General features: G+C 29.3%; 5 protein-coding genes across 5 annotated transcripts in view; 2 read left to right on the top strand and 3 right to left on the bottom strand.

Moving 5' to 3' along the window:
- Positions 1-25,127: 25,127 nt before the first annotated feature.
- Positions 25,128-29,070, bottom strand: LOC124936270 (zinc finger MYND domain-containing protein 15). The gene is made up of 11 exons (XM_047476753.1): positions 28,920-29,070; positions 28,611-28,724; positions 28,416-28,534; positions 28,123-28,169; positions 27,932-28,032; positions 27,609-27,696; positions 26,936-27,044; positions 26,390-26,552; positions 26,241-26,312; positions 25,599-25,712; positions 25,128-25,527 (listed from the first exon to the last, which is right to left on the bottom strand). Exons 1-11 carry the CDS (start codon positions 29,019-29,021, stop codon positions 25,435-25,437), a joined length of 1,122 nt encoding a protein of 373 aa, XP_047332709.1. The 5' UTR covers positions 29,022-29,070; the 3' UTR covers positions 25,128-25,434.
- Positions 29,071-30,275: 1,205 nt separating this feature from the next.
- LOC124936380 (pyruvate dehydrogenase E1 component subunit alpha, mitochondrial-like) lies at positions 30,276-33,305 on the bottom strand. Its single transcript, XM_047476876.1, has 8 exons — positions 32,514-33,305; positions 32,266-32,345; positions 31,619-31,696; positions 31,222-31,317; positions 31,032-31,103; positions 30,889-30,942; positions 30,642-30,707; positions 30,276-30,566 (listed from the first exon to the last, which is right to left on the bottom strand). The coding sequence occupies exons 1-8, from the start codon at positions 33,214-33,216 to the stop codon at positions 30,522-30,524; spliced, it is 1,194 nt and encodes a 397-aa protein (XP_047332832.1). The 5' UTR covers positions 33,217-33,305; the 3' UTR covers positions 30,276-30,521.
- Positions 33,306-35,725: 2,420 nt separating this feature from the next.
- Positions 35,726-38,014, top strand: LOC124936420. Its single transcript, XM_047476919.1, has 4 exons — positions 35,726-35,921; positions 36,024-36,177; positions 37,451-37,678; positions 37,751-38,014. Exons 1-4 carry the CDS (start codon positions 35,791-35,793, stop codon positions 37,877-37,879), a joined length of 642 nt encoding a protein of 213 aa, XP_047332875.1. The 5' UTR covers positions 35,726-35,790; the 3' UTR covers positions 37,880-38,014.
- Positions 38,015-39,629: 1,615 nt separating this feature from the next.
- LOC124933604 (phospholipid-transporting ATPase 3-like) lies at positions 39,630-52,583 on the bottom strand. The gene is made up of 27 exons (XM_047474034.1): positions 52,269-52,583; positions 51,078-51,143; positions 50,449-50,510; positions 49,875-49,956; positions 49,653-49,763; positions 48,836-48,913; positions 48,598-48,694; positions 48,307-48,413; positions 48,033-48,098; positions 47,597-47,718; positions 47,416-47,503; positions 47,266-47,343; positions 47,056-47,172; positions 46,672-46,821; positions 46,150-46,251; positions 44,696-44,838; positions 43,885-43,986; positions 43,736-43,799; positions 43,427-43,639; positions 42,821-42,986; positions 42,655-42,734; positions 42,319-42,558; positions 41,913-42,134; positions 41,667-41,834; positions 41,050-41,403; positions 40,849-40,952; positions 39,630-40,162 (listed from the first exon to the last, which is right to left on the bottom strand). The coding sequence occupies exons 1-27, from the start codon at positions 52,473-52,475 to the stop codon at positions 39,871-39,873; spliced, it is 3,681 nt and encodes a 1,226-aa protein (XP_047329990.1). The 5' UTR covers positions 52,476-52,583; the 3' UTR covers positions 39,630-39,870.
- A 7,311-nt stretch (positions 52,584-59,894) lies between these two features.
- LOC124935761 (protein SHORT HYPOCOTYL IN WHITE LIGHT 1) overlaps positions 59,895-61,541 on the top strand; it is a 2,441-nt gene continuing 794 nt past the window's right edge. The window contains exons 1-2 of the mRNA XM_047476185.1: positions 59,895-60,091; positions 60,156-60,380. Coding sequence (XP_047332141.1) covers positions 59,924-60,091; positions 60,156-60,380 — 393 coding nt within the window. The 5' untranslated portion in view covers positions 59,895-59,923. The remainder of the gene's footprint in view (positions 60,092-60,155; positions 60,381-61,541) is intronic.

The raw sequence follows: 61,541 nt of genomic DNA, 5'->3' as shown, positions 1-61,541 counted from the left end.
ATATTAATAAGCTCAATATATTGAATTATATAATTTAATTTATTAAATATTAAATAAAAAATAATTAAAATAAATACTAATAGTTTTTTAACTTGTATATTAAATTTTAATTTATTATATATAAAAATATATTTATGTAAACAAGATGTAATAAGATTTTTTTTTAATTTTTTTTTCTTTTATAATTAGTTTAGATATTATCATATTTTTATTTTATTATGCATAACATTAAAAGTTTAATAAATTATAATAAAAGAGAAAAAAAATAAAAAAAACCTAATAAAACTTTATATATCATTAATTTTATTAAATTTAGAAAAAATAATGTGGTGTTTTGGTTAAACTTTTTTAGAATAACTAGATTAATTTTGTTTTCTCTTTTAATTAATTTTAATATTTTAACTTATTATTTTTAAATTATAGTGTAAGAAATTACATACCCCTATAATGATTCGGTGAAAATAAATATTCGACCTAAGAGATCAAAAGATCACGAGTTCAATTTCCACGTAATAAAACGCTTTAAATGAAAGCGGAAATTGACGACCTAGTCTTAGCTCTAACCTATAGCTTGGAAATACCTTAGAAGAGAATTTAGGAGAGTGAATTTGAGAGAAAATGACGTGACACAATTTGATTCATTGAAAAAATAACAAAATTTTTCTCTCTTCTCTCTTCACATTTTATCATTTTTTCAATCAGTGTGATGTGCTGACACATCATTCTCTCTCCCATATAATATATTAAAACAAATTAATTTAAAAGTGTTTTATTTGTATAATTAATTATAATCTTTTAAATTCAAATATTAACTTTGTAAAAGAGTTAATATAAGTTGTCATTGTGGGCAAAATATGAACTTCTGGGTCAATATTATTATTGTCAAATTATTTCTTAAAAAGTCACTTTATTTTAATAAAATTTTAAATTAAAAAATTTAAATAACTTCCTTTATCATAAAATATAATTTTCTAAGAAACAAAATCAATAAAAATACAAAATAACCCGACATCAAAAAGCTGAAATGTACTTTTACTCTTTTTCTTTTACAATATTTTTCAGAAAAAGTTAATAAAGAAAACAAACACAAAACATATACTTTACTAATTGTAATGTGCTACTTACTACTAGATGTGAAAGTTTATTCAGAATTTTTGATAAACCCTAAATTAAAATGTAATATTATCAAGATTTCAATCCAGATCAAAACTTGAATCTGAATTAGCAATATACCAAAGCTAGGGTACATTGATCTTCTTGCTTCATCGGACCGTTAGGCTTCCATTCCAAGGGATCATAAAGAGAACCTTCATGAATATAATTTCTTCTTCTTCTTCTTGATCAGAGTACTCATCTTCATCTTCTTGTTCTTTGTGTTTGATCATGATCATTATCAACTGGGTCCTTTGAATTTATAAGGTGCAGATTGAAGTTGGGTTGCATTGAATTTGCATGGTCGGTGATTAAAAAAGCAAAATAAAGCAGAGGAAGCTGCTGGGATGGTATGAATGGATGGTTACAAGATATGATGATGCTCATAATTTTGGATTATTTGAAAAAGAAAGAGAGCTAAAGTGAAGAAGATGAACTATTACTGCATTAAATGCAACATGAATCATAATTCACTTTCATCTTTCTTTTGTCATTTTTCTCCACTTTCATTCTCATTATCTTTTCCTATGATAATTTTTTTTCAACATAAATAAAAATTCAATAAAAAATAGTTTATATTTAAAAAATAAATTGTGTAAAAATAATTTCCGTTAATTAACCAAAAAATAGAACTTGTACAAGATAGAAACATAAAAAAAAAAATAGTAGTAAAGATTATGAGGGATAACAAAAAATACAAAATAATGAAGTTAAACATCATGCATTAGGAGGTTGGATCAAGATATGATAGACTAAATCTGTAAAAGAATCCTAGTACTTTGATTGTATTTGTCCAAAATTCGGTTTTACGCTTTTATTTTGTTTTTATGTCTATAAAACATGTTTACAATATATAATTTGAAAATCAAAGATATTTCAATGTTCGTCGTTAGATTGATAACAAAATTAATAGAATGAATGAAATAATATTTATACTTTAAAAAAAATATATATATATATATGTCAATTTACCTTACTAATCTTTTAGCTAGAACAATCAATTTAATTTTGATGAACACCTTTAATAAATAGTAATTTTTGTCAATATGCGGACATTATTAATAAAGAGCTTCAAATCAAAGACAAAAAAAATATATATATAAATTTTGTTTCATAATTGAACCTTATCAACATACATACTATAATAGTACATAATTGTAGGTGAAGGATTTGTTTCAATCATTAGTTAGCAAATATTATGGCAATATTATTTCATTTTTGCAGGGACAAATATTATTTAATTTCTGCAGGATAAATAGTAATTTATAAACCATGAACAAGGGTTTAATTGGACAATTATTATGGCAATATTATTTTAATAAAATAACTTCTTTTGCATTATTTTTATTATTTTTCTTTTTTTTGAAAATTTCGGGTATCTTGTTTTATTGGTAACCTATTCTTTTAAAATTAAGATTGTGACGTTCTTAAACCATTTTTAATTTAAAAACCTAGAATTTAATGTTTACTAAGAAATTTATTAAATTATATTGAATTTTCATTAATTAATTCACATTATTGGTTGTTGTTTGTCAATTTTATGATTCAATTTAAAATTTAACAAGATCCGATTGAAGTGTAGACTCACAACATAGTAGTAGAGCAAAAAAAAATAATGTATGCATAGTTATGAGTTCGAATATCCACAAACTCAACCATGTTTAAAAAATCTAGTTTATATTTAATATAAATAAGTGTAACTAAAAATTGATTTTTAATTTATAAATTTTATTTTTAATTTACTATTTTGATTATATGTATATTAATTTTATATTTATTATATTATTTATACTTTAAATATACATTTATATTTATTTAATTAAAAATGATAATATTTTATTATAATTTAATGACAAACTAAGAATAATTGTAGTTTTAAAAGTGTAACAAAAAAATGAGATACAGATACCTTTTATTCTTATTTTTTGGATTAAACATTTTAAACATATATTTTATATTATTTATAATAAAAGGACAATTTATAATAATTTTTTTCTAAGTAACTCAATTAAATAACCTAGTATTCATTAATTAATATTGTCAAATTAAGATCATTAAGAACAAACAAACATACATAAATATTATAAAGAGTGTGTGAATCATATACCTATTAGGATAAAAAAATTTATTAATAAGGAAAAGAAACACAAAACATTTAATTCAACTTATTATTCATAATTTTGTAATAACTATATCTATTAAAATCATAACCGATAATGTAACTAAGTAGAAAAAAGAAATTTGATTAAGAGATTTAATATCTCATATTCAATTTTCAATTTCTACCATTGGGTGCAAACATGATTTTGCTTAATTAGTCGAATAATAACAATGATTTGAAAGTAGTTTAATTTTCGATAAAAAAATCTGGTCCATTGAATTTATAAGTAGATAGGTTAGGTTTAGGGTTGCATTACATGGTAGATGAAGAGCGAGGAAGATCTAGAGGAAGCTGCTGGGATGAATGATGAATGGAAGGTTACAAGATATGATGATGGTTTTCATTTTGGACTATTTGAAAGAAAGAGAGTTAAAGTAAAGGAGGAAGGATAGTATTACTGCATTAAATTGGAACATGAATTGTAACTTTTCTAGATTTTTTTACTTAATTTGTCTCTTTCTCCATCTTTTTCATGATATATCATTATCACTATCCCTAGTATATATTAAAAAATAACATTTAACCCTAGGTAAGTTTAAAATTTTTAAATCATTTTATTAGTCATTCAATAAAAATTTAACAAAAAAAAAAACAGAACAAGCTAGTTGACACACACCCATGAGTTTGTTTAGTTGAAAAAGAATAATATTTTCATAATTAATCTTATATAGAAATTTAATTTATTTATTTATTTTTATTTAGCAACAAATTCTCGAACAAAGTGAAAATCAATTTTAATGTATTTAGTGTGAACTTGAAAGATCAATGAGGTTGACGGATAAGAAAATGACGTTAACATTGTCACACTATAGGACGAGTCACTAGTGGAAAAAGGTCATTAGCGACCAATATCAGTGACGACATTGTTTTGCTTTGCCGTCGTTGATAAAAATTATTAGTGACGGCGACCAAAGAACCGTCGCTAATATTTTTTATCTGGGACACGTTATTTTTTCGTCGCTGATATTTTTTATTAGCGACAATTTTCTTTACAAACGCCGTCGCTAAAAAATATAGATTATCAGCGACGAAAATATGCTATCGCCGTCACTGATAAGCTATCATATCAGCGACGTCGTTGATATTTAAATTTTCCTGCCTCGTTTTTGGAACGATTATCAACGAAGGCATTAAGCTATCGCCGTTGCTGATAAAAAATAATATCAGCGACAACACGACAATGTCGTCGCTGATAGTCTGTAATTAACCCGATCACTTTCCTTATTTCTTCCTTCTCTCTTTTTCTTTCTTTCTTCCCTCCGCTCCGCCAATCACTCAATCCACATGTAATGAAATCGAATTATGTTCCAATTATTTTTCTTGTTTTGTTGTTTACTTCAATCTGTTGTTCTTTATTTTTAGTTTTACCGGTCGGAATCAAGTATTCGAGTTTTACTCTTTGTTGACCTTCTCCATTTGGTAAGGTCCAAATTTGCATAAGTTTTTATTATTAGGGTGGCATGTTTTAGATAAATGATTTACTTGGATTATTAGGGTTGCATATTTTAGATAAATGACTTACTTGGATTAATGGTTATATTTTTTCATTGTGTTTTGGTGTGAGTTGATATGTATCATAGGTATTGATTTCATTAATTGGTTAGTATGTTGATTAATTAGTTATATGTTGATATTAATTAAATAGGTAGATGTTAATTTCATTATTTGTTGTTAATTCATAGTTAAAATGGAAATCCCCGATAAAAGTTGGATGTCTCTACGCCGAAATGATCCAAATTATAGTCAAGGAGTTGAAATTTTCATAGACTTTGCGATTGGGTATACTAACAGAGATTTGATTGTTTGTCCATGTGTGAAATGTGCAAATTGAACATATGAGAATAGAAAAGTGTTTAGAGATTATTTAATTATATTTGGGATTCGTCTACATTATAATTTTTGGTACTTTTACGGGAAAACGGGATCTTTGAATGAAAGAGACTGTATTAATGTAGGTATTGATGATGAGGATAATGAATCAGAAGACCTTATAAATGAAAATTAGGAGATAGAAGAGATGACGTTAATAATGAAATGAAATGTAAGAAGAAATTGATGAGAAAGATTTTATTCAAATTTTTTTATAAACCCTAAATTAAAATGTAATATTATCAAGATTTCAATCCAGATCAAAACTTGAATCTTCTTGCGTCATCGGACCTTTAGGCTTCCATTCCAAGGGATCATAAAGAAAACCTTCATGAGTATAATTTCTTCTTCTTCTTCTTGATCAGAGTACCCATCTTCTTCTTCTTTTTCTTGTTCTTTGTGTTTGATCATGATCATTATCAACTGGGTCCTTTGAATTTATCAGGTGCAGATTGAAGTTGGGTTGCATTGAATTTGCATGGTCAGTGATTAAAAAAGCAAAATAAAGCAGAGGAAGCTGCTGGGATCAATGATGAATGGATGGTTACAAGATATGACGATGCTCATAATTTTGGATTATTTGAAAAAAGAAAGAGAGCTAAAGTGAAGGAAGATGAAGAAGAACTATTACTAAATTAAATGCAACATGAATCATAATTCACTGTCATCTTTCTTTTGTCTTTTTCTCTACTTTCATCTTCATTATCTTTTTCTATACTAATTTTTTTTATTATAAACAAAAATTCAATAAAAAATATTTTATCATTACAAAAACTGTGTTTAGAAACTAAATGTTACCAATTCAAGGGATGGACAAAAATTACAAAATAAGGAAGTTAAACATGTATAAGGAGAGTTTTGGAACGAGACATATACTAGATATGAGACTCAATCGTTCTGTAAAAGAATCGTCATATTTTGATTGTATATTTTAAATTTTATGATGATACACTTTATTTTGATTTGTTTATGCCTACTAATTTGAACATCGAAAATATTTCGATTCGATGTTCATTATTAGGTTGATAACAAATTAATACTTAAAAATATATATATACGTCTATTTACCTTATTAATATTTTAGAGGCTAACACATTAATCACAATACAATCTAACATATATAAATTTCTAATATTTAATTTTGATGAACACCTTTAATAAATAGTAATTTTTGTCAATATGTATGATGTTGACATTATTAATAAAGAGCTATACAAATCAAGAAAAACAAAAAAAAGTATAAATTTTATTTCCTAATTTAACATTTATCAACATACATATTATATTAGGACATAATTGTAGGTCAAATATTTGTTTCAATCATTGGTTGCATGCCATATTTTCTCTATTTTCCTCATTTGAATGGTTTCCTCTTATCACTCTCATATTTGTTTTAGGCATTATTGAGAATTGGAATCTTGATACTTACCCTTCCCAAAGGAAGGACATAATTGCTAGCTTAAAAAGGGCCAGTTGAAAGGCATCCCAACAGAAGAGTCCTACATTATCATCACTCTACATGACGAAAAGGAAGTAATTTGAATAGCAAGGAATATAAAGAGGACCAGATTCCACAACCAGTGGCTGCCTGAATGGATTCAGCTCAATCTGCAAAGAGGGAGATGAAATCAGTGTCAATTGGCGAATGACACGAAAAGCTAAGAATTCGGGACATACATGAATTCTTGGAGAAATGCCGGTTACACTGCTTATTCAAAATGGTGATCCTTAATATGACTACAACAGTTCTATCACAAATGTCAGGTTTGAGGAAACAAGACAGAGAAAACAAGACCAATAAAAGATGTCAAGGAAGAAAAACTTATTTTCTTCAATTATTTTATTTTCTCTTTCTAGATAGTTCTTAAAAGTTTAGGTAATTTTCCAAATTGTAAACATTATTGTGTAATAACTCCGTATTATACATTATAAATGATATTATAATGGATGAATTAAGAGGTGTAAATGTCTTGTGATTTATTTACATTGTTGTCTGCTTGGTGCTTGGTTGAATGATTAGTTGAATGAATATTGATAGGTTATAAATAGAGCATTAAAACAAAACAAAAAATTTCCTCATTAGTTTTTTTTATCAACAAGTGATATCAGAGCAGATTGTAGTCCTTGTGTTATTTATTATAATGGAGAGAATTCGAGTAGAATGATTACTCTTAATTGCTCTAACTATCATGTGTGGAAATAGAAAATGGAAGATCTTCTTTACGTCAAATATTTTTATTTATTTGTGTTTGGTGATGAAAAAACAGAAGATAAAACTGATGAGCAATGGACCTTGAATCATCGTCAGGTGTGTGGCTACATTAGGCAATGGGTGGATGATAATGTTCTCAATCATGTCAGTGAAGAGATACACGCGGAGGGTTTAGGGTCTATGGAGAAAACTTGAAGAGTTATATACTCGTAAGACTGGTAACAACAAATCATGGGCTTGAAGTACCAAAATGAAAACACCATGTCCGATCACTTGGAAAACATTTCAGGGGATTATTAATCATCTAGATGGAATGGGTATCAAGTTCGATGATGAAGTGCAAGAGTTATGGCGACGTCCAGAACGTCACTGTCTAACTTAGCCGCAAATAATATTTGTGCTATGGAGGTGGTGAAAAGTAGTGTCCTCAATTAAGAGATGAGAATAAAATTTCAAGATTTTTCTTCGCATTTTGATGTCCTACTTACTGAAAGAAGGAGGAATACGAGTAGAGGCCTGAATGAGAAAAGTAGAAGTAAAAGAAAATTTAGTAACAATGGTAATACTGTGTATTATCATTGTGACAAAAATGAGCATATCAAAAAGTTTTGATGAACGTTCTTAAGAGAGAACAAAAATATAAATGATGAAGAAAGAAAAATTGATGATAGTGACAAACATGAGAAAGTCAATGTGATCACCGATAATTTCTTTAGTTTGTATGACGATGGTGTTAATCTCGCTTGTTAGGAGACTAGTTGGGTGATTGACATCGACGCTTCAATACATGACACATCATGGAGGGATTTCTTCACACCGTACACTTCTAATGATTGTGGAAGTGTTAGAATGGGTAACGATGTCATTGTCAAATTAGTTATTGGTTTTGGAAACGTGTGCCTAAAGCTTGAAAATGACAACACATTGGTTCTGAAAAATGTGAAGCTAATCCCTAACATCCGTATGATTTGATTTCCACTATGAAGCTCTATGATAAAGGCTTTTGTAATAATTTTCATGACGGGAAATGAAAATTTACTAAAGGCTCATTGATATTGGCAAAGGAAGAAAAGTGCTCCTCATTGTATATGATGCAAACAACGATTGCAGATACGATTGCAGATTCTTTAGTCGATGCAATTGATGATGAAGAAAATGTTGAGCTTTGGCACAAAAAACTTAGTCATATGAGTAAAAAAGTCTTGATGATATTGGCTAAGAAAAGTTTTCTCTCTAGAGTGAAGAATGATTCTTTGAAGAAGTGTACTCATCATTTAGCGGAGAAGTAGACTAAGTTGTCTTCAAGAATATTCCCCACTCGCGAAAACCAGGTATACTTGATTAAGTATATTCTAATGTGTGTGTGTTAAAATTATTCAAATTAGATCATAATTTAAATTGTGAGAAATTAAATCTGAATGTTGCGGAAGCGTACGTTAATTCATCTTCTAAATATTCTCATTTTTAGACTTTCCTTAGATGAATGATTTTTCCAATTTGATGAGTACGTCGATAATTTTTCTCTCTCTGTTGATGGGGACACAAAGAAGAATTGATCGTACCTCAAATCAGGACTATTACCGTTACAAAATAACCAACATTATATTAGTTATTATGGTTTGAATAATTCTAATTTATCCCTTCATAAAATTAGAAATATCATTTAATGTATCATCACTTTATATTAATGACAAATACACTCATAAGTCATAAACTTAATTTCATATAAATCACATTATTTTGTCTTATATTAAATATGACATTTGCATAATTATTTATTATACTAGTGACCCCATAAATTCCAACACGTGGTCCTATGAAAATAATGGCACTTTGTGGTGCCTTATATTTTGTGACTTTTATTGACGATCATTCAAGAAAATTGGGTGTATACTTTAAACTTCAAAGAACAAGTGTTAGATGTTTTCAAGTAGTTTCATGCTCTTAAGGAAAAGTAGACTAACACAAAACTTAAGTGTGCTGACGGATGATGGTGATGAGTATTGTGGTTATTTTGATGAGTATTGCAGGAAGCAAGGAGTTTGATATAAAAAAAACCTTTGAAGACACCTTAGTTCAATGGTTTAGCTGTATGAACCGAACACTAGTTGAAAGAGTGAGAGATGTTTGTTTTCACAATAATATCTTCTGAAATCTTTTTGGTGCGAGGATTTAAATATAGTGGTACATGTTTTAAATCTCACGTACCTTTGGATTTTGAGGTGCCAGACAATATATGGTCGGAAAAGGAAGTTTCTTATGATCATCTACGCGTCTTTGGGTGCAAGGCTTTTGTTCATATTCTGAAAGATGAACGATCTAAGCTTGATGTGAAGACGAGACATTATGTGTTCACCGGTTATGGGTTGGATGAGTTTGGTTACAGATTCTACGATCCAATTCAAAAAAAGGTCATTAGAAATCGAGATGATGTGTTTATCGAAAACTAGAACATAACAAATATTGATAAAATAGAAACGGTTGAGAAAAACAGCGATGATTCTAATGAGTTAGATCCCGTTCTACACATTCAATACATCCTAATCATGAGGGAGATGTGTCAAATGATAGTGATGATATCACTAATGATGAAATTATGTCGACCTATGATGTTGATCCAACTGAAAATGTTGATGAAGAAATTCAAGATGAACCAGTTGAACCATTTTTAGAAGATTTGTTAGAGAGCATCGTCTCTCGACTATGTACCATTTATGTGAGTATGTGATGCTCACGGATGCATGGGAGCAAAAATCTACCGAGAGATAATTTATGTCGATGAGAAAAAAGTCGTGGTTGAAAACTATGAAAGATGAGATGCAATTACTTTGGTATGGGATATAAAGGACCTACACATTTGTGTAGTAACTGTAATGAAATTTAGAGTGTCAAGTTGTCAATAATTATTTGGTGAATAACAACCAAATGCCAAATAGAGTACCCTGGCATGGACATAGCACACATGGATCGATGTTCCAATTTTCCATCAACCTTAACAATGAAAGGGAGCATGTGTCAGGAATATAATGGCCTGGTCCATTTGGAAACCTTCACTAGATCTGAATCTGGGAGAAAATGCCAATAAACTTTTTAATTTGTGTTTCAGTAAGTGTTGTTATCAAACATGATCTCATATAAAACTATATACATATGAGATCTCTAACCAAAAAAAAAAAAAAAAAAAAAATTAAGTGATTACAAATGTTTAAATATGAAAATTTGATCTACCCTAATTTTTAAATAATATTATTATTTTTAATAATATTAAAATATTATTTTGAATTTTTATATTCAAAATAACTGAGGAATTAAAATCAAATTAGGGTTAATTATTGTGATAATTAAACTCTAATTATGAAAATTATTTGAAAATTCAAAAACTATTTGAGGTTGAAATATTTTATTTATTTTACCTAAATTAAACCCAAGAAGGGGTTAAAAATATTTAATTGTGATTTAATCATAAATTATATTTAATTTATGACTTAAAACAATTAAATAAATACCCCAAAAATTTCCAAAAATACCCAAAAAATAAAATATAATCATAATTTTTATTATGATTCTAGAAATACTTTTTGTGAATTTTTTGGTGAAGAAAAACGTAAAAAAAGGATTAAAAATCGATTTTAAATAACCTTTTTTATAAAAAAAAAATCTGATAATCTAGTATAGCGGTAATTATTTAAAATTTTTGCAGCCGGATCCTGGGTCATAAAATGAGCGCACATGCAACATCCAACAGCCCAAACGCTCCTACGTAACCCTCTACAATGAAGTTGTGCGCGCCCGCCCACACCGGAACAATTAACGGGATGAACTAACCCCGTTAGTCAAGACTACTGACCGCGGACGGAACGTAGATGCCCGTTAACCAAAACGATGTTGTGTTCGATCTTCTTCTTCGCTGGGAAGTAGGGCTCGCCGGACGCGCGACTGTCGTTGGGCATTTCTTCCAAAAGGAACAGCTCACTCCACAGTCGATCTTATTCCTCCAAAATTCATCCACGTCTACGCTTTATCTCCGCCAGCAATACCCCTCTATCTATGAGCCTTATCTCATCCTAGATATGGCTGCCACGGATTAGGTATAAGATTAAAGTTCTTCAAATCGGACTTGAATTACTCCTCCCTGATCAACCTACCTACACTATAAATAGTCCCATATGGTTTGTAAACCAAATCATCAAACAAATATCACACAATCACCCAATAGCATCACCTAAATCGAAGCTTTGAAGATTCTATCGAACTAGTTCTTTTTAAAACATGCTCCGACAATCCAAGTCACGATCCAGGCCTTGGGATAGCTTCCAACACACCCCAAGAGTGTTCTTCAGCTGTTGGTATGCTTCCATATCATTTGTATCATGATTTGTAATTGAAAATTTTGATTTTTTTCAAATTTTCTTGATTGATCAGGTTTGATATGTTCTTATGTTTGATTATGTGATTTATTTGTTTAGAATCATTCTATATATCATGTATAAACTTTCTGTTAAAAAAATCAGATCAATTCAATCTAAATCAAAATTTTCGAAAATTTGAGTTTAAAAAACTGTATTTCTTAAAATTTTGTGTTCTTGAATTTAATCTGAATGTTTTGATTCAGTTAGTTGCTATACATGTTTGTTAATGTGTTTTGATCACGTTTGATCACGTTTTGATTTCCAAGCAACTGTAACAACGTTTTGATCACGTTTGATCAAACTGCGTTTTTTAATTTAAGCTTAAAAATTGGATTTTTTAAAATTTTGTATTTTTTAGTTTAATCTGAATTTTTTGATTCAATTAGTTGTTATACATGTTTGTTAATGTGTTAGCATAATTTCCAAATAACTATAACATCATTTTGATCAAACTGTATTTTTGAAATTTTTTGGATTTTGATTTAATCTTCAAAACATGTTTTGATGCTTGAATGATGTTCTTGTTTTGGTTGTGTTCAATTATATTCATCATTTCAAAGATAATGGAACAAAAATAAGGCCTTGAAATGGCATAAATTAAAAATTCTCAAAATTTGACCTAGAAATGATGTTTTTGAAATTGATATTTGTAAAGTTCCAATAATCGTGATTTATATTAAGACTTTTGTTTTTCAAGATCATATGAACTAATTGTAGCTTATAGATCATGATTCTATGATCTGGATCAAAAGTTATATATTTCTGAAATTTTGACCACAATAAGAACCCACGGTCCTAAGGATTTGGCCTAGGACCGGTAATCTTCGGTCTTGTTCTTCAGTTGGGACCAAGAAAATGAACTCGGGTCAAAACTTGGGACCGAGAAAACTTAGCCTCCAATCGAGGACCAGGATTAGTGTTCTTGAGGAAGGACCGAGCCCCAGGACCGAGGACCCCGACCGAGTTTTCTAGCTTAAAGATCGAGCCCTTTATTAACCTAGGACCAATGTTTCTAAACCCATGACCGAGTTCCATCATAACCTAGGACCGATGTTTCTAACCCTATGACCGAGTTCCATCCCAACCTAGGATTGAGCACCTCTAATCCTATGACCAAGGACCAGGACCGATGAACCTAACCTGGGATCGATCATCCCAAGTCTAGGACCGAGCAATCCGAGTTTAGGACTGAGCCTCTTGAACCCAGGACTGAGTCCTCTAGTCCCTTGATCCATGCTCCCGAGCCCTGGTCCAGACCACCCCGGTCTAGACCGAGCCCGACCGAGCCCAGATCCACCAAATCGGACTCGGGTCCTAAGGTCTATTTGGTTCCACATTTCAAAATCCAAAATTATTTTTCAAATAATCCTGAAAGGTTAAAAAATGATATTTTAATATTTTTGGGATATTTCTTAAAACAATATTTTGGTTAAGGTCGTTTTTGGAATTTATTTTTAAATTTTAACACTTTTTTCTGATATTTTCTAGAGTTTTTACTTAATTATATATCTATACAATCGCATGTACGTCCTTTTAAATAATTATGTATAATTATTTATGCAAGTTAAACTTATCCTTATTTAGAATCTCTGGACTACTAATTGAAGAAAATAAATGTTATAAATAAAAATTTTAATAGCCAGAGTAATATTTTTAAAAATAAATAATGTCATTTGACGGGCACGGAAGACATAGCGCGAAAGCCTTTTCCAAAACGTAACTAAGACACGAACCCTTAAAGAAATTTTAGTATAAATATGTTTATACACGTATCATTTTATTGATTTTCAAAAAATTACTTGGCAACTCTGATTTCAAATAAATAATCTCTTTTAAATTAGGTATTTTAAACTAATTTAAGGTGGGTTTTGGCGAAATTATTATTTGGCCCCATATTATTAAAATTTGAACAAAATTAATTATTTTTACATAATTAATTTCAAAGCTCTTAGGCAATATTCTAAAAATCTTTTAAAATAAAGTTTTCTTTTAAAAAAAGTCTGGTACGCAAACTAATATTGAAACGCATCAAACTTCGAGTCACCCCGCGATATATTCTCTGTATTGTCACACGTCGTTTACGACACGTGCTAAGATACAAATGGGGAGCGAATTTCAGGGGATCACAAAATGGTATAAGAACGGCATATATTGCACTGAATCTGTGGTTTTTCTGTTCTACTAATTAACCAACAGATCAATAAAGTAACTTATCGTAATCGGTATACAAAGGAAAGATAAGCACCACAAGAAACCTAAACATTCAAAAAAAACTAATGTCATTATTAGTTCCAATATTCACACCATGAACCATTTAAAAAAAATCTTGCTTAAATAAGGTTTTACATTATAATTTTTGTTTTAAATAGTCTGGTTACAAAAATTCAAATCAATGATCTCACGAATAAGAGTTCATGTGCTCTACCATGAGTTCTCACTATTTTTTTTAACATTATAATTATTTTAAAAAAAATTAAATTTCTCTTGTCAATTAATTTGTTATGACATTCGCTCTAGACTTATTTTTAAATTGAGTCTAATATTGATATATATATCTCATATAATTTATAAATCACTATAATATTTTAAGTATCAAGTGTTTTGGAATTTTTGTAGAAAAGTTATAATTAGGGCCAAATATTAGGATTAGAAAAAACTCAAATATGATATTAACATATTTTTAGTTAACTATATATATGTAAATCATTTATATTAATTTTATTATAAATTATATATTTAATAAACTTATAATTTGTATTATTTATTTTTGTAATTTGAAAAGAGATAAACAAAAACATAACCTTGTATAGTATTTACATAATCCCGTTATTTTATATTTTATTATAAAAAAATTTAAGAACTTCTCGAGAACTTATTTTATATATGACCGCGACAATTGTTATGACTATATATAGTTGAACTCTTTAAAATAAGTTAGAATATTAGTATATTAATTAATTTAACCTTGTAAGGTAATGATATAGTATAATTTATCGTAAAATTGGTTTGGTTAACTTAGTTTTCTTTTATTTTTTATTTAAATTTTTTTAAATAGTAACACATTTTTGCTTGTCTGTTTTTATCTTTTAATTTTTAGATTTTTAATTGACTCTTACAATTCGGTTATTGTTCAATCATGGACATTTTTGTTTACGTTGTTGCTCTTCAAAATTAATATAATATTAATCTATTTTAACCCTTTATTAAATACTTTGTATTTTTTTAATTAATCATATATATTAATGTTATAATTATAAAAATATAAAATAACCATTGAACCAGAGGAGAAACCTTCATGAAAAAGAATAGGATATCTTTTTCTTCTTCTTCTTCATCCGAGTAACCATGTTAATTGATTAATGAATGATTTGAAAGTAATTAATTTAATTCTCTTCTTGTTTGTTTTTGTTTGATAAAAAAACTGGTCCATTGAATTTATAAGCAGATGAGTTAGGTTTAGGGTTGCATTGCATGGTGGATGAAGAACGCAGAAGATCTAGAGGAAGCTGCGGGGATGAATGATGAATGGAAGGTTACAAGATATGATGATGGTTTTAGTTTTGGACTATTTGAAAGAAAGAGAGGCAAAGTAATGGAGGAAGGATAGTCTTACTGCATTAAATGGGAACATGAGTCATAACTTTTTAGATGTTTTTCCTTGTCTCTTTCTCTATCTTTTTCTTCATATATCATTATCACTATCCCCTCATATATTTCAAAATTGCATTAAACCCTTGGTAATTTTCAAATTTTTGAAAATGATTTTATTAGTCATTCAATAAAAAGTTAACAAACAAAACACAATAAGGTGACACGCACCTATGAGTTTGTTTAGTTGAAAATAATAAAATTTTCGTAATTGAACTTATATATAAATGTAATCAATCATGAGACTCTTTTTAGCAACACATTATTGACCAAAGTGTTTAGTGTAAGCTTGGAAGACGGGGTTGACGGATAAGAAAACGGTGTTAAACATTGTCACACGAGAACATTTGTCATTGAAAAATGTTCACAAAGTAGGAATTGTATTGTTCATAATTTGGAACTCGATAATCATATTTAGTGTTTGATCGAAATACCATTTTATGTTTCTTAAAATTTCAGGAATCAATGCATCATAATAAGAAGAGGGTAGAAGAAAGAGGTCATGATATAGAGTTAAAATATTTAAAAATATATATACAGTATAAAAATTCATAATATAAATTATAAGCATTATTGTCACTCTTAACTTTTTTATTGAATATTTATATAGTATATAATAACCTTATTTTATCTAAAATAAAAAATAAATATAATTTAATTTTGATAATAATTTTATTAAACAAAATTATAGAACAAGTTATTTAGTATTATATAATAAAAAATGAATGGAGTTTATCTATTAAGATGACAATTAAACGTCTATTAAAATATTTTTAAAAATTAACATTTTATTTTTTGTTTTATTTAAAAATAATATTTCTGTAAACTACCTTATTATTATAGTATTAATTTAGATAAAATAATGTTATTGATGTACTTTTAATTTTAATTATGTACATATATAAATAAATTTAATAATATTTGTTATTCAACCAGCTAAACTCCAATTTAAGTTGTTTTCAAATACAACAATTATATATTTTAAAATACTGTCATTAAGTTTTGTTATAATGAATATAAAAATAATAATTTATAGCCTTTATTTTAATTAGTTTCAGATATATTTAATTTAATTTTGTTTATTATATTAATATAAATAATAAAATATAAAATTAATATTACATATCAACTAAATTTATAAATTAAAATTCAATTTTAATTACACTGGTTAATACCAAATATAACCTACTAAATTTAAAATTATTTCTCGTTCTCTAAATAGATCCAACTCTAGACTCTGAGTTGTTTTATATAACTGATTTTTTTAATACATAATATATTTATTAATTAATTAATAATAGAAATTGGGAGCTTATCGTTTGGGGGGACAATGTTTTTTGTCTTATACCCTATGCTTGGCCTGTATAGAGTAATGTGAATATACCAATTCCTTTTGACAACTACTCTACGAGTTTAAGTTTGAAGAATATATAAATTGACATACTCAGTTTACAAGAAAAACGATTTTCGAGATGAGCATTGTGATATTTTGAAATACTACAACATTACAAAAAGATCGAAAAAATGTTGAGAATTGAGTTGTCCTATCTATATAGAAAAACGTGAAAAATAATTTTTATCTCCTTAATTTCAGATAAAAAATTATTAAAAAAATTGTTTTTAGTAAAATTAGAATCTATAACTAAATAAAAAAAAAATACAATTTTTCATTCTAAACTACATATTTTATGTTAAAAACATAATAATTTTATCTAAAAAAGTAATTGTTTTATTAAGGTATAAGTACTAAGCTCTAACTATTATGTGTTAATTTATTCACTTTTTTCGAAGTACATATTGATTTAAGCAATATATTATGACTGTGAGCAATCTTAAAGAATAAATTAGTTGAAAAAGAACATGTAAGTGTTCGTTAATTCAATTTATATTTAACAATAATTATCTAAGAAAAAATAGATGTTGATGCTTAATGAATAAGAAAAAAAAAGTTAAATCAAACTAAATTAGTATTGAATCAGACTCAAAACTAAAATCTGAATATGAACATTAAATTTAAAATATCTAAGGATAAAAATTTAAATAAACTATTTTTTTTGAATGGGCTATTCCCAAAATTGGTCTGCCCTAGATCTAACTCATAGGTTTGTTACTTATCCAACTATTTTTAAATAAATAACTATCTTTTAAAACAAAATGAATTCAAAAGTGTTTTATTTATATAATTAATTATAATCTTGTAAATTTAAATATTAACTCTTCAAAAGAGTTAATATTTTTGAAAAAAAAAACATGGGTATACATCGTCAACATACGAAATATGAATTTCTAGGTCAATATTATTACTGTTAAATTATTTCTTAAAAAGTCACTTTATTTATCTTACTATATTTTAATAAAAAAAAATATCAATTAAAAATTTAAATAACCGTAAAAAACCAATAAAAATACAAAATAACCAAACATCAAACGATCTGAAATGTACTTTTACTCTCTTTTTTTCAGTGAAAGATAAATCTTTTATTATTAATAAAAAAAAGAAAAGAAACACAAAACATGTAATTGTGATGGACTAATACTACTAGGAGTTGGGAAATATTTTAAAATATAATATTATTGAGATTGCAATCAGGATCATGATTTGATCAAAACATAAGTAGATAACAAAAATGAGATCTTTATCTCTTAACACAAATGAGATATACTTCTCATCCAAATTTATCATCATAAAAGAAAATTATTGGACAAACCACGTTATATAAACGTACGTGCTCTCGTTATGTTTTCGTTGACTAAATCTAATTTAGGCATCATGAATTAGGGTTTTGGACAAATATTATTTTAATATAATGAGTTTTTTTATTATTATTATTTTGATGATAAATATTGTTTTATTGGTAACTTATTTTTTCTATTAAGATTGCGACGATTCTTGAACCGTTGTGAATAAGGTTGGCAATTGAAATCGTTACGTGGTAATCGAACAAAATTGTCTTGTTTGGACGTTTTTTTCTGATTTAATCGATAGTTGACCGAGAATGGGACAATATGGTATTTGTGTCCACTATCGCGTAAAGGTAGTTTAAAAACCAACATTTAATATTTTCTAAGAAATTTTAAGAATTTATTTTGAATTTTCATTTAATTAATTCACGTGTTCTCGGTTGTCGGCTTATTTTTATCCTTTATTTATAAATTTTAATCGGCTTTTCACAACTTGTTTATTCTCTAATATAGTGCTTCGAATGAATATAATATTAATATATTTTAACATTTTACTACAATAAAATATGTATTTTTTAAATTAATTATAATACTAATATCATAACATTTTACCAATGTACAATGAAATATGTATTATTTAATTAATTATAATACTAATATTATAATATAAAATATTAAATAGTAATTTAATTTTTTTTAATATACTTAGTATTGTTTAAAATGGGGGTAATTCATTATTCTTAGTATTGTTTTAAAAAACGGTTTATTGTATGATCATGATAATTTTACATTTTAAATTTAAAAATTCACTCTTCAAAAAGTTATTTATCCAAAAAGAACCTTGAATAATCAATATGCAGGCATGCATTAATTAATATTGTCAAATTAAGATCATCAAGAACAAACAAACATACATAAATGTTATAAGGATAAAAGATTTGTTTGTCTGTGAATCATATATATATCTATTAGGATAAACTTTTTTATTAATAAAGAAAAAACACCAAACATTTACTATTCAACTTATTATTCATAATTTAGTAATAACTATATCTATTAAAATCATAATAACCCATTAAGTAACTAAGTAGAAAAAGAAAATTTTGATTAAGAGATTTAATATCTCATATTCAATTTTCAATTTCTACCCGTGTGCTAACATGCACAAGATTTTGCATAACCCACCATGTAATTAAGTAGAAAAATGAAATTTGATTAAGAGATCAAATGTCTCATATTCAATATTCAATTTCTATCTGTGGGTGCTAACATATTTTGCTTCATAAGTAGTATAATACAATAATAATAAGAAGAAGAATCGGACCGTTATGCTTCATTTCCCCGAAACAAACCATTGAACCAGAGGAGAAACCTTCATGTAAAAGAGTAGGATATCTTTTTCTTCTTCTTCTTCTTGATCCGAGTAGCCATGTTAATTGATTAATGAATTATTTGAAAGTAGTAGTTTTCTTCTTTTTCTTCTTAGATTGTTTTTGTTTGATAAAAAAAAAAACTGGTCCTTTGAATTTATAAGCAGATGGGTTGGGTTTAGGGTTTCATTGCATGGTGGATGAAGAACACAGAAGATCGAGAGGAAGCTGCTGGGATGAATGATGAATCGAAGGTTACAAGATATGATGATGGTTTTCATTTTGGATTATTTGAAAGAAAGAGAGCTAAAGTATAGGAGGAAGGATATAGTATATTACTACATTAAATGGGAACATGAATCATAACTTTTCTACATGTTTTTCTTTGTCTCTTTCTCTATCTTTTTCTCATGATATATCACTATCATTATTCCAAATTTACATTTAACCCTTGGAAATTTTCAAATTTTCAAAATCATTTTATTATCCATTCAATAGTAATGTTTAGTTGCTAGGTTTAGTATAATAAGCAAACGAAACACAACAATGTGACACACATAGTTTGTTTTTGTTGAAAAAGTTATTTTTTTCGTAATTGGTCTTATATAGGAATGTAACGGAGGTGTTAACATTGTCACACCATATGACCAGAACATTTGTCATTGAAAAATGAAATTCGTAGAGATTGCATCGTTTATAATTTGGATGTGGCATGAATAAGAGCTAGATGTTCGTATTTTATTTTTGATCAAAATATGATTTTTTGTTTTGTTTCATTAATAGACAATCATCAGAAAACATAGAATAATCAATATTAAAGAATGTTTTGAGGAACAAATTAGAGGAGGGACACAGAAAGAGGTCATAACGAAGTCATGATATATAATCAGGGCCCGGTCCTTAGAATAGGAGCCCCATAAAAAAAACATTTATGGCTTATAAATTAAAATATTTAAAAATAAAAAATATTATTATAATATATATACAGTATAAAAATTCATAATACATTATTATAAATATTATATAACTGAAAAATAAATTTATTTAACACATAATATATATTTATTAATTAATTAATGATAAAAATTGGGACCTTATAGGTGTCGGGACAATGCTTTTTTGCCTTACTCTATGGCTTGGCCGGTATATATAGAGAGTATTGTGAAGATAACAATTCTTTTTGACAACTACTCCACGAGTAGACGACATAAATTGACATGCTCAGATTACAAGAAAATAAAAATTATTTTAAAGATCGAGTATTGTGAGATTCTGCAATGCTACACAACAGCACTACATATTGAGAAAATATCTTCTCATTCCGATTCAATTTGAGAATGTTCAATTTTCTTTTAACATATCGAAAGTAACCTGCATAGCTAGCTATATATAGTTATCAAGTTCTAACTATTATGTGTTAATTTATTCAATTTTTACCAGGTGTACATATTGATTTAAGCAATATATAGTGAGTGTGATAGCATTTTTAAGGAACAAATTGGTTGAAAAAATAACATTACAAGTTTGTTTGATTCAGTTTATTTATTGTGACGGTTATTAAGTTAATAGAGTAATTTGGATAAATAATATTAAAATAAAATTTTAAATTGGTTAAGCAATTATTCAACAATAATTATCTAACAAAGAACTACATGTTATGGAATGCAACTATATTCAATTCCTACATTTCTTCTTGAACAAAATCATCGGGATGCTTACTGAATAAGTAAGAAAAAAGCTAAATCAAACTAAACTAGTATGTTACAATAAAACTGAAAAATATAGTATTGATAAAACTGAAAATTAAGACTTAATACTTAATGACTTAAATATTTAAAAGATAAAAAATTGAATTAACAAATAAAAACATTTAAAATTTAAGTATTTAATATTTCAATTAATTTGATAATATCTAAAAAAAATATTAAGACTATTATACCCTTATATACTAATTATATATAAACCCAATGTAGTGAAGTATAAATTTAATTAATATATTAAATAAAAAATAATTAAAATAAATATTAATTCATTTATCGAAGAATTTTACTTGTATTCATCATATATTATATAAATAAAAATATATTATTTAAAATATAGTGATTATTCATTTATATTTATATAGAGCTTATAAAGACTTTCGTATGTATTTATTGGTTAATACATTAAACGAAATTATTCTTTAAATCCAATAGAATTGAGACTAAGAAATTTATTCAATAGATGATGTTATTCATTTATTGAGTTTTACTTACCTTTACCTTCTTGACAAATAATATAACTTTATATAGCACCAATTTCATTAAATTTAGAAATAATATTAATATTTAATAAAATTAATATTTTTTTAATTTGTATATTAAATTAAATTTGTTAACATAATATATATATATATATATATATATATATATAAATTAGGTAATAAAAAATATATACATTTCTCTCTGTTTTTTATTTTATAAATAATTTATTTATAATTATATTTATATTTTATGATGTTTGAAACTAATCTTAAAATAATTAAATAAACTGTGATAAGAAAAAGAATGAAATTTTTTGAGAAAAAAAATAAAAAAAAATAATATGACTTTATATATATAACAGTAATTTTATTAAATTTAAAATGAGAAATTGATTTTTTTTATATTTTTTTTTAAAAGTAACTTGTTTAATTTTTTTCATTTCTAAAATAAAATTGTCAAGTTATCAAATACTGTCTAAATTTTAAATACGTAATAACTTAAATATTTAGAGATAAAAAATTAAATTAACAAATAAAAACTTTTAAACTTTAACCACTTAATATTTAAATTTGTTTGATAATATTTAAAACGAATTTTTGAAATATATGTAAAGACTATTATACTCTTATATTTTAATTATATTAAAATTCAATATATTGAATTATATAATAATTTATTAAATATTAAACAAAAAACAATTAAAATAAATACTAATATTTTTTTTAACTGGTATATTATATATATTAATATATTTTTATAAACAAGATAAATAAGAATGTATTTTTTTTTATCTCTCCTCTCTCTTTTCTCCTTTTCTTTTTTTATAATTAATTTAGATATTATTATATTTTTATTTTATTATGCGTATAACATTAAAAATTTAAAAATTATAATAAATTAAAGAAGAAAAATAAAGTTTATTATACTAGAAAAGAGAAAAAAATGAAAAACCTAATAAAACTTTATATATCATCAATTTTATTAAATTTAGAAGAAAATTTGGTTTTAAGGTAATTTTTTTTGGAATAATGTAATTTTTTTTCTCTTTTAAATTAATTTTAATATTGTAACTTATTGTTTTTAATTTATAATGTAAGAAATTACAGCCCCACAAGGGTGATTAGGTGAAAAGAAATAGTCGACTTAAGAAGCCAAGATATCACGGGTTCAATTCTCACCGACCTAACTTTTAAGTGGATGAGGAAAGCAGAAATCGACAACCTAGACCTAGACCTAGACCTAGCTCAACTTACCTAACTTATACATATAAATATAATATATTGAAACAAATAACTATCTTTTAAAATAAAATGAATTTAAAAAGAGCTTTATTTATATAATTAATTATAATCTTTTAAATATAAATATTAACCCTTTCAAAGAGTTAATATTTCTGAAAATAAAAAATCCAAAACAAACAGTAGCTACGCATGCAATTATATATACGTAGTCAATGTGTGCGAAATATGAATATTTGGGTCAATATTATTATTGTCAAATTATTTCTTAAAAACTCAGTTCATTTTAATAAAAAATTTAACAAAAAAATTACTAATTAAAATTACAAATAACTTCCTATAAGTTTGTCCAGATTGGAATTATTTGAATAACCTAGAGAGAAAAAATAACGATAGTTGATAGTGTGAAGAGATTATGATTATTTTTTTAAAAAAAAAAACTTAAAATTCATTGATATATATAAATAAAATAATAATTTAAAATAGAAGGTATTTTAGTATTTAAGTTAATGAATAAGTGACGTGATAAATAAAAGGCGAGTGAAATAATGTTTGATATTTCAACTACGAAAATAAAGAAAAGCTGAAATGTACTTTTACTCTTTTTTCTAAAAAAAAAAAAATCAGAAAAAGATGTACCTATTATTATTAATAAAGAAAAGAAACACAAAACATATACTTTACTAATTGTAATTACTAATGTACTACTACTAGCTGTGAAAGATTTTATTCAGAATTTTTGATAAACCCTAAATTAAAATGTAATAATATTATCAAGATTTCAAGCATGATCATGATCATCATGAGCTGGTCCTTTGAATTTATAAGCTGAAGATTGAAGTTGGGTTGCATTGAATTTGTATGGTCGGTGATTAAAAAAGCAAAATAAAGCAGAGGAAGCTGCTGGGATGATATGAATGGATGGTTACAAGATATGATGATACTCATAATTTTGGATTATTTGAAAAAGAAAGAGAGAGCTAAAGTGAAGGAAAGGAAGATGAAGAAGAACTATTACTGCATTAAATGCAACATGAAACATAACTGTCATCTTTCTTTTGTCCTTTTTCTCCACTTTCATCTTCATTATCTTTGTACTATGTTATTTTTTTTTAACATAAACAAAAAATTCAATAAAAAATTAGTTTATAATTATAAAAATTGTGTTTAAGAAACTAGATGTCACTTAAAAATAAAAAATAATTTGAAAAGAATGTCAAATATATTTATAATGTTGAAAAAATAAAGTTGTAAAATTTTATTTATTTATATAAAGTTGACAAAAAAATCTATGTCAAATTAATTTTTCTTAACGGAACTATGTAAAGCCCTTAAATTTTTATATTCAATTATTCTTTTTATGTATATATTTTTATAATTCAAATTTATCATTCCAAACAACATAACTCGTAAATGATTTGTTATCCCCTCCTAAATTTTCATCTCTCTTCCAAATTTTACAACACTCTCATTCTTCAAGCATTACTATTGGTGATCATAAAAATTGAACAGCTAATTAAACATTAATTAGCTTTATTATTTTTAGATCAAATTAAGCTAGATACAACCTTACCTTAATTAATTTTCTCTTCTCGCAAATTATCTCCAACATTTTAGCTCATTTAAATCTCGCATCAAACAAAGTTAAATTCAATAATAATGTTTAGTGGAAAATGTATTATTATTTTATTTTATGAGTATGTTTGAAATGATAAATTTGAGTTATAAAAAATATATATATAAAAATAAGTATATATGACATGACAATGTTATATTAATCAAAATTTTACAATTTTAATAATAAATTTGACATTTTCATTCAATTTTATAAATAAAATTAACATTCTTTTCAAAATAATTTTTATTAATTAACCAAAAGATAGAATTTGTACGAGATAGAAAAAATAATAATAAGATAAAGATAAAGATGAACAAAAAATACAAAATAATAAGGCTTTGATCGAGATACTAGATATGACGGGACTAAAAGAATTATTGTACTTTGATTGTATTATGCTTTATATATATATATATATATATATATAAATTTCTAATTTAATTTTGATGAACACCTTTAATAAATAGTATTTTTTGCTGTATGATGTTGACATTATTAATAAAGAGTTACAAATCAAGAACAACAAAAAAAAAAGTATAAATTTTATTTCTTAATTTAACATTTATCAGCATACATACTATGTTAGGACATAAATGTAGGTCAAGTATTTGTTTCAATCATTGATTACATGTCATATTTTCTCTCTTTTCCTCATTTGAATGGTTTCCTCTATCAATCTCATATTTTTTAGGCATTATTGAGAATTGGAATCTTGATACTTACCCTTCCCAAAAGGAAGGACATAATTGCTAGCTTAACAAGGGCCGGTTTTGAAGGGCATCCCAACAGAAGAGTCCTACATTGAACAGTGGTCGCAAATGCCATAATCACTCTACATGCCGAAAAGGAAGCAATTTGAATAGCAAGGAATATAAAGAGGACCAGATTCTACAGCCAGTGGCTGCCTGAATGGATTCAGCTCAATCTGCAAAGAGGGGGAGATGAAATAAGTGTCAATTGGCGAATGACACGAAAAGCTAAGAATTTGGGACATACAGGAATTCTTGGAGAAATGCCGGTTACAGTGCTTATGCAAGATGTTGCCAGATGACAAGCTTCCTCACAGTAATCGGAAAATACTGCCGGGATATTGTTTTCCTTCAGTAGCTCCTGATCGATGTGTACAATTTGAATTAATCAATGACTAGTATGGCTTCATTTGAAAATACATTTAGATATTGAGCCTAAAGCTAGTTTGATGTAGGGTTATTTAAAAATTGACGAAAAAATGGATTATTGAGGTATTTAGGTTAATGATTTGATTGATGATGTGATAATGTGATAATGTGTCATTAAACAAGGCCCTAATCTTGCACAGATGAACATAGAATCAAAAGACTAGTATTCTAATATGGTAGGTACTAGAAAGTGTGGCGACTCAATTTAGGGCATTAATGCAATGGGTCCCGAATTGAAAACACCTGGATACAAAAATTCTAAATACAGAAGATTAAGTTTGGAAACTAAAATTAGTCTGATAAAGATTGAGAAATTTATTCTTTGTTCCTTGTCTGGATTCGGATACAGAAACAAAAATTATAAGTGTTTCCAAATGGGATTTCGAGGATAACTTATGAAATATGATCAAAATTTAAAAATAAAATTTTGCAAGGGAGAATAGAGAGCAGATTAACTTACTATAGTTGGTAACCAGCTTCTGTAAGCAGCAATACCAGCATTCGGAGCAAAGACTATATGCGGAAATGAACTCTGCGCGATAAACAACAGAGTTAAGAAGGGGAAGCCTATATAAGTTCATGATTAAATGCAAAACTAAAGTAAATAACCTTCCGAATATCTTTAAATCGTTCATGGTAGTAACCAGCATTGAGCCTTAATGTGACTACAGCAGTTCTATCAGTCATGTCAGTACTTGCTCCTGAAGATTTGCAGGTGCAGTTTTCCTCGTTGCAATGAGCATAATTGTAAAGGTCAATCTTTTGCCCATCCCTGTCAACAAAATGTAAATCAGTAAGCATTGTGAAAAAATTCCTATACCAGACGTGGATTCAAATGGGATCACATTTAGAAACAAAGTCTATCTGAACTAAACTCGACTTGGATTCAAAAACGTATCGACAGTTTTCCTAACAGATTCGTATCCGATTCAAGATTCAAAAACAGAAGTGTTTCCAAGAAATGTCTATTACATCAGTTAAAATAATTAAAGGTAAATGAATATGTTAATCATTCCGATAGGAAAGTAATGAAGTGTGAAGCCTTCACTAGCAGATAAGATGAATGTAAACATTGACTGTTGTCATCAGGTTTAAAACAGAATGAATAACAAACCCAAGTCATTTCACAAGTGAGAATAGTTAAAATTTACTGACCAATGTTCTGGGATAGCAGGACCAATCAGTTCCACGTGCACCTTTAGTCCAGGAAAAAGGGCATGCAACTCACCAAACACTGCCAATTGATAAAGTTCTTTCTCGGGCCCTTGATACAACAAAAAAAAGGTATTCAAATTATATTGTTGTCGATCATTATGCCTTAGATTTGAACAAAAATGACACTACTGAACAATGGATTGAAAAAGGTGGAAACATCATACTGAACTGTGATCACTGGTGTTAGCTCATATGGGTTTCAAACTACATTGCCAAGATTTTTCAATTAGAGGGTTCTTTCTCGTGCTTTTTTCAGGCTAAGACTGACTTACCTTGTAAGCATTCGGCGAAGGAACTTTCTTTGATAGAAGAAAAAACCCCTGGCCTGTTCACTTAAGAAATCCCCTCTAAAGAGGTGGAGTCCCTTGGGTACTTGGACCACTATAGTCCACACTAGTGGGAACCCAATCCCTCGTCTAGCAGACTGTTAGCAACATGCCTCAGGAGAGAAACAGATATTAGATATTTAAATACTCATAATGTTTGAAGAACGAAAGTTCATTGAAAACAGATTAAGAAATCTTTTTAAATGGCAAAACAGAGGAAACACCTTATACATAGGCCAAATGATGTGAAACCACAAACATGCATATTGAAGAAACTAAGACCATACCCAGGAAATGAATAGACAGTTCCTCAGTGATATCCCGAATTAAGTTCCTCCCAACAGCAAGTTTAACAGCCCGATATAAGGTAAGAGGCTGCAAACAAAAGTAATAACAGAAAAACCTCATCGATCCTCCAATGAACACGAAAAAAATATAAAATAAAGGATGGAGTGCTTATAGGTTCTAACTTTTTCGATCTATAATCCAGGCTCAACAGATGCTTTAATCCAACACAAAATAAAATTTATACATACTATTTCTGGTAGGATAAATGAGCCTGTTTAGATATAAATGACAAAATATTCATAAGTACTATATTTATTTATACCCAGTGAAGAAGCAGAGCAGCAGGTGAATGAAGTGGGATGTGCCTCCACTCATAGTATTCCTTCCAGTCAGTCAATTGCTTTGGTATGGGAGATATAGGACCTACACATTTGTAGTAACTGTAATGAAATTCAGAAAGTCGTGTTCTCAATAATTATTTGATGAGCAGAAGCTAAATGCCAAATAGAGTACCCTGGCATGGACATAGCACACTTGGGATGTTCCAATTTTCCATCAACCTTAACAATGAAAGGGAGCATGTGTCAGGAATAAAATGGCCTGGTCCATTTGGAAACAGTAACACTGGATCTGAATCCGGATCTAAATGAGAAAACGCCAATAAATCTTGTTTCCAAACATGATCTCATATAGAACCACATACATATGAGATCTCTAACATTCATATAAGAACTGCATATGTGGTTTTTCTGTTCTACTAATTAACCAACTCAATAAAGTAACTTATCATAAGCGCCACAAGAAACCTGAAACATTCAGAAAATGAATCTTGCTCCCCACAGCAGCATTCATGCATCCACATACCAATGCGATGAATTCCAAATTTTTCCAGCAATGAACAGCGGCTCTCTCGTTTCTCACAAATCTAAGATAAAACAATCCGCGATAAGCAAAAGAAATCAATTACTAGACTAATTATCGACTAACAAATCATCAATTACCTGAAAAGTCGCCTCGCAGGAAAACGTAAAAGGGAATTCATTTAAAACAGCAACATCCTTCATCTGTTCTTCTAACCTTTCACATTCTTTCTTATGTACACTCCAGTGAGAAATCTATATCCAGTTATATTACTAGTTACAAAGAGAATGTTTACTAGAAATACATCATCAGCTATAACCAATTATCATTTCAGATCCTTCAAATGGATCATAAAGTGGCGTAAGGCGGTTTTACATTACAAATTATAATCGTTAAAAAGATAGATCAATTGAAAGACACTAATGAGTTATCAGTCGAAGTCAAGAGACCTGGTGTGAGACGGAGCAGTAAGAGACGGCGCTGCAGCGACCACAGCGTCTGGTAGGTTTGCGAACGCAACGAGATTCACTGCCATTTCCCGCGCACTCCATGGTTGGTCGCGCCACCGAAGGATGAGGACCGTGAGAGAGTTCAGAGTAATGGTTGAGCGGCAATTTTTTAATTTTAGTATCGATTCTTTATATTTATAAAACATTTTTTTCCTTCTTTATTTGAGGTTATCCTTGCTAACCCTAGTTTAAAAAAATGGTTGGATTTCTCCCATTTGGGAAGACGGTTTTAAACGTGTTGTTAACTACCAAATTTTAACTCTTTTGATTATCAATTCTTTAGAATTAGGTAGTAAAGGGAAACGAGATTTTGAACTTATCAATTTTAAACATGTTGTTAACTACCAAATTTTAACTGATTGAGAATTTTGATTATTAATTCTCTCGGTACTCAAAACTCTTTATTCGCTGAAATTCTGTAATTAAATCATTGAGAATTTTGATTATTAATTCTCTCGAATTCGTTACTCAAAACTCTTTATTCGCTGAAATTCTGTAATTAAATCATTGACGACGTTAATATTTTATATACATATATGAGATAATAAGATAATATAACGTTTGAAATAGTTAATTTTAATAATAATACGACCCAAATTTTGTGATTTAAAAGAAGAGTAATAAATCTCAATAAATAGTCTCAATATAATTTGAACCAATAAAAATAAATAAATATTAATTATGAACACCAAAATTAAAAATTATTATGATTTTATTTTCCAAAAAAATATTAAAAACTAAAAATTGGTTGATGTGGATTATTATAATTTTTTTGTTTACAATAAAAAAACAAAAGCACAAAATATTATCTTATTTCTTCTTAATTATTTTATAATTTAATTAACAAATTCAAATACTAAAATATTTTTATATTATTTTTTTTAATTTTAAATAATATTATACTAATTTAACTGACTAAAATTTTCTTTAAAAAATTCAATAAAAATCTTTATCTCATACTCAACAAAATCTCGAATTTAATTTCACTTAAAAGATAAGTAATACTAATTTCTAAAAATAAAAAATAAAAATAAAATATTTCAAAATACCAATTAAAAAAAACACTAGTCCTTATTTGGTGCTCTTTTCATTATATTTATCTCCATTTGAATAAGATAGCTCAAATGGGTAAAAATCAGTATCTAAGAAATCAAAAGTCTAATGTTCGATTATCACATAAAAAAACTTGTAGAGGTATGCTATCATCCTAGATAAATAAAACACTGCTTCATTCATTTGGTACTCGATACAATATTTTACAAGTTAAAAAGAATTTAACAATTATGGAACAAACCAAACATTAAGAAAACCATATCTTGACCTAGAAGTAGGAGTGATAGAAACACTACATAAACTTATTTGAATAACAAAGCAGATAATCGAAGTGGGCTGCAGCTGCCATTGCACAAACAATAAATTTGAAGCCTAGAACTAGAAGTGTCAATTCACACACAGGACAGCTTTTATTCACATAAAAACATCTTATCTTTTATTTGAACTTGTGGTTAGAGAAGACAATGCTTCTCCAAATTCCAGTTCAGTTCAAGGAAGTGTAACTCTAAGCTCTTTCCTATCTGCTCCAAATGACTGCAACAAAAACCGTAAACCAGTTTCATCTTAACTCACAACAATGAAGGACTAAAATCAAGAGAAAAAGTCTACCTCAGTTCCCAAGCCATTCACATACACATTGGTGAAGAGCTCAGACGGATCTGGCATTGAGAATTCCTGAAATATTGCAAAACCCAAAACACGAAAGTCATGTTAACAATAGAAACAAATCCCCATTTGTTATACAGTGGACTTAGTCGAGGAACTTGAGGGATATATATCAATCTTCCTTTTATTTTCAGGTTTTATTAAATCTTGTTTTATGAATAGTCAAGAGATGAATTCAGAAATTTAGCACCTTTGCTTTTGCAATGGCCTCATCAACCACTTTTCTAGTTTCCTTCTCAATATCCTGCAAATGGATCGAGATAGTATAATTTAAATCTTTGTTTTTCTTTTGCAGGTTAGCATTGAATTAAAGGATGCAAATGTTTCTAGAACCTTGAGATCTTTCTCAGTGGCCAGGTCATGAGATAATATCAGTTTTTTCACTCTATCGATTGGATCACGCTCCTGGAAACATTTTGAATCAAATGTACTACAAAAGTGAGCGGTTAAAGAGAAACAAACAGAAATTTTGGGAAATTCCATTTCCATTTCCAAATACAAAAACAGAAGTGTTTTCACTGACCTGTCTCACGTTACTAATCTCATCGCGTGTTCGATATGTACTTCCTGGATCAGACATAGAATGACCATGGTACCTGTAAGTATCCATTTCCAGTATCTGAACCACCAACATCATTCAGAAATATAGATTAGTAATTTTCCATTTACCTCTTATTACTACAGCATTAATGCTAAAAAACTATACAAAACAATGAACAGAAAAGCAAAAAATGAGTAATTAGAGTATACAAGCAAGATAAGCTCTCATGCGTCAGCTGTTTGATTAAAATTAAATAAAAATTAACATCACGAAAAAACCACAATCCATGATCATTTTGAACTCAAATTAATGGCTTAAAGTGTAAAAAAACTGAAATGAAAAGAATACCATAAGAATGCCAATGTCATGATGAACTTACTATAGGGCCATTTTTTAGAACATATTCCTTTGCATATTTGCATGCCTGTTTAACAGCAAGGACATCCATTCCATCCACCTGCTCCGAAATGAAGAATGCATGTAAGAATGACTAGAACCCACTAGGTATTTGCTTGTCTGATGTGGGATTATTTGAAAAAAACAAATTTAGGTTATGAAATCAAAATCTTGTTTAACAAAAAAGTAGTTTTTTTGGGTTATATTACTAAAATGTCCTCTTGTACTTCAAATTTAAACTGAGTTTACTTCAAAAATTCAAAAAAATACTTCTACATCCATACTTAGATGAAAAAAATGACTTCAAGGATTTATAAACAAGAAAGAACAAGAAAATGAAATCACTTTTCCTGCAAAAAAAAGAAAGTAAGATCTTTGTTTTGATAAACGAGTTTTCCTATAATCAAGTTCTTTCACTAAGATAGCAAATGTTTTGATTTCCACTAAAAACGCTCTGATTAAAAAGGAGATCATATTAGCCATCCCCGGAATAAATCTGGGTCACAAAAAAATAGGTTTTTCAGATTCTTTGCTAAGAACCCTCCTAGAAGCCATTTTCTACAAATCCTTACAAAAAATCTCCTGACCATATCACTAATTGAATGGGAATTGGAGTGTAGAATAATGAACCTTCAAGCCAGGTACATAATCTCCTCTTTTATAATAAGCTGGACTTTTTGCTGCTCTCCATTCAGCCGTTCCCATTCCATCTGCAGTAAGCATTTGCAAGATCAATTAGATTTGAATTAGCATCATATTTTCAAACTGCAGGCATGAAACTCGTTCAAACATTCCAGACAATCACAATGCCTAAAATTATCTCACCTAAGATTGCTTAATTGCAAACTTTGGAATGAATCTAATTAGATAGAACTTACAATGATTGTTTTCACAAACAAGAATCACAGGAAGATCCAAAAGAGCAGATATATTAAGAGCCTCAAATAACTGCCCTTGATTCGCTGCACCATCACCATACATAGTAAAAGTCACAGTCCCCTCCTTCAAATATTTCTGAGCAAACGCTAATCCACACCCTAACGGCACCTGAGCCCCAACAATTCCATGTCCACCAAAGAACCCACGATCCTTTTTATACAAATGCATCGACCCACCTTTTCCTTTAGAACAACCTGCTTCACGCCCCATAAGTTCAGCAAACGTCTCCAATAAGGTCCCGCCACGGCCAAGGAAGAGACAGTGATCGCGGTAAGTTGTAATTACGGCGTCTTTCTTTGTAATTACAGATTCCATTCCTATGGCGACGGCTTCCTGTCCGTCGTACAAGTGACAGAATCCACGAACTAGTTTTGCCTTGTATAACATATCGGAGGCTATCTCCATACGACGCATCACTGTCATGTCATGGAAGAAAGTAATTAGTTCCTTTGGTGTGGTTTCAACCGTTCGTGATGGCGGTTCGCAGTTATGACCGGAGAAAGGGATACTTGTCTCGATTGTGATGGTATTTGTGTCGTTTGATGCCGATGAAAATGGCCGGAGAATTGACGGAAGGTTTGAGATCACGGCTTTTAGAGGATTCAGCAGATTTCCCGTTCTGTAACTCCGACGAAGAGCCATCTCTCTCCCTGTCTCTCTCGATCTCTCTGTCTCTCTCAAAGTTACCTCCGGCGAGAACGAAGAATCCAAGATTATAACGTACAGTCTATTTTGGCACAAATGAAATTATTGGAAAAATCATCAAAATTAAATTTTAAAATAGTTTTTCTTTTATATATATATATAAATGTTTTTTAAAATTATGATGGGTAAAATCATAACCTTATTAAATATATTGAGAATATAAATATTAAATAATATGATAAAATTGTAAAAATTAAAATTTGAATGAAGAATATTTAATATTAAATTTATTTTGTACAGTGACTCTCAAAATATAATTATGAGGATAAATAAACAAATAATGTCGAAATAATTTTTATGAAATATTTCGAAAGATAATAAAAATTGTATTTATTTAAAAGTTAGTAAGGCAAATATGTATATATAACTATGAATAATGAGATATAATTTCTATGGATGAAATTAAATATCATAATCTTCTTATGAACATGTACAAAATTATTATTATTATTATTATTTTTTTTTTTTGTCTCTATCCTACTCTATGAAATAAAAATAAAAACAAATTTAATCAACACAATTTGGTAGCAAATGATTCTTAAATTACTATTAGTATTATTTATTTAAATTATAAAAATACAACACGAAACAAAAATATTCAATAAAAAGATAAGAAGAGAAACGAAACTGTTTTTTTTCAGGTTGTTGAAAAAAAAATCAGGTTAATTTTGTTAAATTTATTTAGCAGTGAAAAGAAATTTGGTGGCACTTCATAATTTTTATAAATATTCTTCTTGCAATTATCAATCTTAAAATAATTAGATAAAATTGCCCTATTTACTTAATTACATGTTCACAAATATCATATTTATTGACTGATTATTATTGATAAAAGTATTCAAAAGTTAAAATAACTCAGGTAACTCAAATATAAAAAAAATTACTTAAAAATTTAAATATCTCATATTATATTTTTAAAATTAAATTAAAGTGAGAGGTTATAATTACATGATATAATGATATAATGATAGTTTTAATAAACACAGATTGAAAAAAAAAAAAAACTGAATTTGATTCCAATATTTTAGTCTGTCCTATGTCAACTTGGTGTGTTGATTAGGCTAAGTTTCTACTTTAATTAATATTTTTAAATACACCCATACATTAATAGTAACAATAACTTTTTAATTTTTTTTAAGTAAAAGTTCAACTCACAATACATTTTACATTTAAGATATCACAGTGAATTATGTAAAATATTTAAAATATATACATCTTATTTTAATAAAACAAAATTAATAAAATTCAAATGAAAACATAATTTTTTCCTTTCAAACTATAACTCTGAAATTTTTGAATGTACTAACAAATTGTCCAACTAAAGAATGTTAGGTTTGAAAGACCTAACTAAATTCAAGAATTTGAGTGCAATTTGATTTTATGGACCATATCATTAATTATAAAAATGAATTAAGTAGATCCTTTTAGAATTTCAATTTAATCTACATGAATTTTATATTTGAAATTGATATTTAACTGTCAAGGATGGATTGAAGATAATTATAATTATTATATTTTAATTTAAGATGTTAATATGACTTTACAGTCACATGATACATATTTCAACTTAATTTTAAGTGATTATCAAATTCGTGATATTAATGATCTATTATCGGTTAGAAACTACTTAAATTTAATTGGTTAATGGGTTGCCTATACTAAAAATTGATTTTTTTTTATTTTATAAAAATAGATATTAAGAGTTTAGGAATAATATTTTAATAAATGAAATATAATTTAAATGCTAAAGTTGTTTAGAAAAAAAATTATCTCTCTAAAATCATCTAAATAAATTTTTTAAAAGAAAAATTAAAAAATCCTCTTCGATGACTTATTTATTATTGAAGGGTGTCTTGTTTTTATTTATATTGTTCAGATTTGAGTTAGTATTGTATTTTGATTGGTTTGGTATCTTATTTAGTTTAATCAAAATTTTCTTCTTATTAGCAAATGAGATAAAATTGTAATTTTTTTATTTTATTTTTTATGTTAAATAAAGAGTTTTTGAAATTGATATTTCATTTGGAGGTCCTTTTATAAGTATCTTTCCTTAATTTGTACAAATTTATCATTATTTTAACAATATGTAGATCGTCAGTTATCACTTGGTTAAAACATTTTTGGCGTTGTTTATCAACCCACGGATAATGATACATTTTATTACCACTCAGAATTTTTGATAAACTCACGGATAATGATACATTTTATTATCACTCAGAATTTTTAATAAAGATTTTTCCGACACCGTAAAACTAGTTTATTAAGTTTACTCTATTTCTTCACCCATTGTCACCGACACCGTAAAACGAGTTTGTATTTAGAGTTACCCAAAAATATTTCAAATAAAATTTTAATTTTTACAAATTTGATGAATTTGAAACAAAATGAAAACAATAGGTTGTAAATTGATAAAAGTGTATATTGAAAACTAAAAATCCTTGAAGGGTAGATATGGAAGAAAATTAATTTCAAGGAAGACGATGAGTTAGAATTGGAGCTCCGGTGACTTCCATGGCAGAGGACGGTAGAACAAGGGAGCTTCCGGTCAAATCAATGGCATATACAAATCCATGGCGATTTACTCTCTTTTTACACTTCACGATCTTCGCATCCATTCTTCATTTCTCCGTATCGATGGAATCGTAAGTAAATTCAGTCTTAACTATGTTACATGCTTGATTTTGTAGATCGCGTTTCGATCTCATGTCCATATCTCTTAATTTTGAACTTTTTATTTGAATCAGAGGTGAAGGAGATCGAGATGGAACAATTAGGTCTGGAATATTAACAGGACAACGTCGAGGTCTGATGAGATTTAGAGAGATACCTTCTGGTAGCAACGTTACTTTTGAATGCTCACCTTCTGGTCCTTGTATTGCTTGCCAATACTCTGAAAAGGTTTTCATCAGTTTACAGTTTAATAAATAAACTAGTGTTTCTTTGATTACTGATTGATGCAAGTTTATGGTAATTGAAAAGATAGTAGATTTTCTGATATTTATTGACAATGAGTACATTCTAGGTATTATGATTACAATAATTAAATTAGTAACAGTTGATTTCGGTAAATAGGAAAAATAAAGACTATCTTGACTCTTTGATTTCGGATAAGTGTCTTCTTGGGATTGTTGTCTCTGTAACATCTTTGCAAACGAAACGGGGTGACACACACCGTAAGCTCTTCACATAGAAGAGAAAATCGGTTATCACCCATCATTATCTCTCTTTCTCACTGCCTATTTAGATGCTGATTGGGCCGGATGTCTTGATGAATGATCATCAACTAGATATTGTATATTCATTGGTGACAACTTAATTTCCTGGAACTCAAAAAAGCAGGTTGTTGTTTCTGAATTTTGAGCTTTAGCTTGTGTCACAGTCGAACTCTATTGGTTGTAATCTCTTCTTGGTGAACTTTGGGTACCCATGCCTCAAGCCTCTATATTATGGTGTGACAACATTGGGGCTGTCTTCCTATCTGCCAATCCAATTTTTCATATTGAAATTGACTTTCACTTTGTTCGCGAACTAGTTGTTAGAAAGACTCTCACCATTCACTACTTGATTTCTGATAAGTGTCTTGGGATTGTTGTCTCTACTAAGATAGCTTAATTATATGCGTTTCTTCCATCTTGCATGTGGAAGATTTTATGTTTTTGATATAAATCAGGATGCAATTTCCAAGTGTTTTGTGTGATTCTCATAGGTGAGACCCTAGCTTTGTTACATGGTTACTGCATTGTTAGGTCACATTTTGAATGGAATCTACCGCGTCTAGCTTCAGTGCTCTTGTTGTTAGAACTATTAGTGTTATCCTCTTTCATTTTTGGGAAAAACACACATCTATAGGCAATTGTAGTTGTTGATTGAGTGACCTTGCATTTGATTCGTTAGATTATTGGTTATGATGGGTTTGTTTGAATTTAAACCAGATGTTAGTTTATGCATGTAAGATCAATCTGAGACAACTAATTGCTAATGCTTCAGTCATTTGAAGTTGAATTCTTTAGGATCAACCCTGCTAGGGCTCTCTGCGAAACATGCATTCCCGTCTCCTTTAAAAATTAAAGTCATGAAGTTTGATTCTTGAATTAAACACAATTTCATATTCATTTTTATTTTTCATACTTTTCTTCTTTCAGTCATTAATTAATCCACATTCTCCTTGCAGAATGATCCTAAGTTTCGTTGCAGTGAAACTGGCTACCGTATACCTTTAAAATGTGTAGAAACTCGTGTTAATGCTGATAATGCAAAGAAAAAGAATAGTTCCAAGGGTCGGTTGACACTCCAAACTAACGATGTGTCTAAATCATCGGGTGCTGCTGAGGTTTATATTACCTATAGAAGCTGTATACCTGCTGTTAATGAAGAAAAGTTGTCTGTGTTTGGTTTTGAGGTAAAAATTCTGAATTTTAAACTTGTTTTGTTTTCTTCTCATTGTGATCGTGTTTGTTTACTCGTCGAACAGAGTATTATGCTGGGTTTGTTGCTTCTTAGTGGTTCGGTTATATATTTCAGACAGAAAAGAAGTAACAACAACAATAACTCGCAACCGGGGATCAGCATGGTGAGAATTCCTTCCAATTCTAGGTTCTAACCCTAAACTTGAAATCTGTTAAAATTTCAGAAAAACTGTATTTTCCATTTCATAAATGTAATTACACCTTAGTTATATATTTCTGTATTATTACTTTTGATTTCCATGTAAGCATTTAAAAAAGAAGTAACAATTCTCAGGTCCTGAGTTTTTTTCTTTTATTAGTTAGTTTCAATTTTTTTTATCATTCATTAATCAGGAGATCAAATGTGTCAATAAAAACGTTTTAAATTAAGTTGGGGCTAAAAAAAAACTTGATTAAATACTGTTCTTGCTTAATGCATCACTTGTTTTAATACAATTCGCAAATAGTTAGATTTTTTTTAAAATGGTTTAGTGCCATTTCATTAAAAAAAATGTGTCAACGGATTAAGTATGTAAACCGCAGATACACGTATAACCTATATCAATGATCTTAATACCCCAATGATCTTAATACCCCAATCATCATATATATGCATTCAATAAACCTCATATTCAAGAAACAATAACTATTAAAAAAATGTGTCATCTTAATACCCCAATCATCATATATATATATGCATTCAATAAACCTCATATTCAAGAAACAATAACTATTAAAAAAATGTGTCAACGGATTAAGTATGTAAACCGCAGATACACTTAACAACTCATACCCATGACCTATATCAATGATATTAATACCCCAATCATCATATATATATATATATATATATATATAATATGCATTCAATAAACCTCATATTCAAGAAACAATAACCAAAATAAAAAATGAAATTTATAAATAATAGTAAATAATAATTCTCAGTTTAGCATCATGTTCACTTGGAAAATAATAACTATAAAATAAATAATTAAATTAACATGATGACATTTAAACTATTTTTTATTCATGTCATATCTTAAAAAGAAATAATAATAATAATAATAAAATAACATTTACCAATTTAAATAATATGAATGTTAATTATAAATAGTTATCAGGAGGACAATGAAGGACATATTGGGTGTAAACGAGTCCTGTCGAGTTGATTTAATTTGTATTTTATATATTTGATTGAGTATCAAAATTTATACTCGAACATAAATTATATGTATCGACCTCAATCAAAATAGAGAAATATGTTTATGATTTTTTTTATATATAAAAAGATGTTTAGGATTTGTATTATATATATAAATATATATTTTGTATTTATATAATATAATCTTGTATAATATAATATATTTACAGGGACGGATTTATATAGAAGCTCGAGTGAGTTCATTCCCAAACAAATTTTTTTTCTTACGGTTCAAATTTAACTATACCCGTTAATTTCTTAAAATTTTTTAATATACTTCAATATTTTTTTTTAATTATTAAAAAAAAATAATAAAACTTATATTTATGCAATAATTTTATTCAGAAATTTTTCTTTATTTTGTTAGTCATTGTATATTTATAAATATAAATGTTTATAATATTTATAAAAAGAGATACCGACTACAAATATAAAATCGAGTCACTCAAACTCAATTCGAAATATAACACAAATATCATCCCAGAAAAAAAAACAACCTTAACGGTAAGACATTATAATTTCTATCCCAAGACCAAAACACAATTTACTAAAATAGCTCAAACAAAGACACATCCTAAATTGAAATCTTTCTTAAAAAAAAAAAAAAATCTTAATAAAAAAATCCATCTCTACACATGTCAACAATATTATCAATACATTAAAAATCCAAAATGAAGACAACTCACTTTCTTGGGCAATATATAAAAGTAAGGTCAACTGAACTAAAAAAATGATTTACAAGAATTACAAGTGCTAAGCTTAAAACAATACTTACTATATATATATATAATAAGTAAATGTATTACTCTATTAAATTTAATTCCATTCCCTAAAATGAAATTTGCAAAGGGATATTCCTGTGAAGAAAACCATAAAAAAAAAAAAAAGCACTAATTAATATATGGCAAAGGTATATATAGTCTTTCATTTTTATTTTATTTTTTCTCAATTCTTTCTTTTTGCTTTCATGCTGGCTCTTCGGGCAACATCCCACGGTTTTAGAGCTGCCCGAACACCAGCTTCTCTGGCGAAGAATGATTCATAACCGGGAGAGTCGAATGCAAAGCCAGTATGTTTAGATCCTTCTCGGGGAAGCTGTGCAATGGCAAAGCTCCTTGCCTCGTCTGGTGAAAGATGAGTGCCCGTATCCAACAAACTGGCCGCAGTGCTTTCTGGCTCGTTTAAATGCTTTTCCTGAATGATTTGGTGCTCGAATGGGAAGAACCACCTTTGAACCCTGTATGAATGAATGAATTCCAACTTGGCAGTTATTTTGGTATTTCATAAAATCAAACTAAAATTATAAAACATCATCCCATCTGGAAGGAAAATCTGACTTAAAATGGATCAATTTTGAAACAACTAATGTTTATGTATCTGGATCTGTTTCATACATAAATATTTGGAAAAGATTCATAAATCTATTTATACCCATCACTGGATAGGGATATAAATTTTATACAACTTGATATGATCAAGAAACTAAAATTTAGACATAATCGATTGGGTTGTTTTGATATTGATTTTTTAAATGTTGATCATGATCCAAAAAGATTACACTTTGTTATGTTTACCAAAAATCAAAATAGTCTAAAAAATAAACTCGAGAAAAACTCTATATACTAAACGAAATATTAAATTAAACTATAATTTGGATCATCATCTCATGATTTGTAAACTAAATGAAGCAACAAAATCACACTAAAACCTGGATCACGATAAAAATATAATCCGATAATGACCCAGAAAAAAAAATATTTTCAATTTTAGTTTTGGCAATTTTTCAATAAGACGATGATTACTACAAAATACTAATTTCCATGTAGGCTTGATGTTTCCCAATGTATGAGCCTATTTTCTTTAAAAAAATTATAGCTAGCTAAGTTTGAATATTGACTTGAGAACCAAAGTTCAAGATCTTACGATAGATAAATGAAGTCACTGAGCAGAGCAGCAATCGGAACAAGGAGGAGGGTGATATAGAAGTGACCGGTTCGCATCAGATCAAAAATAACATAATAGATACCCTGCATAGAGTTGGGAATGAGAAACATGTTGAGTATCTGTCTGGACTTCTTCAATCAAAGAGAAGGAGAAGAAAAAAAGGACTTTTTTGGGACTTACCTTATTGTCGACTACACCAGAGTACACAAAGATAAATATGTACCATGTGAGAATGCTTCCTCCAACACTAATGTGATGCCACTTTGTAATCGTGTTGCACATCATAAGTAGACGCAAGTTGACAGTAACAAGCAGACAATTGAATGCCAAAGTGCTAACATCCCATAGGCCAAACATCTTGCCCGCCGAATCAACAGCTCGAGAACTCGAAACCGACACAAATATGTAGATCACTAGGGAGTGGTAAATAGAAAACAAGGCCAAGATCCCCACCACTCTCCATCTGAAGAATGTGTTTTTTATTCCTTCCTTGTATAGTTCAGGATATCTCTTTGAAAGAGATGCACTCACATCCTAATGAAAAATTAGAGAAATCTGGTCAGAATTCATCTCCTAGAAGCTTGTTTGATGAAAAAATAGTTTATTTGGTAATTTTATTATTGGGGTTAAATTACTAAAATTTCCTTTCATATTTGAAAATGTAAGGGTGTTTTGGTTGATGAATTAAGTATTTTGATGGTTAAAAAGATAGGTGGTGTGATAAAGTTTTAAATTTTTAAAAGAACCCAAATAACTCTAGATCAAACAAGAAGGATACTAGAGAAAATCAAATATACCTTGTCGAAAAGTCCGAGGATAAGAACTGGTACTGAAGTGAAAAAAACGTTGTACAAAGACTGAAACCAATCATCATAGAATCTTTGACCAGAATACCCAGTGTCGAAGGTAAACCAAAACTGAATGAGTGTAAGTGTGAGGTTCTTGTAGAAGAAATATGTTACCACCTGCAATCATTATTTTAAAGCTATAACTTTTTTTCCCATAAAATATGACGATTAAAAAGATATGGTAGAAATGTATACCTTGCATAGTCTAATATATGACCATCTTCCATGGACAAGCAATAGATCTGTAAGAAAACGGAATTGAGCAATTGAAAAATCACTTGCCATTACTGCTTGCATTCCTTCTTGACCACTAATTCCAACTCCGACATGAGCAGCTTGAATCATGCTGACATCATTGGCACCGTCACCTATTGCAAGGGTAATTTTTCGTGCACTTTTCTTGACTAAGCTTGTTACCTTCATACAAAACCAATTGCTAATTCAAAAAGAACATTTCCCCAAAAAATACTGTTCCACTTGAAACAAATATAAATCAGACATTCAGAAACTTTTTTTTGAACAGATTTAAAAATACACCACTGAGTTCATATTGAGATATCTTACAAGGAATATATAGGATAAACCTAAAAAGGAGCCAAACCTGTGCTTTCTGTAAAGGGGACACTCTGCAGCACACAACTGAAGCGCAATTCAAGCTCAAGTTCAGTAGCATTACACGTAAACTTGGGTCCAAAGCATACATTAGGCACTTCCCATCAATCACAAGCGCTAATTTCCCATTTGGAGTTGTGTGAAGATAGTTTATTGCTTCATCGTGGGACTTTGTTAGCTGCTGTTTTACTGCGTCTTTCATGTATTTTGCAATATGCACTTGATCACCCTAGCCATGAAATTGAAAGTCAACTAATACTTGTCTTGATATTTCATCAACATAAACACATTTTAATGCAGCTATATTGCAACTAAATCTTCTTACTGTGCTTTCAACTTCTAGTATATCATCAGTTTCTGAGTTAATGATGAACTGTTTCATCCCATTGTTAATCAGTTTACAAGCTGCCAAAAGAAAAAAGAAAAAGAGTTGTTAGAAGAAGCTAAAGAGAAGATCCAATAATTTCATAATCGACACCTTAAGCACTCACCGTAAGCTATGTTTATTGCTGTTTCCAATTTGTCTCCAGTCAGAACCCAAATCTTGATTCCTGCCTTAGAAAGAGTTTCTATACATAATGGAACTCCTTCTTGAAGCTTGTCTTCTATAGCTGTGCATCCGATTAAGATGAGATCTTTCTCTATGAGTTCTGCGACCTGCATACACTAGCATGGTCATATCCATTGTCTTTTCTCTGAAGATAATAAAACAAAACAATCAAAGAGCTTTCTTTGAAAAATGAAATGTAGATATTGCCAACAAATCATTCATATGCGAGTTTTGTTGCTTCTTGAGTACCTTTGTTTCTATATTCTACCCTACATTTCAGCTTTTATCATAAATTTGTCTCTTTTCCAGCTTTCAACAAAATCGTCAACAAGAACCAAGTAAAAATATCTCACAATATTCTCAGCATGTTATAATCTTGTGCAACAGAATAACAATCTAAAATATATCATTAATTAATGTATTAAGGATATTTAACATGAATTTCACAGTGACATGAAGAATGATCTTAAAACATGTCCAAAATATATGAGAATTTTCTACAAATATATGATTCAGTCAGAAATCCAGAAGAGTATAACATATTTACCTCATCCAATTTCTTCTCACGGTCCCTGAGAGACGATTTGGCCTGAATATATTTTTCATTCCAGTTTTCATATGCATTGGGACTCAAATCTCGATATGCCAGGCACAGAGTACGTAATCCAGCAGATCCAAATTGCTCCAAGTGCTCTCTTGATGTTTTCTTAATTTCATTGTTTCCACTAACCAATCTTTCATATATTACTGAATCGGCACCCTGAAAAGGACAGATCCAGAAGTGAGTCTAGTTCTGCAACCAACTCCATAAATGAAAGAAATTTAATGGGTATTAACTTTTAAGTTAAATTAGTACCTTGCAATACAGCACAAGCCTGCCATCTGGATAACGACATACAACCGATTGCCTCTTCCTAGTACTGAATGCACAGAAAGATGAAATAAAATGAATAACAGATTAAGTATATTCAGGACATAATAGGATAATTTAAGGGGAATGAGAACCTGTTGAACTCGAGGACATTTAGGATTTCATAGGGAACATCGTCAACTTTTCCCATCCTCTCAACATGTGATTCACGGACATAGACGAGAGTAGGAGTCCGCCTGAGGAAAAGAATTCATTGCCTACAATCTATGAGACACTTCATACATGCAGCAGAACTCAACATATGTGGTTAAAAAGGACTTTCTCTCAGAAAACTTCTGTTTATATTTATATATATATATATATATATATATAGGGAAGCTTGAAAACCAAGGTCATGTTTGATGTGGATTTTCTAGATTGAATCCAATAAACTAATATTTCATCATCCATCACTTTTTTTTTTGAAAAAGGTCAACTTTTCAATGAAAGTAAAACGCAAGATGCGTTTAGTGAATTACAGATGGGAGTAAGAAGAGAAACAAAAACAAAGGAACAGAAGGAGAAGAAAAAGACTAATATCTCATCATTCATCACTTCTTATATCAAATCATCAACCAAAATACAAAAATACCCTTACTTTAGTCTTTGTAACATTTAAAATACTAAATTCTAAGTTAACTGGGTCATTTTGTTCACTTAAATTTTCTATTTAATGAAAAGTTGACCCTTTCTCAAAAAAAAAAAAATATTAAATTCTAAGATTAATTCAGTCATTTTACCCAATAATCCACTTTTTACATCAAACAACATTTTTTCGACAAAAATAAAAATACTTTGAATAACCCCATAATTCAACATAATTGTGATTTGTCAAACAACATAATTCGCAATAATAGTGTAACAAAACAATTACAAGTACAGATCTAGGTCTCACAAGTAGTATACCTGTAAAAGAAGAAACCGAAGTTCTTTGCCGCAACAACCAAAGCAGACTCATCTGGCGATGCTGCTTGATATCGAATTTTTTCAGGCAACTCCTCTCCTTCAGGCAGCACAGTGTGACAAATGGCAAGGCATCTGAAGAATTCCTTTAGAAAGAAGGAAATTGTCAAAGATTTACAAAGGACCAAATAGTGTTACAAACTACACATATAGTACAAACAAAAATATAACTACACTTTCCAAGGACGTGTCCTAGATTCTCAAGTTCATAGAAATATATGATGGGGACATGAATTGTTCAGTTTACCATATATCAACCTTGATTGATGCTATAATATACAAGGACAAAAGATCAAATATGGCCCTACACTTTTCATAAAGTGCTATAGGTTCATGTACTGTACTGTACTAATAACAAGAATTACTGGACCATTAATTAGGAGCAAATGAAACCATTCCTAGTGGGAGTCACGGTCCCCTAGTTTTTTTTTTTTCTAGTCAGATTTCCAGCAAGTATCAGAAGTATGATGATAATACCGATATACATATAAGCCATCTGTAAAGATTGAAATCAACCTCAACTCTCCTTCAAACCGTTCATAATTGTAGGTTAGGGTTTATCGAGAATATCACATTATCGTTGCTTAACATGTTTAGAATTTGATGAGAAAACAACTAGAGCAAAGGCAACTGTTGGGGGCGGATCAATTTGCTACTAATTTTAAGAGTTTAGGAAATCTTGCTATTAATACAGTTTATGGACCAAAAATGCTCATTTGTGACAAGTTCAAAAGTGAAATACCCTATCTCATCTTCCTTTTTGTTTTAAACCATTTTAAACAACTAAGATTTGTTACTAACAGCATTCATGCCTTCCAAGAATCTGAAAAAAAAGGCTTTTCAGTACTACTTGATGTGCAAAATGCAAGAAAAAACAAGGTACAGAATGACTAATTCTAGTCCCAAATCAATCCCCAGACAAAGATTTTTGAGGATTTCATAAAGTCGTGTTTGGTTTGTTATTTTCATCTATCGTTTTTTGTCGTCACAATCTTCCACCTTGAAGGTTATATGCCTGATGTTGAGGCTTTTCCCCTTTCCCTTTATTTCTTCCTTTCTTTCCCCTTTCTTTTTCTTTGAAAGGGTATTTGTATTGAAACAGGTCATTTTTGCAGCATGTCCTAATTCATGATCACTTGGTACATGTATATCTTGGCATCAAGCTGTTTAATCTTATTATTGTCTTTAACATAAACTACCTACAATGCAATATATTTTGTCTTTGTTAAATAGGTATGAGTGCAACTAATTGGAGAAACAAAAGATATTTATAAGTTTTCTAACGAGAATCAAGTTTCAATATTCTTTTCAGAGGTACAGAACAAGCTGATCAAATCCTACACTAGCAACTCTACCGCAGACTTTCAGCTAATAGTGGATCAATTAAACTGTTTTACCTTACACATGTCAGGATTAGGTTCACTCCTCCAAGCACCCCGCATAAGTCTAACATCGTCAAAGTTGAAACCCTTCTCACGTATTGCAGTTGTTGATTTGCCCTGCCAAATTAGTTTGTTCTTTAAAAGCGTGACAGTGCTTGATAGAATTCTGGTAATGGGGGGTAAAAAGCCTAGAAATAATTCAAGGCCAGGAAACCTTTAATCAAATTGATTACCAATATTTTCATGATTTACATAAACTGAATCAATATTTATATAGTAATGGTTAGTCTAATGTAAATAAGAATCTAAATTTATCTTTACTACCTACTGAATCTAATTAGATAAATGTTTATTTAACTAATTAGTTTCCTAGTAAAAATAATATAAGTATCTATTAATCATAATTATCTAAACTAAATAGGCATTAATTATCCGCCACGTGTCCTTGTCTAATTGACCCTTCAATGCCCTAATACTCGCATCATATAAAAACAACAATTATAAATCAAGTAATTTGAAGCAAATGCTGTAAAATACCTCCCGAACATTAACACCAGTCCTCGCAGCCCCACCCATCTCAATTTCAGTGATGCCAGTTCCATATATCTCTCCAGCAATGGAACACTTAAAGAACTCCATCAGGTTCCTTGTTAAGGTTCCAGTTTTATCAGAAAAGATATATTCCACCTGAAAATATGTGCATATGAAAGTCTTCATGTGGTCGAAAACACAATTTTTTGTTGTAAATTTTTTCATTAAAATTGAAGTTCACACAAAGATCATGCCGGCCTTATAAATGCATACAATCATTAAACACAGGGTCCCAGATGATACAATGAGAATCATAAAGAAAAATATTGGCTGAAAATACAATATTCTAGCATAGAATCTTTTAATGTCTGATATGAATAACTACTTTACCTGCCCAAGTTCCTCATTCAAGTTGGATGTCCGTGCCGAAGCAAGAGTGTTTGACTCAGCGTGATACATATGCAAATCATTATTAATGTATTTAGTGGACTGAACAAATTTGATCCCCTGCAAATGAGAAAGAAAAAAAAAAGTGAACCATCATCAATTACAAAGCCTTTCATAACTCTGGTAAAAACAATAAAGTGGAACAATACTGACCTCAACTGAGACATAGAGAGAAATTGGTATAATGGGTGAATATAGAGTGATAAGCGTGAGAATATTGAGAAGAGCAACCTGTCACAGATAACAAACAATATAACAAACCAATTTAAGTAATAATCTAACCGCAGCAAGAATATATATTACCACAAATTTGTTGTTAGGATCGAATTCTGGCTCTATAACAGACTCCGAAAGTCCAAGGAAGTAATACTTCTTGTTAAGGAAAACGCCACTACATGAGGTTGTCAAACATACTGAATATCATCAAACAGAAGACAAACAGAGAAGTCAAAGCTACAGATGCCATAGGGAACACATCTTATACCTTCCTATGGCTCCAATGAGACACATGGTAAACAGAACACAGAAAAGAGTGAGTATGAGTTTGTCAAGTTTCCTTTCCAGTGTACTCCTTTTGGAAGGAGCATTCATGGAATTCATCATAACCTACAATATGTTAAACAAACACAAGCAACTATTAATAAAATAAAGGCCAATGAACCAGTTCGGGGAAAAAGAATTCAGATAAAAAACTAGTTTGTTTTTGCCAATTCAACATGATAAAAAAGAGATATCTATGAACTACTGAGTTAAACATGGCCTTCTAGACATTATTAGTAAGAAAGAGAAAAGCGGCTGGCCACTAATTTTTTTCTTTTTAAACCTTAAAACATTTCCACAACAAGGATTCCATGTCAACAGCCTGAAGATTTAGGGAAAAGGACTATGGAAATGCAAGCATCCTTTTTATATAAGAACACCTTGGTTTCATGCCCTGTGAAAACAACAGCACCAACAATGTACCCGGTATTCCTGAGGCTGCATCCCTGAAACAGTAGAACGAAAGGATGCACATAATCACTTTTCTATTGGAGGGTGAACGAACAAACAATAGTATCAAGATATATATGATCTACTACTATTTCACAAGAAAAAAAAATATATGTTTATCTCATGCATAAAAGACAATACAAAGGTTTTCCGTGTGAAAATCTAGAATTAAAAGGTACATGAGATAAACATCCCCAGACATACTCGTAGGAGAATCTGGTTTGGTGATAGCGGTAATGTTTGCTTCTGAAGTATCAGATTTCCAGTAAAAGTGTACAATGAATTGTTTGGTTGTTCACACTGTATTTCACCTGAAATTGATGCAAACATAAACAAACAACAGAACACAAGCATCATTAAGTTGTGAAAGTTATAGTGCACAAGGAAAGGAGGACTGTGACAACTTGTAATTGTCAATGCAGTGGTTCAAATAGAAAACAACAATATAACACACTAAGCTCGAAGTGATGATTTATAAAATAAACTGAGGCAAACCTTTGAATTCAGAAGCTTTCTCAGGAGTCACAAAATCCCATGTCTTTTCTAAAGCTTTTCTAATTTTTAAATTTGTTTCACCATCCAAGTTTGCAGTCTGTAAAATGAAGCAATGTGCAGACACTGGAATTAGAATTCAATCACATGAAATATTACCTGTCTAATACAGTCAGCTTCTTTAGAAAAGACAAATAAGAGGAAATTCTCAGTATGAGTGATCAAAGAACTGTATGGAAACCTCTATGTAGCAAACACCATCAGCATTTGTACTGGCAAGGAAAAGTAGGTCAGCAGGAAAGTACTCATCCTGCTTTGTCTGCAGCCAAAGAAAAAAAAAACAGATGTAGTGAATATCAATAACACAAATTTCAAAACTTACTCAATATAATCTTATTCATAACACAACTAGAGAAATTTGCGCATGTGCCCCATTCTGTTCTTTTTGTTTTTGTTTATCTTCTCCCTTCAATCTGTAACTCTTTGAATGCTTCTTGTGTTTCCTTTCTAATGAAAAGTTGACTTTAAAAAAAAAAAGGTAAGTGTAGAAATACCTATACTTAAACCTGGAATCTAAACTGAGGCTTTGTATCCTAGAAACTCTTAGGTTTGACTAATATGTCTTTTCCTTTGGGGGAGCTTTAAATTGAAAATAAATTGTACTGTCTTCTTACATTGTGGTTAAATGTGTATTCTTTGTGTAATCTGAAGTATGACGATGTAATTAGCCTGACCAAGAAACAAAATCCATCTGACTATATAGGAGACTGAAATGTTATGGTTTTTTAAAGGGATGAGAATATGAAAATTGAACCCTAGAAGCCACAAAGTTCAAAATAAGATAAGATTGCTTGAACTCTAACTAAACTTTATTCACTACTATTTTGTAATTTTATTTGAGATTGTACCATGTAATACTACGGTGGACATTAGTTTTTTTAGTTAAGTTTATATTAATGAAGATACCAAGCAAGTTGTATCTTACAATACATACCCACTCTGGACATTAATAACGATTCTAAAATACGAAAGCAAAAAGAGAAATACAATATACTTACCCTAACAATGTCTCCAACCTGTAGATCCTTCCAGGCCGTGTTCTGCCACTTTTGGCCAACTAACACCTCTACAAAAGTATTATTTATTGACTTATCATTCTGGAATCGTTTCTGAAAAGAAAACAACAAAATAGAAGTTCATTTTAGCCATATTACTTAAATTCTGCAAAAATTAAGACTGTGATCTTACAATATGCATATATATAAGTGAATTTAACATACCCAATCTTCCCAAGCCTCTTTAAGAAGGGATGCGAAAAGTACCATACTGAGTGGCACAATATTGGTAATCGGAGAGACAGGACTGCATGACATGAAATTTCTGACTTAACAGATGTGCTTAAAATTGAAGCTCTTGACAAGTTTATAAGATGATCCCCACTTCATGATTAGCAAAATAGCAGAGTAAAAAAAAATATTGGGCAAATGTATTGCATTAACACATTGAGGTATTACATTTTTTATTCAACAAACAAAGTCAAAGTTAAGAAGGAGCTTAGCTAATAATTCTTACAAATTCATTGCGGCTTGATGGAGTTTTTCATCATTGTTTGTATTATTATAAGCCGTCTTCGCGACAAACTCTATTAATATAAACTTAACATTTAAAAAATAGTCCTTTTTTATAATAGGCTATGAAAAGGAAACTTGAGGAGTGGATTCAATATAAGATAGAGTGACATTTGACACAATATTTTCATGTACTTACTATTGTATACACAGTTCTTTTGAACCAAGAACAATGTTATAATACTGAGATATTCTATCATTGATAGGTCTACTTATTAGAATGTACCTGACTGGTGTGAAGGATAAAACTGAGATTGTAAGAAAGTATAGGTTAGCCACCCGCCTGAACTGTGGGTATAAAAATAAAACATTATTCAGAAATAATGTTTTTTGACCAATTTAAGAAAAACAAGAAACCAGGTTCAGCTAAGATGTAAAATGCGTCTAAAATCCAGTTTTGCCTTAGAAACATTGTTAAATGAACATGAAAAAGCGAATTAAATATTTCTCATTCTATCAAACTAAGTTGTTGAGTACATAGAAAGATAATAAAAACTATAATAACATACGATGGAAATGAATATAAATCCCAAGACTACTGAGACATGAATCATTCCCATTTCAGGAACAAAAACCTAACTACAGTATTAGCTACCTCGATCATGTTTTCCCATAGCTTCCTTGGGAAAAGATCTACATTCACTTTAACAAGATATTTTTATATATTCCTCGTTAAATCGTACATTATGTATGATGCACGCCAGGTAACAAATATCCATCCAAACAGGAGAAAGAAGAGAGACAAATTGGTATAATGGTTTTAAAATTAAGAAAAATAGTACATAAATTCATCTTCTAAAACATACAAGAATCATGATATCATTTGTCAGATTGTATAAGAGACAGAAAAATCACCTGTTCAAATAACCCCTTGGGTAAAAATGTAAGGACATTGTACTTCGTAGTTGATATAGCATTCCCCTACAATATCATAAAGAATTTATTGAACTAGATCATTTGAATCTAAACACGATCTAAACAACGAAAATGGCATACAAAAACAGAAATACCAACAGATCAACATAAGCGATTCGAAAATGAATGCTAAATAAGAAGTTCATCTAAGGATTCATTTGATGTTTATTTTTCCTTTTACTATTGCCTTTAATAATGATTTATGTGAGAGTTTATGCGAAACCCTGATTTTTGTTTTTTAAAAGGAAAAGGTATTATTGACAAAAAAAACAAATAAATTGAGAGCACAAAGAGGCTACTCTCACGCCTCATTATTTATGTTTTCAATATAGAAGATGAGATAATCAATAGTTCGCTTTTTTGGGGCTCTAGCAGATAATTATTTCCTATTTAAATTTGGACGATTTCGGGGCATGAGAGTAGTTAACTATTGCGTAATCATGAATAATGAGCTCATTTAAAGCGGTTAATTAGGCGTGATCCAGCTGGATACACTTGTATTTGATTGCTTTAATTTGAATTTTAGCGATAATAATTGTAGATTACGTGGCCATATTTGCGAGCTTTAATTTGAATTTTGAGAAACGGAAACGTCTGTTATCAAATGAGGCCAATGAATTATATAGCTAAAACATATTATAGATAAAATCGATCTTTCTCCACATAATGAAGAATGAAATGTTGTAAAAAGAGAAGTTACCAAATGAATCCAGTAGGGCAACTACACTTTCATCAAGGATATATAATATTCATGACTAGACTTTCAGTGAAGCTGGCACTAACTGTAATCACAGTTCAACTACCTAGCAGCTTAAGCTTTAAGGTGATTCAGTAACCTAATATGGAATCTAGACTATGACGTTCAGTCGACCTAGGTCTAAATAGAATCAACGATCTGCTGACTCCAATTTTTACACTATATTGTATTCAATTCAGAATGAACTCGCCAATCAAACAAGGAGACTATGGGAGAGAGAGAAAGAACAACATTCATTCATCAACCTCCAACAAGGTGGATGGATCCATGTAAGAGCGTATATAATTTTAAGTGACTGGAAGTTAATAGATAGATTACTGGATAGATAAAACTTAGGAAATAGTAAACAATAACTTGAAGTTCAAAAAGGAGACCTTAAATCTGACGATAGCGTTGGCTTCCTGATCATTGCAGTATATAGTGCGGTGGCCAGGCGCCTGAGGTTGAACACGACCGAGAGTGGCGGTTCGAGGAAAAGACTGATTGACTGAAGTTCCATCACTACCAACACCGCTTCTACCGCCCCTTCCTCCGGCGCCAAACCTCGATATCGAACCTGTAATCGTTTCCCATCCTTTCATCTTAACTGCGATTCGTTCGATTAGTGGACTGGATAGAGCATAAGATTCAGTTTTTGAGAGACGGGAAGACTCCAGCAACGAGACTTCTATTCGAGACTTCTATTGACCACTTTCTCAATTTCTAGATTCCATTTCATTTTTTTTGTTTTTGAATTTAACTTGGGCCTTGTTTTTGCTTTTTTATCTCCTTACTAAAAAGCATTATTTTTTATTAAATAATATTATTTTAATTGTATTAAAATATTTTTAACTCTACAATAATTCAAAATAAATAGAATATAAATATTTATTAAGGCTCATTTGGATGCTCGAAATTTGAATTTTATCATCTTAGATTTGAACTATCAAAAAATAATAATTTAGTCATTTGAGACTTTTTTTTAAATAGACCAAAATTGTTATCTTATTTTAACGTATTATTTTTGTTTTTTTAATTAATTTATCAAATTTTTAAATAAAATAATATTTAAGATTTTTTGGACGTATTTTTATTTATTTAAATATTGTTTTTGAGATTTATGCATCAAAATTTGTCAAAGTTGGTTTGAGCGACTGTAGGGATATAAACGAGTCGAGTCGAACCGAGTATCATACTATTCGAAATAGACTCGATTTGCATTATATATATACTCAAACTCGGTCAATTATCAAAATTTATACTCGAGCTCAAAAATTAAATTTTATTTTAAAATTACATATTTTACTCGAGATCGATTTGTTTCTTTACTTAGAATGTAAAAGATCGAGCATAAAGCGGTGCGCATATGAATTAATTATTATTTCTAATCACGAGCGAAGCTAAAACAAGGAGAAGAGTTAGCTTCTCTTGGGGGAAATTCTTTGATTGAGTAGTCCAACAAAGAAAGACGCTCATATGAAAGAAGACTCTACGATGTTGCTTTTTTGGAAGGCCAATAAGACACTTATAGAAGATTTTATATCCTGATTTGGGAATCAAGTCCAAAGTTCGATGACTCTTATCGGAGTTTTGTTTTTGTTGTTTTGCTCTGTCAAAGATATTTTTTTTTGGAACTTACAAGTTTGGGTTCAACTCCGTTTATACCCACTCTGATTATGCCTTTCGCATTTTCGGTGTAAATCGAAACTGAGGGAACATATCGCTCCAGCCGTTTGCGTGTTGTGTGTGACTCCCCATTGGAGACCCCCGCCCAATTTGAGCCATTAGTCGGTTTGGTTCGGTTCTTCTTTGCCAAGATGTGGCCAAATACCGATTTGTTCAATTCCCTCGCAGCCACCATGAATGAGAGCCAACGAACTGGCATCTTGGCTACAATTCTCACCTTGCGCGTGACTTACACTTTCTGTCCATCCACCACCATTGCTGCATGAAAAGACTCATCTCTCTCTAACTAGTAGCCCTTCTCTCACTTTTAGGGTTACGCCTTTTTTTAATGGCCTTACTACAACAGCTTAATTAAATAGTCATTCCACTTTCTTCATTCCTTCAACCCGCATGATGTTCTTAAATTGTTATCAAGCTCCTCCTCACTGGCTTTCTATCTAGTCTTTGCATCCACTTGGTTTCCTACTTGAGTCTTGGCTTGGCCACACATCTTTGAGAAGGTTTCCGGGACCTCATTTTGAAGTCAGAGTAGTGGGCTCATTGGTCTCATTCTCGATACTACAAAAAAAAAGAGTTAGTATAATCATCTTTCTTCTCTTATGATATTTATCCTTTATCTCATGTAGACAGACTATTGAAAGAGTGTTATGAAGGATGGCATGAAAAACGTTTTGATTTGCTTATTTGATTGTAAGGAAAAAAAGAGAAAGGAGAAAATGATGAGTTTGAGGGAAGATGCTCACGTAGAGGAAATACAAAGTTTGGGGAGAAGAATTGCGAAAGTTGCTTAGGGTTTTTATTTTATATATATTATAAATATAAATATTTATAAAACGAGTTACTCGAACTAAAATATAAAGATCGGGGTCGATTACAAAATTGAGTTACTCGAACTCGACTCGAGTTTGAACAAATCCAAGTCCAAGTTGAGCTTCTCACGAGCTTCTCACGAGCCTCATCACTAAAAAAATGTGTAATATAAGAAAAAAATTGAAAATTTTTTAATTAAGATATATTTTATATTTATTTTTCAAATAATTTCATAACGACATAATATTATGTTCAGTCTATCAAATTGAACGTATTTATATTTTAAATTAAGTAACTTTTAATATATATGCGTTCAAAACTACATAATACTGTTTGAATGTCTTATAAAATATCTAATGTATGAAAATGTATTAAAAAATCAAAAAATTTGAAAATTACTATTTGTTTATTTAAGTTTGTCTCATAATAAAATTTAATTTGATATGACGCAAATAAGTGTTCTATTTTGAACAAGACATTATGCGTTGAGAAGACATCGATAGTTTTTATGCAATAGTTTTTATGCAAGGCATTATACAAGTTATTCGCTAAAATGAATTAAGGAACCTAACTACACTAGGGCTTAAGCCTACCCTTTAATTTTTTTTTTATATATAATAAAATTAAAAATTTGAGATCTTTTGCTTCTCACTTCTTTCCAATGTATATATACCATACTAGCACTATAGACAAAGCGCTCTTTATAAAGCACCATGATACAATGCTAGGTGGAAGTTAGGTCAACAAAAAAAAATAAAAAATAATATTAAGTGAAAGTATTATTTTTTTCTTTCATTCTTTCAGTTAATTCATCTCCCCGCCTTAATTATCTTTCCCTTAGTTTTTATTCCAAGTCATTAAACAAATGGATTATATAATTCAATTAGACAAATGGATTATATAATTCAATCATAATTCTAATTTCAATAACATCAGACCAAAGTAACCTAAAATCCGACCAAAATCTCTCCCTTAATTTTTCTCTATTCTCTGTTTCTTATCATTTATAATAAATGAGAAATAATATTTTATTGGGCCGAACAATATAATAAAACTAAAATCTTTTAATAAATATTACATGGAAAAATTATTATAATTAGATTTTAAACGTTTTTATTTTTTATAATGTTCTTTTTTTAAAAGAGAGAAATAGAGTTACGGGAGATAAGTAATAAAATAGAGATAATTTTTTTTTTTTTCTAGAGGCGTTCTATATATCATTTCTAATACCACATATAATATATAGAGAGACTAATTCTACAACATTGTATCATTAATTACCTTTCCATTTTTTTATTTATTTAAATTTACTTTTTATTTCACTAATTTAATATACTAATTCTTTATCATCTAATTCTTTTCATTTAAATTTTTTAATGGGAAAAGATAGAATCTCATTATTTTTTTTCTAATTTCCCTAATATTCATTTTCTTAATTTATATATTGATTAACTTTTTTTTTAGAATTAAAAGAAAACTAACATAATACTTCACAGTCTTGATTTCTCGCTTAAACTCAAAACGCTTTCAGATGAATTAAAAATAAGATAATGAATTTAAGTATATAGCCCGCAAACACACTTAATTATTTAATCAGACGCAGAACTTGTCGCATGACAGACTCAAACCTAGAAACTTAGGCTTTGTTCTCGTTAGATTTTTATTTTAATCTACACCAAAACACTTTTCAAATCAATCACTTCTTATCTATTCTATCATTAAAATTAATTTCTAAAAGACTAAAATATCCATTTAATTTTAAAAAAAGAAAAAGAAAAACTGTGTATAATTAATAAATGTGAAGAGGATGTGAAAGAAAGAGAAAGAGTAATATTGGAAAAAACAGAATTTATTATTTTAATATTAAATTAGTACCGTACATATTTGTAATAATTACTTTTAGGGTGTGTTTGATGAAGGGAAATTGGAATTGGCATTGAAATTCTAATTTCAATTCCATGAGAATTGGCATTGAATTACAATTCAATTCCTATGTTTGGAAAAATGATAGAATTGTAATTCAATTCCAATTCCTATGTTTGAAAATGATAGAATTGTAATTCAATTCTAATTCCAATGTTTATAAAATAAAATATCGGTTCAAAATATTAACTTTTAAAATATGTTTTCACGTTTTGGCACGTTTAATACGTTTTTGACATTTTTTCACACGTTTTAACACGTTTTTCACATTTTCACACGTTTTTCACACGTTTTAACACGTTTTTCACATTTTTCACACGTTTTAACACGTTTCTTACACGTTTTTCACACATTTTTCATATTTTCACACGTTTTTCACGTTTTTCAGACGTTTTAACACGTTTTTCGAACGTTTTTCACATGTTTTTCACGTTTTCACACATTTTTCACGTTTTCGCGGTTTTCACACGTTTTAACACGTTTTTCACATTTTTCACACGTTTTTTACACGTTTTCACGTTTTTTACACGTTTTAACACGTTTTCACGTTTTTCACACATTGTAACACGTTTTTCACGTTTTCACACGTTTTCACGTTTTTCACACATATTTCACGTTTTTCACACGTTTTTCACGTTTTTACGTTTTTCACACGTTTTAACACGTTTTACACGTTTTTCACGTTTTTCACACGTTTTAACACGTTTTCAAACATTTCCACGTTTTTTTACACGTTTTAACACATTTTTTTTACGTTTTTCACACATTTGAACACGTTTTTTACACATTTTAGACACATTTTAGACACATTTTAACGTGTTAAAAACGTTTTAAACGTGTTAAAAACATGAAAAAGTGTCAAAAACGTGTTAAACGTTCCAAAAATGTGAAAAACTTGTTAAACATGCCAAAACGTGAAAAACGTGTTAAACGTGTGAAAAATGTGGTAAACGTGTTAAAAACGTAAAAAAGTGTTAAATGTGTTAAAAATGTGAAAACATGTTAAATGTGTCAAAAACATAAAAAAATGTGTTAAATGTGTCAAAAACGTAAAAACGTGTTAAATGTGTCAAAAACGTGTTAAATATGTGAAAAACTTGTTAAACGTGCCAAAACGTGTTAAACGTGTAAAAAATGTGATAAACGTGTCAAAAACGTAAAAAAATGTGTTAAATGTGTCAAAAACGTGAAAACGTGTTAAACGTGTCAAAAACGTGTTAAATATATGAAAAACTTGTTAAACGTGAAAAACGTGTAAAACGTGTCAAAAATGTGGTAAACGTGTCAAAAACGTAAAAAAACGTGTTAAATGTGTCAAAAACGTGAAAACACGTTAAACATGTCAAAAACGTAAAAAACATGTTAAATGTGTCAAAAACGTGAAAACATGTTAAACGCGTCAAAAACGTGTTAAATATGTGAAAAACTTGTTAAACGTGCCAAAACGTGCAAAATGTGCCTAAATATAAAAAAACGTGTTAAACGTGTCAAAACGTGTTAAACGTGTAAAAAACGTGTTAAAAACATGAAAATCATGTTAAACGTGTCAAAAACGTGTTAAACATGTCAAAGACGTGAAAAACGTGTTAAATGTGTCAAAAACGTGTTAAACATGTCAAGGACGTGAAAAACGTGTTAAATGTGTCAAAAACGTGTTAAACGTGACAAAAACATGTTAAACGTGTCAAAAACGTGTTAAACGTGTTAAAAACGTGAAAATCATGTTAAACGTGTCCAAAACGTGTTAAACGTGTTAAAAACGTAAAAATCATGTTAAACGTGTCAAAAACGTGTTAAACGTGTCAAAGACGTGAAAAATGTGTTAGATGTGTTAAACATGTCAAGGACGTGAAAAACGTGTTAAATGTGTCAAAACGTGACAAAAACGTGTTAAACGTGCCAAAACGTGTTAAACGTGTTAAAAACATGAAAATCATGTTAAATGTGTCAAAAACGTATTAGACGTGTCAAGGACGTGAAAAACGTGTTAAATGTGTCAAAAACGTGTTAAACGTGCCAAAAACGTGTTAAACGTGCCAAAATATGAAAATATGTTAAACGTGTAAAAAAACGTGTGAAAAACGTGTAAAATTTGTTTAATGTGTGAAAAACGTGTTAAAATGTCAAAAACATGAAAAACGTGTTAATTTAGAATTATAATTCCGACCTAAAAAGATAGGAATTGAGAACTATCAAATTACACTATATTGAATTCCATTGGAATTCTAATTCCAATTCCAATTCTTAATATTAAAGTGTCAAACAAACATAAGAATTGAAATTGGACTCTCCAATTCCAATTCCAATGCCAATTCCAGGGTTATCAAACACACCCTTAGGTTATTTTAAAAACTTGAATCCGAACAACACCTTAGAGTTAATATCCACCTCTTATTGCCACCAGGCTAGAAGATGAGATTATTGGTTAACTTTAGTTTAATAAAATATTTATATAGTTTTAACTTACAATTTTACTACTACGGAGCAAACATTTCCAACAATAAAAATGTGAAGACAGAACTTCGCAATAAAATAGAGTATGATTTTTTTACCGACTCTTTGACACTCTATATTAAATGAGATTTATCTAAGTATGTAAATATATATTTTATTATATATGAATTTAATGTTTTTAAATCTGGTAGTGTTTAACTTATTTAATTATTATAATATGACGTCTTCTTTTGATATATATAATTTATCACACAAAATTTAAGCCCACCCTAATGCGAATTCCTAGATTTGTCCCTAGACGAGTTAATATAATTTTTGTTGGAGAAACTTTGAGAATCAAAGATTTCATCCAAGATCTCGTTCTTTAGATGGAGCATTATTCACAGTAAATTTTTTACGGATGATATGTGAATGAAAAAATGTTGTATTATTGGTAGTCGTATGTGTCACGAGGATGTTGAATTGACAACTCACTTATTTTTGTATTGTCGATGGTGACTAGTATCTGAAATATTTTGTGGAGTATTATTGAGATTCATTGAGTGATGCCCGAGTCTTTGAATAGTTATTAGAAAATTTGGATTGATGCGGCTAATATGGCAGACCTTCATAATTGGGTTACCATCCCAATTTTTTTGATGGACTATCTGGCTGGAGAGAAATCGTCGAACTTACACTGATCGTAGTCTTCTGATGCGTATTATTCATAATATTATTATTATGATGTTTTCTGAAATTTATTCTAGAAAGTCGGTATAGTCGTTTTTTCGGGGACTTACGAAGTAGATAACCTATTAATGCTTTTCATTTTTTATTTTTATTTTTATTTATTTTATATTCATGTCATATTTTTGTGGTCGAGGATTCTCATTATTTTTAATATATTAAGTTAAAGTAAGAGAGGTTTATTTGTTTGTAAAAATGTCTATTTTAATACGACATGATTCAAAATTGGAGTCAAATTTAATAAAAAAAACAACTGTTAAAATATGTGACTTTTAATTTTATTAAAATAATTTCAACACTCACAATAATTCAAAATCAAATATAATATAAATATTAAATAATCAACAAAAATATATTAATTAATTAATTATTTTAATTTGAATGAACAAGATTCTAGGACTATTTCATCTCTATAAATCTGTATTCTTCTCTTAATCCCAAACTGACTCTGATGCGAGCAGCCATGGCGGATGCTGCAACTTCATTGTCGTCGTTTATCAGCCTCTCTCGCCGCCAATCTCCGTCTCCTCTCTCATTCTCTCCACGTCTATCGTTTCACTTACAGTCACTACATCAGCGGCCGCGTCGATTCTCGGAGCTCCGGCTTTGCCAGGCGAAGGTTTCTATTTACTCAGTAATCAATCAATTTTCTGTTGTTATTGAGTCATTTAATTTTGTAATAGTTGAGGAGTTCAACCGATGATGTACCGGATGAGATTCAGAAGTTATTCTTTCACGATGATGATGATTTAATCGAAGGAGAAAGCGATAGTGAGGATGATGATGATGAGACTGAAAGCAGTATGGATCTTCTGTTCAGGTTTATTCAAAGCATGTTTAGGAAGTTATCGAAGCGAGCGAAGAAGGCCTCTCGTTCTGTCTTACCAGCTGCTATATCGCCTCAGCTGGTACGTCTTTCCTCTCTCCCTATCTCCAGAACCTTCTCACTGACATTACATGAAAACTCCGGTCTATGTATTCGCGAGTGCAGTTGAATTGCTCTACATAATTCAATTGTTGGACTCTGCATTAGAGAAGTACTTGAGGGGTAAATTGATGCTTAATTTTGCCATATTGTGACATTTGCCCATGGAATTGAGCTGATATCTTCCCTTGGATTTCATACCTTTTCCTTTAGAAATCAAATGCCAATCCGACCTGGATTAATCTAATTCTCTTATAGATATGAAATGGAATTAAAGTTTACAAGAATTAAAGGTTGTGTTTATCCCTTTTTTGGTATGTGTTTTGTGCTTTTCCTATTATGGATGTCATTGTTGTCAGTTAACCTGTCTGAAACACGAGTTCATGAATCAATTGGGAGTGATTGTTTGCAGTGATACTTTGGTTGTTTAAGGCATCATTGTAGATGGAGTTTGTGAATACTGAATACTCTTTCACATTGGAGGTTTCTGCTCGACTGTTTTGGTTTTATTACCAATCTCACCCTTTTATTCGTTATTAGGTTTCCAAGTGTTTTTCTCAATTAGGAGTTTGTAACAGCATTTATGATTGGTATAATTGAATTGAACAACTTGTTAAATGCTTGGACAATACACTTCTCTGACTTTCTACTAAGAATTCTGAACTTTTCTGTGAAATTTATATCCCTCTGTATCCTTCTTAACTTGATCTTTACTTTGACAATCTGTTCTGTTTATTTTAGTTCTTCTACTAGTCTATTGAGACTGAATTACCCGTTTTGGCCAATGAACTTGTAAAATTATCCCAAATAAGGTCTTGTACTTAAAAATGACCTATATAAGGGTTTGTAGGATATAACAGTTTCAAAATCACTCTTTTTTAACAGTTATTTAACAAGTATTTGTGATATAAACATTATTTTTTATCTTATACTCATACTATGGTTAGCCATGAAAACTTTAAAAAAGAAACACCTGAGCCTAAGTAGTTGAGTAAGTCATTTTTAGAATTTATGAAGTCATTTATCAATGTTTTTTTGTAAGAATGTTCATGTCACAAATACAAAATAATGACTGTTCAAACTGTAAGTGATTTAGAATAATTTTGAATTTACATGCACTTGCTTAGGACATTTTTTGGTTGAC

Source organism: Impatiens glandulifera, chromosome 4 (genome assembly GCF_907164915.1).
Source record: "Impatiens glandulifera chromosome 4, dImpGla2.1, whole genome shotgun sequence".
NCBI lineage: Eukaryota > Viridiplantae > Streptophyta > Magnoliopsida > Ericales > Balsaminaceae > Impatiens > Impatiens glandulifera.
This window is presented reverse-complemented; position numbering and strand designations above follow the sequence as displayed.

Coding starts and splice junctions, on each gene's coding strand:
- LOC124936270 (XM_047476753.1), bottom strand. CDS start 29,021: ATGGAGTGCGCGGGAAATGGCAGTGAATCTCGTTGCGTTCGCAAACCT. Junction 28,535..28,610: donor CCTGCGAGGCGACTTTTCAG/GTAATTGATGAT, acceptor GTTTTATCTTAG/ATTTGTGAGAAACGAGAGAG. Junction 26,553..26,935: donor CCTGCTATCCCAGAACATTG/GTCAGTAAATTT, acceptor TTTTGTTGACAG/GGATGGGCAAAAGATTGACC.
- LOC124936380 (XM_047476876.1), bottom strand. CDS start 33,216: ATGGCTCTTCGTCGGAGTTACAGAACGGGAAATCTGCTGAATCCTCTA. Junction 31,104..31,221: donor AGATTAGTAACGTGAGACAG/GTCAGTGAAAAC, acceptor AAATGTTTCCAG/GAGCGTGATCCAATCGATAG. Junction 30,567..30,641: donor TGAATGGCTTGGGAACTGAG/GTAGACTTTTTC, acceptor TTTTTGTTGCAG/TCATTTGGAGCAGATAGGAA.
- LOC124936420 (XM_047476919.1), top strand. CDS start 35,791: ATGGCAGAGGACGGTAGAACAAGGGAGCTTCCGGTCAAATCAATGGCA. Junction 35,922..36,023: donor TTCTCCGTATCGATGGAATC/GTAAGTAAATTC, acceptor TATTTGAATCAG/AGGTGAAGGAGATCGAGATG. Junction 37,679..37,750: donor TGTCTGTGTTTGGTTTTGAG/GTAAAAATTCTG, acceptor CTCGTCGAACAG/AGTATTATGCTGGGTTTGTT.
- LOC124933604 (XM_047474034.1), bottom strand. CDS start 52,475: ATGAAAGGATGGGAAACGATTACAGGTTCGATATCGAGGTTTGGCGCC. Junction 49,957..50,448: donor TTATCCTTCACACCAGTCAG/GTACATTCTAAT, acceptor CATGTCATGCAG/TCCTGTCTCTCCGATTACCA. Junction 42,135..42,318: donor CCCCTTTACAGAAAGCACAG/GTTTGGCTCCTT, acceptor TTTTGTATGAAG/GTAACAAGCTTAGTCAAGAA.